General features: G+C 35.2%; 4 protein-coding genes and 1 non-coding gene across 6 annotated transcripts; 1 reads left to right on the top strand and 4 right to left on the bottom strand.

The window, feature by feature from the left end:
* Positions 1 to 3,314: 3,314 nt before the first annotated feature.
* On the top strand, positions 3,315 to 4,010 carry LOC127082622 (uncharacterized). Its single transcript, XM_051022850.1, has one exon. The coding sequence runs from the start codon at positions 3,315 to 3,317 to the stop codon at positions 4,008 to 4,010; it is 696 nt and encodes a 231-aa protein (XP_050878807.1).
* Positions 4,011 to 15,431: 11,421 nt separating this feature from the next.
* LOC127087546 (cytochrome c oxidase subunit 5b-2, mitochondrial) lies at positions 15,432 to 19,898 on the bottom strand. The gene is made up of 6 exons (XM_051028442.1): positions 19,609 to 19,898; positions 19,440 to 19,522; positions 19,108 to 19,158; positions 17,638 to 17,704; positions 17,444 to 17,523; positions 15,432 to 15,818 (listed from the first exon to the last, which is right to left on the bottom strand). The coding sequence occupies exons 1-6, from the start codon at positions 19,733 to 19,735 to the stop codon at positions 15,774 to 15,776; spliced, it is 453 nt and encodes a 150-aa protein (XP_050884399.1). The 5' UTR covers positions 19,736 to 19,898; the 3' UTR covers positions 15,432 to 15,773.
* Positions 19,899 to 29,190: 9,292 nt separating this feature from the next.
* LOC127089963 (small nucleolar RNA Z152/R70/R12) lies at positions 29,191 to 29,287 on the bottom strand. Its single transcript, XR_007791509.1, has one exon. It is a non-coding gene; the product is annotated as a small nucleolar RNA Z152/R70/R12 (small nucleolar RNA).
* Positions 29,288 to 41,091: 11,804 nt separating this feature from the next.
* On the bottom strand, positions 41,092 to 43,814 carry LOC127087545 (probable ribosomal protein S11, mitochondrial). Of its 2 annotated transcripts, none has more exons than XM_051028441.1 (3): positions 43,645 to 43,814; positions 43,064 to 43,232; positions 41,092 to 41,934 (listed from the first exon to the last, which is right to left on the bottom strand). In XM_051028441.1, exons 2-3 carry the CDS (start codon positions 43,158 to 43,160, stop codon positions 41,309 to 41,311), a joined length of 723 nt encoding a protein of 240 aa, XP_050884398.1. In that variant the 5' UTR covers positions 43,161 to 43,232; positions 43,645 to 43,814; the 3' UTR covers positions 41,092 to 41,308. The 2 variants fall into 2 exon arrangements, with proteins under 2 accessions (XP_050884398.1, XP_050884397.1); XM_051028440.1 differs by having other exon boundaries at positions 43,064 to 43,215; positions 43,645 to 43,812.
* A 7,866-nt stretch (positions 43,815 to 51,680) lies between these two features.
* Positions 51,681 to 54,526, bottom strand: LOC127087544 (uncharacterized). Its single transcript, XM_051028439.1, has 3 exons — positions 54,369 to 54,526; positions 53,049 to 53,561; positions 51,681 to 52,488 (listed from the first exon to the last, which is right to left on the bottom strand). Exons 1-3 carry the CDS (start codon positions 54,436 to 54,438, stop codon positions 51,950 to 51,952), a joined length of 1,122 nt encoding a protein of 373 aa, XP_050884396.1. The 5' UTR covers positions 54,439 to 54,526; the 3' UTR covers positions 51,681 to 51,949.
* Positions 54,527 to 72,089: the final 17,563 nt, after the last annotated feature.

The following is a 72,089-nucleotide window of genomic DNA, read 5'->3' as shown; positions in this document are numbered from 1 at the left end:
AGTGTTGATGCTGTGGATGAATTTATAGGCAAAAGTGTTGAGCATAGAAAAATATGTTTGCATATGGTAGCCAAATGAATTGGCGCCCATGTGCATTTTGTACATGGTGTCACCATTCAAATTGGCGCCTCCATAGGTACATGCATGACACACCTAGGCTTGAATGCTTGGTTACGAGGTCTGCATGCATGCAAGATATGGTGTAGCCAAATGGATTGACGCCCATGTGCAAGGATTGTAAGGAGGTGCCAATTCATTTGGAGCTAGTGCTTGCATGTGTGACATGTGGCTTTCCTCTCTCTTGCATGCTGGACATGTCACTTCAGACTAGCTTGCATGTTTGGCACATCATTTCGGACTAGCTTGCATGTGTGACACATCATTTCGGACTAGCTTGCATGTGAGACAAATCACTTACCTATTTAAGTATCTTACTATCAACATCCAACACTCAACACACATTCATCTGCAACAAGAAATTAATTTTCATCTGCACCAGAAATATTACAATGTCATCTTTATCGAAATATAGTGTCAATGTTCACTGTAATGGTGAAACATACGAGTCTGAGTTATATGGATTTTGTTTTCGAAACACCGATACCATTCGACTTATGATCAAGAGAAATGCAACCTTCTTGCCTTTGAAAAAAAGAATACAATCCTGCATAGGATCGGGTATTGTGTCAAAGATCACGTATCAAAATCCAATATTTTTTTAGAATAGTCAATGCAAGTTTTTCCCGCTTAAGGTACGGGATGATAAAGATGTTGAATACATGTTTGTTAGTCATGAACATTCAGGCTACAATTGTATTGAGTTGTATATTACTCTTCAACCATGTATACCATCTCAGCAGTCTCAAATAACCAGTCAGGATGAATCTGGTGAATTTGATTCACAATGCTCAGATGACGTCAACCTAGAAGCAGAAGCAGAAGTCAACGTCGTTGATGAAGAAGAAGAGGAGACCGAGATATAGGTCGATCATATGTTAAACAACGACATTGAAGATGATGATCAACCAGCGCCAATACCTCCTAGTCATGTCTACAATCTGCCTCAACATATGAAAAACATGGATATGCATGACGATGAAACATCCAACAGTGTTTTCTATAACCCGTATCCACGATCAGAAGGCGAGTTAAAGGTGAGAGACATGTTCCGCACCAAAGAAGAATGTTGCGAGCTATCAAAAAATTCCACATGAACAACTCTGCTGATTTTACAGTGAAACGCACTGATTCGAGAAGGTATATCATTGAATGTCATAACATCCTTTGTAAGTTTCGGTTGGCTGCGTCTTACAAAAAGAAAAATGACTCTTGGGAGATAGATTCAATAGACCCACCTCACAGTTGCATTGCAACTAACGTCGAACAAGATCACCGTAAATTAAGCGCTGCATTGATATGTCAAGACATTTTGCTGTTGGTTAATAAAGACCCATCAGTGAAGGTGAGTATAATTATATCCCATATCAGAACAAGATATAATTATACTATATATTACAAGAAAACCTGGATTGCGAGGACAAAGGCTGTTGAATAGGTATTTGGCAACTGGGAGGATTCATACAAAGAATTGTCACGATTTTTATGGGCACTAAAAACATATGTCCCAGGAACTGTGGCAATTATGGAGACATTGCCAACAATGATGCCAGACGGAACCTGTGTTACAGGTAATAAAATCATTCACTGTGTTTTTTGGGCGTTTGACCCATGCATCAAAGGTTTTGCATTCTGCAAACCTATTATTCAAATTGATGGCACTTGGTTATATGACAAATACAAGGGTACTTTGCTTATGGTGGTTGTACAAGACGGCAACAACAATGTCTTTCCCATTTCCTTTACTCTGGTTGAAGGTGAAACGACTGGTGGATGGGTTTTTTTTCTTCGACATCTCAGAACGCATGTGGCTCCACAAGTCAATCTCTATTTGATTTCTGATAGACATGTTGCCATTGAGAGTGCCTACAACAACCATGCCAACGGATTGCATGATCCTCCTTCTATCCATGTCTATTGCATTAGACATATTGCATAAAACTTCATGCGTGCAATAAAAGATAAGAATCTTCACAAGAAGGTAGTGAATGTTGGGTATGCTCTAACTCAGCCGTCATTTCAATATTATCGTGATAAAATTAGACTGTCTAATGAAGACGCAGGAAGATGGATGAATAACATACCAGTGGAGCAATGGATAATGGCATTTGACGGAGGTTGTCGATGGGGCCACATGACAACAAATCTTGTGGAATGCATGAACGGGGTATTCAAAGGAATTAGAAATCTGCCAATAACCGCCTTGGTCAGATCAAACTATTATAGGTTGGCTTCTACGTTCACAACCAGATGTGAAAGATGGAGTGCAGTGTTAATGTTTAGACAAGTATTCAGTGAGTGTTGCATGAAAGTCATGAAAGAGGAGAGCATTAATGCTAGCACACACGTCGTAACAGTCTTTGACCGTCATAGGAAAAATTTCAACGTCCAAGAAACAATGGACCACAACGAGGGGAGACCAAATTTAGCCTCTGATGTTAGACTAAACAGAAGTTGGTGCGATTGTGGAGAATTCCAGGCCTTTCGCATTCCTTGCTCCCATGTCATTGCAGCATGCACATATACTCGTCAAGACGCTTACAACCATTTATCTGATGTGTACAAGGTCATCACCGTCATGAATGTATATGATAAAAGCTTCTCGGTGCTACCAATGGAGGAATATTGGCCTCCATACGAAGGTGACATAGTTTGGCACAACGACGAGATGCGTAGAAAGAAAAAAGGAAGGCCAAACAGCACACATATCAGGACAGAAATGGATTCGACAGATAAAATGATAAGATTATGTAGTATTTGTCGTCAACCAAGACACAACAAGAACAACTGTCCCAATCGAGGAGCATTATTTGGGTCATAATCTTTTTGTAACATTGTATTTTTGTAACCTTCAATTATTATATATCATAAAGTTTTTGTTACAACGAGGTTCACAACAAACATCAGTACAAAATAAGCTAACTGAAAACAAAATATTTCTAACTGATTACAACAATCAAGGTGATGTCATCTCGACCGAACATCATTTCTCTAGCATCCGTATCAGTTTTCATTCGCACCCAACCAAAGATACTGTCGAGTCTCTCAATACTTCTTATTTTTCCCCTTCTGGTATTTTTCCATCTAACCAACGGACCATCTCCCTCTTCAGTTGATCGAAAGTAATGATGTTCCAGAAGAGCATCGATGCTACTTAATGTAGGATGTATTACATGTGTTTATTTATTGTAGATAAAATGCCGCCCCGAACCGATAGGGGTAAGGGTCAGCAGCGCCCGAGGATAAGGGTATGTGAGGCTCCTCAGTCGGCCGTATGTCCTCCCCCACAGAGTCAGGTAGAGCCCATGTCTACGACCTCTCAACATTTTATGCCACTGCAGTCATCTATGGGGTATCCTCCCCCACAGACTCAGGTAGATCCCATGACCATGGGTTCACAGCCTTTTCTCTCGCTACTATCATCCCATGGTTATCCTATGGCCCAACTTGGGAACCCATCCTTTATTAGCCCATCTGGGAACCCATCCTTTATTAGCCCATCTGGGAACCCATCATTTATTAGCCCATCTGGGAACCCATCCTTTATTAGCCCATCTGGGACTTCATCATACCATCAGACTGGGGGATCTAGTTTTCCTCATCCCTCACAGGTACCCCCACCCTTCATGCAGTCTGGGATCTTTCCAGATCCCACACAGGTACCTCTGTCGTCCCAGCATCCCACAAACACACCATCATCATCCACGCATCATGGGGGATCTCGCACCCCACACCCACCACGTGCCACAGATATACCCGTGCCTGAGGAGCAGGAGGAGCAGGATGACCAGGAGCAGCAGGATGACCATGTTTTAGAGCAACCAACTGCAAATCCCACAGAGTATGAGATGATTGATGGCAGATATTTTATTGAGCCATGTGGAAAATCGTAAGTATCTAATTTATAAATTTTATTTAGTATACATGTTTCCATGTTTCCATGTTTATAATTAACACTTATTCAAATTGTTGTTTAGTTTCTCTCCGAGTAGGCCAGCTGCACAGTGTGTAAAACATGTGATTCAACAAATGTATAAAAAAGCTTGGAAGTCATTCAAAGAACTTTCCAAGGATGAGAAAGATGAATGGTTTGATAAATTTAAGGTAAAATAAATTTTATTGTTGTTATTTTAATTAGTTATTTTATTGTAATATATTATCTAACACTTATCTAACAATTTTTTGAATGTCATACAACATTGTAGGAAAAGTGTACGTGGAATGTAATGGATGAATATATGATTAGAAAAAATTATCGGGGAAGAACATCTGTCCGACTTTCTGACATGCTTAGGCGTGTCAGACTTGATTGGGAAGAACGAAATATTCGTCCCAACTGGATAGGCAAGGAAGTATTTGACGAACTTCTTGCCTATTGGGCTACCGATAATTTTAAAGCTAAATCTCAAAAAGCAAAAGACATGAGAGCATCCGAAAGGGGGGGTTGCCTTAATGCTACAGGAAGTATAAGCATTGGAGAACATGCAAAACGAATGGTAAAAATTATAACTACGGTTTAAAATTATATTTTGATTTATTATGTGTTTAATTAAATTTATTTATATTAATCAGACACAGGCACAAGGAAGACCCCCCCGACTTAATGAGTTGTTTGTGAAGACCCGTACAAAAAAATCGGGGGATTTGGTTGATGATCGGTCGAGAAGAACTATAGTAAGTTGTTTCTATTTTTTTTTTTTTGTTAAAATTCTATCAATTTTGTGGCGTGAATTTCACGTGGTAATAATGTTTGTGGCATGAATTTCATGTGGCAACAATATATGTGGGATTCTTTTCATGTCACAACTGTATCTAATTATTTTATTTGTTGTATGTGTAGGAGGAGTATCAAAGATTGCTCACACAATTTCTAGTTGAAAATCCTCAATATACACATGTTGGTTCTAATCCGCTTGATCCACGCGTGGATATGTATATCTGGAGCTTAGTCACTGGAGGGAAGGGACGTAATGGGTGTTTTTTTGGTGTTGGTCCTTTGGCTGGCAACTACAGAACCGGAGATAGAACTTTATTTGATAGAGTTGCAAGTGGGGAAGGAACGTCCCGTCCAACACAATTGACACCTGAAATGATGGAAACGGTGAGGCAACTGGCTCTAACAGAGGCTAGACGAGAGACGGCGGAGCGTGAGGCGGCGTTAAAGGCCGAATTAGAGGAAATGAAAAAAAGACAACACGATATGGAGGAGCAAATGAGACAATTTATGCAGTCCATGAGTAGAAATCAAAATCAAAGAACAAGTGAAGACGATGTAGATGACGACGAATTTGATGTGTAATATTTATTTAGTTTTAAATATTAATTTTTGTATAAATAATTACTTTGCTATTTTTATAATACATTTTCATATGTGTAATTTTAATTTAAAAATATTTCACTTAATTATTAATTATTCTATATTTTATTATTTATTAATTATTTTATCTTTTATTAATAATATAATTTAATAATAATAATATATTTTATCTTTTATTTTAATTTTGTTTTTAAGTTGTGAAGTGTAAATCACGTGGGTAATTTGCCACGTGATTTTCATGTGGCAACATACCATCCATTTTCAAATGTTGTGACGTGATATTCATGTGGCAAAGTTGTGTCATGAATATCACGTGGCAAAGTTTAAGCGCAGAAGGAAGTAAATTTCAAATGTTGCGACGTGATTTGCCTTTGGCAAATTAGCGACGTGTTTATCACGTCACAAAAAGTTGCCACACGCGTTCCAGCGACGTGAATCAACACGTCGCTATTTTTGACTAGTGAAGTGATTTTCACCTTTGCCACGTGATAATCATGTGGCAGGGGGGAGTTTTTCTTGTAGTGATCAGCATCTGAGGTTTGTCTCTCACATAAATCACCTTTCCGTAGCGGCGGCGAACACCAAACATGATTGCCAAATGATATAATGAGATGTGGAAGAATGATTCACACAACACCTCTATTTATAACAAAAAAATTGTATTTTACACTGAGGTGTCAATCCAATTGACGCCTCCTTTGTAAAAATACACATGAGCTCCAATTGAATTGGTTGCACCATATGCCCTAGTCAATCCAATTGGCGCATCCACTCTATTTTTAAGAGGAGTCGCCAATTGGATTAGCGCCTCCTCCTAAAAGTGGGGTACTTTGGATTTTTTTTAAACAAAGTTATTTTGGGAATTTTCTTGAAAAATTGGGTTATTTTGGTGAAAAATTCAAAAAACACTAATAATTATCAACTAAAATAATCGAGTACGAGTGCGAGTAGGAATATCTTAATACTCACTCTGCCGTATACACGCCAATATATATTTATATATTATAATTTATATTACTATATAAAATTAATATATAAAACTAATGTTTATCAATTTTAAAATCATATGACTATTAAACTATTATAATATAAGTGTTCATTTGTTTTATAATTCAAAGATGAAAAATATTTTAAATATACTTAAAAAAAAATTTAAATGATAATATTTTATAATCAATTTATTTATTTATATTAAAATTACGAATAATAAATATAGATACGAGTAGTTAAATATTCATAAGAGTACGTTGTACAAACGTTGTGGGTAAGAGAATTGGTACCATAATACTCTTACCATGGGAAACAAAACATTAAAACTTGTAAACTATTTAATGTGCAGTTTTGAATGGGATGAAAAGGAAAGCATGATGTTTTACTATTCCATTAACAACTTTTTTTTTTACTAGGTGTGATAGTCCGGTTATTACTTTAGCTTCAAAAAGAGGTTTTGATTGCTATGCCGACTTCAAATTTGAGTATTGATGTTAGGGTTGACCAATACAATTACAAGACAAAACTTGTTTATAAAAATGTATGAGCTCATCATTAAAAGTCAAATACAAATGATAAGCCTCTTGATATTACTGCACTTCATGTTTTGGTCCTTGGAAAATTATGAAAGTTGTGATTTGGATCATCTTACGTCTATCTTTACCAATAACAAGATTTAGTCATCATTACATTCTTTGGCTCCAATTTAGTAACTCGATTAGACTAGGGAAACTATTCAATTATAAGTAGTATTGTAGTCCTCCTCTTAATTATAAGTAAAAAAAGCACACTTTGACATTTAAAAATAAATTTAAGTGTTGCTTTCTTACTAATATAAAGAATCGGGTGAAGATGTTTCCACTATGGTGATGTCAATTCTTTGATCACTAGGAAGAGTACCTTTAGAAATGTTTAGCATTTTGAGGCTGAAATTCATATGAAATTAAGGTGGAATTCTGTAAGTATAAGTTGAATCATATCTAAATGCGATTTTGTGTCACACTTATATAAGATGTGTGGTTATAAGTTATAATTGTCATTGAATTGTCCGATGTGGAGTACGGGTAACCGTTGGATGCAAATCAACAATTGTGATGGGAGGAGCGACGTTCATGGATGGAAATCCATGTGTATGTGAGTGACTGTCGCTCATTGACTCATTTGAGCCTATAGATTGGATTGATCTTTATGGGTCATTGGCAAACCTGAAACAATCGCCTCCTAAGTTCTTGATATCAACCATGAAGTGAGGTCGAACTAAATTTTTTGCATGTTCAGTAATCTTGTCCATTGAGAGGTCTTCCGAGGTAGCCAAGCTCATTAGTGGTAATTGGCATAGGGAACATGCACATCAAATGCACTTCGTGCAAGCGAAACGTTGTTGTGGTGATGACTTTCATGTGCCCCCATGTGTGTAAGGGGGGAGGGATATGCACCTAGTCCCACTCAAGTGCACTCACATGCAATTATTGTTTCGATAACCCATCTAAGACATTGGATGAAAGTTTTAATTTTCTAGTGGATCCTAATTGTTAAACCCGATGCTCACTCTACCTATAAAGCATAGACATGTTATTCGTTTCTCGTTTCGAAATCTTATTTGCTTCAAGGTTTTCTGAGAAAGAGCTTCATTTGCTACCTTTTCTTTACTGCTAGAAGTTATAAAGTTTAGGTTATTTTCTCTACTGACCCACTTCTTCATTCAAGTTCCTCAAGCAACTGCATTAAACTAGGGTATTACCTTTTTCTCCCTTTTGGTTTATGCATTTTCATTTGCGTTTGAAGATGGAGAACCTTGGAAACCCAAATGTATGAGTCCCTTTTGTAGAACTTATCAATAGAGATTCTAGCATTGAACTTATAGTTGTCAATCTTTGTAATAGGGATCCTTATCCCACTCGTATTTGTATGAAATAGGTTAAGTAGATTTAGTTTTGGGGAAAACAAGATGGCTAACCCCACTATTGTTGAAAATCTCATGGATGACCTTGAGCCACAAAAGGTCTCTAGGGTTTTAGAATGTTAATTCAAGCGTAAATGTATTGTTTATGAAGTGAGTGGCGGATGGAAGAACATGTGTATGACTTATGGTTGAAGAAAATGTTGTCTCTAACTCTATAATTTCTTATAATTGTTGATGAATATGTCTAGATGGACGAAGAGATCTTGGTAACATAACCTTTCTACCCTGGCAAGGAGAGGTTGGACCTAACGTACAGGGATGTGGGACCATCTTCAAATTGGTTTATTACTCTCCCAAGAAGTGACAAGCATATTTCTAGTCGGTTTAAATTATGTGGGCTCCTTATGTATAAATGATTGTTTTATCATATGTGATTTACTCTCCCTTTAAATGATTTTGAGGTTGAGGTTCTTAATCATCTATTTATCTCCTCATCATAGTTACATCTGATAAGTTGGTCATACGTGAAAGCTTTCTAATAATGGTGTGGGTAGTATCAAAAGAGTTTTTCCATGTTGGTTATGTTCTTTCATCTATTCCATGTGTTGAGGAAGTCTGCTAACCCCAACCAATCTCAAGGGTTGATCTCTCTAAAGAAGGATCATAAACTCTTTGAAAGTACATATATTCTTTTAAAGAATTACAATGATAAGTTCTTCTTAATTGTTCCCCTTAATATTACCGCACATGACACACTATGCAATATCGAAGGCCTCGTTCTCTAATGATAATTACTTCAAGGCTCAAATAAGCCATGAGGAGGAGATCTAGTGCTCTATTGGGCATGGATTCTATTCTAACCAACCACAATGTGAGGATAAATTGCTCAAGTGGTGGTCGCAAAGTCATTTTGCTAATGTCTCAAGGTTGTATATCTATAAGGAAACTGATGTAAGCGATGAGGAACTCGAGTTGAATAATAGGACTTGTTAAATTGTAAACAACTTTGAATGTAAGATGGAAGTTAATCTTGAGGGAAAATCCCCACCCAAAAAGAGACTTTGATACATTGAAAATCATTTCCCCTGCTTGAAGTGAGTAATAAAGAGGAGAGAAAGGAGATCTTCGGTGAAAAGTGAATTTTTTACTTGCTCCTGTTATTTTACCATTTTCATGTTAAGTTTTAACCATTTCTTTTGCGGATTCTATGAAAGGCTTGGTGAGAATAATGGCCATGAAAATGGTAGGGGTAGTCCACCCCACCCCAACCGTTGTTCCTATGTCCTTTTTGTTACCATTGTCAAAGATGCCATGGAGATTAATGACACATTGGATGGAAAGGTTATCATGAAAGAGAACATTATCGTGGAGTAATGAGATACTGCAAAGAAGGAAAAAGTCATGGAAGACGATTTTGCTACCGCAAAGAAAAAAGTTCATCTTCTACAAAGGCCGCAAAGGGAAAGGTGGTTCCCCCAACTGATCAGGGCACTACATTAAAGGCACCAAGTGAAATTGTCCCTAAGAGGAAAGGCAAACAACATTTGGCTTATGAGCCTTCTAAGAAGACAAAAAAGGAGATCATAGCCAAGATAAGTTAATTTTGGGAATAATGATTATGATCATTTCTCCTCGGTGTTGAATCATGTTGGTTCTCCCCCTTCATGTTTCCACTACCTTTGGATCCAAAGCCCCTAGTACTAGAAAGGATTTCCAAAATGTTGTCACAGAGAGTGACTCTGACTATTTGGCCAAATAAACTGGCACCGCTTATCGGGAAATGGTTGTAGAGTAAATTCACCATATGCATAAGCTCATAGTTATAAACTTCATGCTAGATGGTGAGAAAAGGAAGGGCTTTTATTTGACGAAAATCCATGATGAAAGGGATGCCCCGAAGAAGCGATTGGAAACCTCCAACGCAAATAAGGAAAAGGAATTTGAGAGGGGGAGTAAGCTAAAGGAAGAACTTGAGGCTACAAAAAATACAATCAAGAGTATTTTGTTAGAATTGCCAAATATGATGAACATGTTAAGAAGTTAAGGACTCTTTATAAGTTGAAGATGAATGTTGACAATCTTGAGGATGTTGCAAGCAAAATTGCAAATTTATTGGTGGTAAAGAAGATGGTCTAAAGGAGACTCATGTATATTTAATTGATAATAAGAACATTCTCAAAGAGCTTTATGAATCTCTAAAAAACAATGAGACTGGACTCAACGATGTCTACGATGCACTGGCTAAAAAAGAGATCTCTCTTACCAAGGCATTGGAGACTCTGGCCGACAAAGAGAACGCATTCAAGGAATCTCAAAAAGCCTTGATCGCGACGGGGAGAGAGAAAGCTTGCTTGGAGAAGGATTTTTCTATCCTCACCAATGATAGAGTTTCATGTATCCAAGAGTCCTTTGAAAATTTTGTTGATTGTTGTCAGCACAACGGTGGGTATGTTTTTATCATCTACATATGGGTTAGTTGTGTTTCAGAAACCGTTCAATACTTTTTTATGATTTTAATAATGGGTTGTCATAGGTTGTTTGTTTGTGAAATTAAAATGAAAGAAAGTAAATTAAACTTTGGTGTTAACAGTTGAGAAATTTTGTTGGGGTTAGATTTCATTGACCTATCCTCATGCATGGTCGTGATGAGTATTATGCAACTCTAATTATATATTAATCTTGCGACCCATTGCTCAACATCATATCTCATGTTTGAGTCAACAATCTGGGATCAATTGTATTTCCAAATAGACGATCTCTCAATCTATTAAACAATACGATAATATTAAGTTTCAATAATTCATGCAAATAGTAAACATAAATCTATCTCTAGAGTTTAACATCTAGTAGATGAAAAACTTAGATCTAGTGATGACAATTAATTTTCGAATATCGAGTCAAAACTATGAAAACATGTTTTAGGAAACTAATCCAAAACAAACATTAAACACGAAGAACTCATCAATATTAAAGCATAAGAATAAATACATATAATGCAATGATCACAATAGACACACGAGCCTTTGGACAACTATATCTAACCCCAATAAAAGAGAAATTAGCCACGCTTACATATTGTAGCTTTATAATGATGATCTAGAGTAAAGACGTTGAAATCCATCTGTGTTGATTCCTCAAATACCATTTCCAACCCCAATCTTCTTCTCATTTCCTCTCCTGTTGTGACTTTCGGTATCAATAGTAGTTCTATAAAAGCTACCAAGAATCTACTAAAAGTTAACTCCATTGAACTGAATGGAACCTCATATTTATAAGGTTATAATATGACATTCTCTCTAAGTGAGGATTGTATGTCACTTACTTTTTTCTCCCTTAAGTCAATACATCTTATCTACAAGTTGTCTTTGTTTCATACTCACTTAGTGTGACGTTTATTCTCGCTTATCGAGAAAACACTTACTTCTCTTTGAAGTAACTTATCAAGGAAGTAATGAATCATTGGTTACCAAATTTGATATGGTGCTTATCGAGCTTTCTTGCTTACTCTTGAAGTTGATTGGCTTTAAAGCCATTTTTTGACCTCGCTGCACGCTTAGCGAGAACTTGTTCTTGGCTTAACCAACTTTTATTTTTGAAAGGTGCTTGGGCAGGATCTTTGATTTTATTTTATTTTTTTTCATTTTCTTGGTTCTTCTTACATGTTCTTAGTAAATACACCCTTAAAAATTTCACACATGTGTTTTATCTTGTTTTATTGACAAATTTGGTTACTTGCAAATTAAGTTAATAAGTGCTTATGTATTTTACGTATTTTTTACTAGGGTTGTAACTTTTCAAAATCAATTAGTTTAGAATACATGACATCGTACATACCAAGTAATAGACAGAACGATGCAAAACCAACATAGTTTAGAATACATGTCGACTCTCATTCATTTATACCAAACATGAGATATGTATTCATCTCACTTGATTTAGGCTTATGATTATTGATTTATATTGACATGTTTTAACCAAACAGGTAGTAAAATCAAACTTTAAACAAGCAAATAATTCTTGATCATGCTATAATTCAAAGATAATCACAACATTAACCATGAATGAAGCATTTAAGAGAATAAACCTTTTATCCTGCCACTATTATTGATTTTGTCTTTAACCTAAGCTTTATGATTCATCTGTATTTGAATTTTCAAATCATTTGAACCATATGTAGACAAACAACTTCAAGCAATATTCACACAAAAATTCAAAAATTTCAAATTTTCAAAAAAGTACTCATGCATAATATTAGTCAAAGAATTTTAAAATATCACAGGTTTTAGAGTGTAGGAACAATCTTAATCTCCTTTACATTTCACCCTTTCAAAAAAGCTTGTCATGTCTTCAGGTCATTAGAAAAAGACTGGGTTTTCAGAGAACCTCGCTAAGCCAGAGATTTCTCATTATGCAATCATGTATCAGCAAAACTTGCTTAGCACACAATAGGGCTCGCCTAGCAAAATTCCTGCAACATCTATAAAACTTGTTGTAGTACATGTGATAATTCAGAAAAACACAATTTATGACAAAGATAATCTAATGCTAAAATTTTAAATTTCTTTCCAATAAACGCTTGTTTAATGTCATTAACTCGACGCCTGTTTTTCTATTAAGATTCATCAAGTGGAATTATTGTGATGCTTTTATTAACATCACCATTTAGGTATGGCTTCAATATAATCGTTGACAGTCCAATATTTTTTTGAAACTAGATCTTCTAATCCCACTGCTCCATATGGTTTAACCTCTTTGATCTTAAATGGTCCAGGTCACTTTGATCTCAATTTCCCTAGGAACAACTTTAGTCTAGAATTGAATAGTAAGACCAATTCTCTCAATTTAAATTTTATTTTAACGTGGCGTTTATCATGGTATTTCTTGACTTTCTCTTTGTATAACCTGGAGGATTCATATGCTTTATTTCTTACCATTCATGGAGTTGCGTCTTTCTTTTCTATCCTGCTTTCGACTGGTCAAAATTCCGGAATTTTATTTTCCAATAGGCTTTTTGTTCCATTTATACTGGAAGATGACATAATTTACCGTATACCATTTGAAAAGATGTAAGGTCAATAAAAGATTTAAACGATATTCTATAGGCCCACAAAACTCCATCTAATTTGGTGATAAATTTTTTCGTGATGAGGATACTATCTTTTTCAAGATTCTATTAGTTTTTCAGTTCGGTACTTCAACTTACCCAATGGTTTGGAGGTGATAATGAGATGCTAATACAAATAGAAGACCGGGATAGCATTGGGAACAGAGGTGAAGTCAAAACCCCTCACAATACATTTGATAGTGCATAAGTTACTTACCGACGGATCAATTGAGATAAGGTATCGTCAATGTGGATAGTCTCTAAAGAGGAGGACCCACTCTAACACTAGAAATAATACTAAGCTATTTAACAATTCGATTAGGCCTTCAGCCACCAAAAGAAAGAGAAAGGGGTTACCGGGTTCCCCTTGCTTTAAACCTCTTTGAATCTTAATCTCTTGAATTGGGGAACCATTTACCAAAATAGACATATTATCAACAAAGACACAAGATTTAATTCAAACTCTCCATTTATCATTAAAGGCAAATCTGATCAGCATATAATTCAGGAAGTTCCAAATAACAAATATAAGCTTTCTCAAAATCAACTTTAAAAATAAGACAAGATTTTTTGGAACATTTGGCCAAATCAACCAACTCATTGACCGCTACCACACCATCCACCAACAACCTGCCCTTAAGGAACACATACTGGTTAGAAAAAATGAGTTTCCCCATGACTCCCACAATCTCTTTGCCAGAACTTTGGCTAACAGATTATAAAGCGACCCGACCAAGAAAATAGACCTGAAACCACTTAGCAGAGAAAGATTCTTAATTTTAAGAATAAGGGTCACAAAGTAAGTTGTGGAAAAGCATTGCAATGCAAACCTATGGAACTCCTCAAACATAATCCTAACATCTCCTTTCAAAAGATGCTAAAAACTCTTTAAGAGAAGTTAAAATCGTTCAGCCATGGCTCTTATTTTCCTCACACTAAGAGACAACCTCATCAATCTCCTCCATCAAGAAAGAAGCAAACAAAAACCGATTATCCTCCTGAGACAAACAGGAGAAAGGAACACCAATAAGTCTAAGCCAATAGAAAATTGGCTCCCTAAACTTTTCAAAGAAAGAAAAAACCTCTCGTTGAATACCTGCTATCCCTTCAATCCAGATATCATCCACATAAAGAGATAGGATTAAGTTCTTCCTCGCCCTACTTTTATTTACTTTTATTTGAGTCATGAAAGAACGCAGAAAAATCAAAAACCTCCAAACTCTATTCTAGTTTTTCAGATTTTAAAACTCTTAAATAAAAATAATTTTTAAAAATAGTTTTGTAAAATCAACCAATCAAACAAGTTTGATTGTTTTCAAATTTTAAAAACTAAAAAATTGTCTTTAAAAAACTCATTCAACGAGCACTTAGTCTCGGCCTCAACCTTCACCACCAAATCAAGGATTTGTATTGACCTGCCTGCTATTGAGCTAACTTGGTTGTTTATTTATTTCAACCATGGAATGTATATCTATAAACTTTTAATTCAAAAGACAATTTGATCCATTAAGTTTGAAATTAAATGACGAAGGGGCATTTGAACTTATAGTATAAAACCTCAATTCCATAAACATTTTCTCCATTTTCCTTTTTCTTCCTTCCTCTAAGGTTAAGATTGATAAAAAAAGTACAAATATAAAAATGAAGAAATTTGGTACTTATTACCAAAAATGAACCAAAACCTAGCAAGCAATTGCAACCATAAATAACAGTATTCTGTTAGTCATCAAAAGAGAGTGCAGATAACTCTAGTTAGTGAAGAAGAAAAAACCTTTAATACAGGTAACATTTAAGATCCTTCAATGAAATGAAGAAGAACTAGAAAAAGAAATAGAAATGGAGGAAGAAGAATCCCTAGGGTCAAGGTTATTAAAATCAGATAAAGGAACCAAATTATCCCTTTCAGCACAAAACGCCAGTCTGGGACTAACATGTCCCATGTTTAAATTCTAAGGGGGAAAAAGAGTTTTTTTTATATTAAGAGACTAAATTGGCCTTCATTCAAAAATTAAACTTGCAGTCCCTTTAATAATAAAGATGCTAAAAGTAGTTGTAGCCTTGTAGGTCAACATATTGAGAGGGAAAAAAACATTGTTAAAGAATCATAGCGATGCTATCAATTATTAGGCAGAGCAAAAATGACAACCTAACAGGATTTATTGTTCGATCAAATGACCACCCTTGTGTCTAAATAATCACAGAAACTCTCTGAAGTTGCTAAACCGCAAGGTCTTTGGACCAATCAAAACCAAATGAAGTAGGGCATCATGATTTTGAAATGTGCAAGTGTAAAACAAACTCTTTTGGAAAATTTATTCCTGAAGGAAAACTCCAGCATCCAATTAATGGTGTCCATAAGGATCACCGCCAGGTCCCACCACTTCAAGCTGTAATGCAAAACCAAAAAAATTAGCTTCAATATTGTAGTAAAGTACCGATTTGAAATGTTCACTTGTATTCAGCAAGAACTCAAAATTGGTGAAAAGAATTGAATTTTGTTCCTTATTCCTGGAATTTTCAAGTCATAGTTTGCAAATGCTGTAAAACATGATATACTGCTCTGATTCGAATCAATATGGACTAGACATGGCTATGTATTCACCCTATGGTGCAATTTTATGCATGTTTTTTTATGTAAGCATACACTGCACCTCTTCTGTTAATGTTAGATAACAGGATAGCTACTATTGCCAACACTTAAAAATAGTAGAGACTAAACAAATATTCAAACAGAATCCGTACATAATAAAAAATAACAAAATACACAATTAAAGTAGTAATATACTTAAATAGTTATAGTGAACTTTGGCTATTTATCACTAGTATTAAAAACCAAAACCCAATATAACTTAACAACTAATTAAATTTCCCAAAGTAATAAAAATAACCAAAAAACAAAAAACTAGATGCGTTCTTGCAGAAAATCCAAATTGCAGAGGAAAGGAAACAAGAAAAGCATCTATGAAAAGAGAAAAATGCAGAAAAATAAGAACAGTAAGCTTCACACAAAGACACAAGGGGATTGCATGCAGAAGGACACAGAGCTTCCCGTGCAAAAGAAGAAACGCAGAGAAGACGTTCGCGAAGGAGATACCGAGGAAAAACAATGCTCATGAAGTATGGTAAGTAAATAGGGGTACTTGTGAGACTCCACCCACTAACCCTTATCTCAGATGTGAACCTGGGGGATTGCACCGCAAACGAGATCGTGATGATGACATAACACTACACCGTAGTTTCTTTAAGTCACACAAACATTATTCAAATATACATATTGAAGCGTTGATGAGTAGTGACATTGGCAAAAGATAACAAATTAAATTCTGTGCAAATTTTGGCCAAAAGATGAATATTTCAAACTCGAATTAAGTCAAAGCTCCTGTAGTGCATCTAGTGCCAAAACATTTAATTCTCTAAGAAGTCGATTATTTTAGAGGTTCAAACTGACTAGAAGGGTTAATCAATGTTGAACAAAGTTTAAAATATTCTTATATATTTGATGTCTTGTTTATACAGTCATTGTTATAAATGTTGATTCTTGTTAAAATGAGAGTAACGTCCAAACATTAAATAGTGTCAAGCTATAACTTGAAGAAAAAAAACATTGTCAGATATTAATTATCAAGTCATGCAGATTATGAAAGAGAAACAGTGTATGTCAAAACACAGATTATATAAAAAGCAGAATCAACCTGTGAAGTCCAAGAAAGTTGAGGGCAATATTGTGCAAATGCAAGCAAACAAGTGTATAAATTTCAATCTACATATGTACATATCAAGCACGGACACCCTGAATATGACCCCCCGACACTGACACGGCGACATTGATAATAATTTGAAAAAATGAATAAATTAAACGTAATCGCAAGTGACGGTGGAGGTGTCTGATACCGACACGGAACGGACACACCTTTTTTCAGAGGTGTCATTGCTACATATATCTTGACACTGAACTCCAAATTGATCATGGTAACAAGTAACAACAACATTCAAAATGTGATGCTGGACTTACCTCAAAATACTGTGTACAAACTGGACATTCATGGGGCTTGCCTTTCTCAAGCCAAAACCAGACAACATCGTGCTCATCCTCTGTAGAAAAAAAACAAAATTTTCACCTAAAGTAACAACCAAATTCTGGTATTTTATTCACCAGATTGTGAAAGGGATATCACAGAGTCATAAATAAATACAAGGGACACTTACCGCCTTCACCACCTGGGCATCCAACTATCCTTCTGTCATAGAAAGACCTAACAACAGCAGGTGCGTCCTATAAAGCAGAATAAACAATGAAAGCAAATATATATCAAGCATACTTCAAATCAATCTAAAATAAATATTAGAGAATGTGAATCTACAACAATTATTCACAAAACATATATCAAGCATACTTGAGAACTTTCGTATAACATTTTTAAGTACATTTTTTGTTTAATCTTTAGAAACTTCAAAACTGAAATCATGTTAATTCAAATCTCAACAAACTACAAAATCCCTTAATTTGCCAACCTCGTCCGTCACCTCTCACAAACAAGTACAGTGAATTAATTGAGGATAACAAGTTGTCAAATAAACCACCAATATCCTAATGATATACTTTTTTTAAGGGTGTGTTTAAGCTGATTGGAAATTACGTCTGCATTGACTCCTAAAGTTATATGTATTGTGGATTGAAAGTAGTTACTAGTTAGTCCCAAATCCCAAGCCAAGCCAAGCCAAGCCAAGAATCAGTTATATTATTCTAGTCTTGTGTATTTTTTTGCAATTTGAATTTACTCATTGATAACTAATTGACTATCCTGTTGTGCAGTGCTTGTGTTAATATTAATCGATTTCAGTTGATTTTTCTTAAAATCTTACATTCAAATTATGAATTTTGTAAAGCATCATAATTTGAAGGTTAAATAATATGTTTGGTCCTTATATGTTACCCTTGTTTCCAATTTAATCATCACTGTCTGTTGCAGTTATAATACCATCCCTTGGAGGCTTGGAAGTTACAACTCAGTGAAGTGTAGGGAGACTAGAGAGAGTATATATACCGTGAACTGTATAGGCACTAAAATAAAGTAAACATGAACCCAATAACAAATAGATTAAACTGTCTTCATATTTTCTCTTTTAATGGAGTATGGCTATAACAAAATTCATGACATTAGCTACAGTGCAGCTCTGAGACAATGAAATAAATAACAAAAAAAATGGACAATGTAAAGAAGGAAATAGGGAAATATACCCTAAGGCAATTAGATAAGTATCTACGGGAACTTTTAACAACAAGCTACAAACAAGATTAGTTTTGCCAAAAATCAATTTTCTACCTAAAGGTAATTAGAGTATAAGTATCTACAGGAATTTTTAACAACATGCTACAAAAATATGGACAATGTGAAGAAGAAAATAGGGACACATACCCTAAGGTAATTAGATTATAAATATCTATGGGGACATTTAACAACACTCTACAAACAAGATTAGTTTTGCCTAAAAATCAATTTTCTACCTAAAGGTCATAAAACATAAATCAACAAATCATTCCGCTACAAACACACGTCAAAATCAGAAAAATCTAATCCTACACATAGAAAAGCAGCAGCAAAACACAACTCTAATACGAGTGAAACAACATCGTGTATATAAGTGAGCGAAGAAACAAGTAGTTAGAACACTGACCTTAGTGCCAAAAGGACCTTCTGGATGGTCTATTTCAAGAATATTCCTCCCCTAAAAAAACAAAAATACAAAATTATGAACGTCCTTCAAATGAATAATCTATATATTGCAGCTAAAAAGGATCCTCAAAGTAAAATTTAAAAATGAGCATACATACATATCATCATAATAAGAGATATTCTTCTGATTTAACAAAGGAAAACGGAAAAAAAATAAAAGTGGATATCATCACAAAAAATTCAATTCGATTCATAATATTAAGCATTACTAGCATTCTGGTTTCGTATAATTAAACGAGAAAATATAAAAATAACATAACCACGATCCAGTACCTCAAGTTCAGCCTGAATCTCCTCACGTTCATGACCAGTAGCAATTGGCACTACATCTTCGACTCTCTTTTTGACCGAAGCAGCTGCAAGTAGAATCAAATCGAAATGAATCGAAATGCAAACGATGCAATTCAGAAGAAAATGCATCGGAAAGGGAACGAGAGCATACCTGATTGTGTGGCGACGTGGCGACTGAGGTCGACGCATCGGATTCCGGCAACGGCGGATCGGGGACGCGAGAGAGATGAGGAGCTTAGGGTTTTGAGATGAGGAGAAGTGAAGAGTCTCCGCCACATGATGGTTAGGGATTTCTCGGTGACGGAAGGTTACGGCGTCGTTTGATTGGAAATGGTAGCGGACACTTGTTTTGAACGAAGAAGAGTTGAGAAAGAAAGTATTGTTCGAGAATGAATTAATGCGAAGGTGGTAACGCTCTTTCGTGAAGTTTGAACGGGCTCAAAGTCAAGGCCCAATCAAACAAATCTTTTTTTAATAATATTGGCTACCCTCACTCCTGCCCCTTCCACCCCCACAAAATATGTTTTTGTAGATTTTATACATATTTTTCTACTCATAAAGAGGTACTATTATTTATGAGAGACAAAATTAGATTGGTGCATGAAAAAGATGGAAACTATAAAAGCAATATAAGTTTAACAATTACATGAAGGAAAGAATATAAGTTAGAATTTGGTGTGATATTACCATGATTTAACTGATATCTTGAGAGATCATCCTTTCCTAGATCGTTTGAATATGGAGGAAAGAATATTAGTGAATGACATGACAAAGGATAAAATGAGACACAGATTTATATTGGAAGTGTTAAAACATTGAAATAGAGACAATTTGACATGTCTTATGTGTTAGAGACAATTTGACATGTGTTATATAAAGCATAAACTATGTATTTTTTCAAAGATTCTTTCATGTATTTGTTGAACTTATTTCAAAATGAAAATTCTAAGTATTGGATAAGAAATAGGAAAAAATCAATAAGGTGTTTGTTGATAAATAATCACGGGTTTTAAAATTTGTGAGATTAATTCAAAAAATCTCTAAAGTAATTTGTGCAAATGATTTGTGTAAACACATGTGCGTGTGAATTGAATGCATTCGTCGCGTGAACGATAACGACGAAGAAAAAAATTTTAAATGAAATAAGGTTGTGATAAATGATAAGGTAAAATGCAATAAATAACATTAAACAAAGCAAAAGTAAAAGTACATGTTTCGTTTAAGAAAACAAAAGACTAGACGCATACATGTTTCTCGCTCGAGTGTTTTGCTCTTTGACTCAAGTACTCCAGTGGTATGGAGAGTATGTATGAAATTTTGCGACCTTTGATCCCATGTATGAGTCTGCTATTTATTCTATTTCCAAAGTAATTGTCAACGACAGTTATGACCACAAAGGGACTACTACCTTTACTCCAAGTTCAATCCTCAAGTTCCCATTAGTGTGTTTACGTGCCACCCCTGACACTTTCTGTTCATAACCCACATTTGAGTTGTAATTGCTTCTCACTTCTTCACTAACCCTCGATGGTAAATGCTTCATCGTGTTGTGACGCTGCCTATCAAAGACTCAAGACTTGTAGTTTTACTAAGTCTTTCACTTTACGTGGTTTAGTCGACGAATCTTCTTGATGGAATAAAGGCTTCTGTCGATTGTCCTTTTTGAGATTTTGGACACGTTACTCAATGACCCCGGTCTTAGTCATTTATCTTTAAGATTCATCTAAAGTCCAAACATATATCCACGTGTTGATGGTTTGGTCGATCCCTTATCATCTGTTTGTCGATGATTTATCATTAATATTCTTTAAGACACGTCATTAATGTTTTCTCACAGTAAATGACTTCTCATTGACATTTTTGTTGACACTCTAATAGATGAAAGGTCCAAATGTAACAGATGACCCTAAAAAAATATCATTGTCGACCCATATTTGAGGGGAGAAATGTGGCACTGTTTGTAACTATTATGTTATCATTCGCATTCTATGCTATGTCACTTAAGTCATGCTTGTTGTTAGTTATTATGACTAATTTTTCTACCAATATCCATGTCACAGGCGTGTGTGTCGATTCGCTTTGATTACCTTTTATTCCCTATGAGGATTAAGTGGAATGGAATCGTTTTAAATTACTTTAACTTTCATCTTATAGTTGCTCTAACTTCCATTTTTCTTTCCCCATGGTTTTTATATGCCATTGTCGAGTCAACCACCATGTGGTCGATCTTTTCTCGGACCAAAAGAAACTCAATTTTTCCTTCATCCATTTTTTAAACATGTTTTCCCAACACTTTCTTATTTCCTATTTCTGCAACTTGCCTCACAGAAAACCAAAAACCCTAGCTTTTTCTTTTTCCTCACACATTTACTCAGGGCAAATGTATTCTTCAATGGAGCTTTCAGAACAACATCATGCGGGTTTCGCAGTTGATATTGAGCTTCCCATCTTTATTAATGATGCACCTACGTACCAAAACTTCCCTTGGAAACGGAATGTAGAAAAGTCGGGTATCATTTTGCCTTCATTCCTTACGTGTTTGCTGGTAAGGTGTATGCATTTATGGGCCCATTACCCAAATATATTTAAAAACCTCAATTGCTTCAAGATTAGTTCCCCATATATCATGGGTATGAACCACTGGTGTTCATTGATGACCCTTTCAAGTTTAACTTCTTCAAAAACCGGATCTTTCGTTCCTCTCCTCCACCCGAGGATATTGAGTACATTAAGTGGCTAGATAGGATTAAGAGAAAGAGAGCATATTACTGGAAAGATTTAGGGATTTACAATCTTATCCATCTATCTAGAGTAAGTCTCCCTTATAATCCTCACATGTTGATTGCTTCCATATGTTTCTGGGATACGTCCATAAACATTTTTCAACTATCTTGTGGAATGATAACTCCCACTTTCTTCGACTTAGCCGCTATAGTTGGTGTTCGACCAACTGGGCTAAACTTTGATCCTAAAAAGGTTACAAGGATTGATCTTGCCTTGTCCTTATCCAGGTCGGCTTAGAGCTCTTTCATAAAGGATCATCAAAAGACAATTGATGATATTTCTATGCACGGACACATTGCTTTTCTTACTTACTGGTTATCGAGGTATGAGTTTTGTGCTCAGTTTGTTCAGGTGGCTAAAGAATATGTGCCCCTCACAACCAAGCTCTATGAGGGCAGGAAAATTGGTATGGGCCGACGGATACTCATGGGACTTTATAAGTCCTTAGTCTTGGTCGTTATTTATATGGTAAGACTAGAGAATCCCAAAAGCCTACAAATAGGCAGACCTATTTGTCTCTTGCAGTTGTGGTTGAATGTCACTTTTGAATGCTCTCTAAAGACCATAGTTCCTCCTAACTCGACGGTAGGAATCGAAGGGCACCGACTAGCCAAGCTCACTCCTGACGATGGGAAAGTGGTCTCTCTAGAGGTCTTCGAAGATTACTTCCAAATGTTTTACATGTGTAAGACCTTCACCGAGTCGATGGCCTCCTTTTCCAGTCGACAATGTGGTCCTGACTGGTTTAGGAAACCTTATCCCAACCGGTCTTGACAATATCAAGACGAGATAAAGAGAGTTTTATTTGCCTGCTTCAACCCCATCGTTATATGGACGAGGCTTACCACTTCAGTGACTGGTTTGAGGGTGGCCCCTTACCAACCAAACTTGGTGGCTATGAAATTTGGGTTGAGCCAGTTGCTTCCTAAGTGTCTCATTCCTAGCGCCAAAACCTTCTTTTGTATGCTCGACACCGCTACCAATAGGTGGCTCAATGACAGCCATTTCTTTTACAGAAAGAAAAAGTGTTCATCCACACCTTCTTACCACTGTACTCAGGAATTTGAAGAATGGTGGGCACAAACATTAGTCCATTGTGCCTGACCACACGATGGTAACACAACGTTTAGTTTATGCATTTTCTTTCCTAATATGAAGACAAGCTTCCAACATGTTATGATGAAGATAATATCTCAAGTACAAACTTCCATATCAAAAGAAGAAGTAAAAAGTAGGATCTTATCATGACATTGTTCAAGACTTTCATTAATCAAGTTTCAAGGTATATGAAATTCTTAACATATATAATCTTAGTGCTCAAAGTATTTGATCTTGCATTATGAACTTAGTAAATCATTTTCATAGCATGTTTTATGGCTTTGGTTGGAATTTGGTTTGATGCATATTTATGGTTTTACGTTATAATTCTTTATGAAAAACAAGTGCATCAATCAATTGGGGGCTTTGATACAATCGATTGGATAGAACCCCTGGTTTTGAAGAAAATGTTTTTCTTGTTGAACCAATCGATTGGGGTGATGAAGCAATCGATTAGTATGAGTCCGGTTTTTCAAAAATGCGTTATTTCACTAATACAATCGATTGAGCTTCTCTGTTAATCGATTGGGTCTGTTTAAATTTTGAAAATATTGAAATGAAAGCACTCTTTCTTCGCTCCTTTTCATGGCATCTTTTCACCATTAGGTACATTCTTTTTCAGCCTATTCTGATCCAACAATTGCCTTATTTTGTGAAGTATTTTCTTCACTCTATAAATTGAATTTTCAAATTCATTTAACATTCACCTCTTTCAATTTTATTATCGAGTCTCTCTGCATTATCTTAATAACAAAATTTTCATTCTTTATGTTTTTTGAAACATATTTTCATATCCTTTAAAAAAGTATCATTTAGCACTTAGACAATATATGTTCTTGAATCTTCATATTGGAAAGAGAATAAGACTTTATTCTTTTGAATAAGTCTTAACCATTCAACAAACTTCATCTATTTATATCTATTGAACATATTACAAACTCATAAGTATCAAAGATTATTTGGTAATAGGAGTAATCTATAAGACGGTGTATTGTATCTTCTTATAGAAGTCTTTAGTTATTATCCAGGATTGTTAGAGATATATGTGTTGTAAATCACAAGAGGATTGTCCTTGGTGATTGTGTTAGAGTATTGTAAATGCGAAAAGTATTGTATAGGAAGACTAGGATTATCTTTTCCATAAGATATAACAATATTAAAATCTCTTACAACGTAAGAGGACTGGAGTACTCTCGGATTGTGAGGAGAATCAGGATATATCTCTGGTGTTCTTTAATTTTTGCATTTACCACTTTCATCACTTAACCTAACCAGAAAAGAAAGAAACACATCTCTATAAACCAGATAATTTTTTAGACTAAATTCACCCCCTCTCCCCCCTCTTAGGAGCACTTCGTATTTACACCTAAGAGAACGAGGTGTGTTTATCGAAATCATTCAAACATCCCCTACACTGCTATGAGTCTTTTTGAGCTAATGCATGCCATTTTCTCCCTCACAAGTGTTCCCAAAAATCCAAAAACTTCTACTAGTATCTCTCAAAGAGCCAACATTTTGAGGGATGCAAGGGTAAATTCCAACCCATTTGAATTACTATCTCTCCACTGAATTTTCTAACCCAGAAGTACTTGTTCAAGGACAAAGAGTGTCTGAAACCTCTACCTCAAAAAGGACATCACGGGCGAGAGACTTAGATGACACTAACCCCAAGTCTTCCGATGATGGTGCCTTGGTTTGTACCCTAATTTTTTATATATTTCTTATCACGATATGGTCATTTGCTCACCTTGACCAATTTTATTAGTCTCCTTAAAGGGAGAGCGAATTCGACATCAGTGATGGCAAAAAAGAAGCTCCAGTTCACCATTTGCTTCGTGTGTTAGCGCTTATGCTGCTAAGGCCACCATTGTGACCCATGAGGTTATCATAGGCACAAGTGGGACCTCTGTTGGTCGAAAGAGATAAAGGCTTGAAGGTGTCACCATTTTCAAATTAGAGGGTACTGAAGAGAGTGAAATTCCACTTTGACATAAAAGACAAAGGAATGGTCAAACCTTTGGGCAACCTCAAACAAAAACTGAAATTGCTACTCCGTCGCCTCGACTTGAAGAAAAGCAGATACTTCCATCCTTTTCTCTTTATTTTTAGTGTTTGTTTGGTGCTGACTTAGCTTGTTTGGAAGCATGTTGACACTACTTCAGAGAGACATCATCCTCAACCAGTTGACCCAGATAAAATTGTTGAAGACTCTGACCTTTAAATTGTTGCTCCCTAATACCATCCCTAACCTATTGATCCTTCTGATGACATTCAAAGTGATGTTGGTAATGGTGGTGTTATCAACCAAGAGGCACCAGTTGGTGGGAAGATCTCAGAATTTGTCGGGTTGGTCAATAACAAACCAATGATTACGCCTACCCCCACCAATCTACAAACAAGGGTTATGTTGCTTGAGGCCCTCATGGGAACTAGCCCTTCAGGGGGAAATCCTATGGGTTCCCATGTCAAGGACGCTCCCAATGTCATGGATCTTGGACTTATGAAATCATTTGGAGAATCCTCCCCCTCTTATGACAGGCTCCATCAAACAAAGTCACGCCTCTTTGACTCTCGGATCGTGCTTTATTGAAAGTGCGCGGTGAAATGTATGCTTCTACTCAAGATGCGTCTAAAACTGTTATACCAGAAGATCTGGTTAAGGTCTTCAAGAGGATCATCGAGAACCTAGAGTTTCTGTCTGCAAACTCGCATGCTGGTCCAATTGACAATTATAGTGAATTGCGTTGGGCAACTAAAATCTAAACTAGTAAAGATCAATTTCCTCCAAATTATAAGGGACAATCATGTTGTCCTGTTTTTAATTCAGGGGTTGTTGTTAAAGTTGAGCAAACCTGAAGTCCCAGACCCCATTGCCAACATTGTGTTGGATCTCGAACCCTTACTCAAATAGGTTATCTAAGCTATGAGAAAAAGCAGGATATCATCAATCATATCGCCATGAGGATGGGCGTTTTGCACGAACATTTAAGCTTGGTTTCCACTCCTCGGACTCTTGTCACCAGGTTGGAGGATAAAGTCAAAGCCAAGAAGAAGTTGGTCATTCTGGATGTTGATATCCTCCCTTGGACCCAACAGATAAATTGGTTGTGGCTAAGACTAGAAGCAGCAAAGAAAGAAAGAGCAAGACTAGTAACTCCTGACCTAGATTATGTAGAACAAGAGCTATATGAGGCTTCCAACACCTACTTGGAACGATTTAAGGATGTTAAGCAGTTGGAGGTTGGAATAGCAAAATTGAAAGCCTTTGACTAATAGATCGATCAAAAGCTCCACCATACCAAAACCCACTTTGAGAAGTTAAGAAAAAAGATGAACTATGTAGTTTTAAATTCCATTTGTTTAAACTTGTAATACACTTTCCTTTTGGTCGTATGTCTTGTGTGTCGTTTTTTAAACTTTTGTAATATTGCCATTCAAGCCAAATTAATGATATTTTGAGCATTATTTTCCTTTTGCTATACCGATTTCCTGAAGCATAGGCCTATACTTTTTTAAGTATTTCCCATTTATTCGTAATGTTTGATGATCAAGGCCTAATTCCTCAATGTCGCATCTCGAAAAATACGATCCCTCGCAATGGTAGCGGAAAAATTTACGTTCGAAAAGAGTCGCCACCGAACTTTATTTATCCCAATGAAGGAATAGGAAAATATCGATAAAACCTTTAAAAAACAGAATAATGGTTGTCGCAACCATATTCGGGTTTGGGAGTGGATTACGTAAGGGGAAGGTATTATCACCCCTTACGTCCATTGTACTCAACGGGAACCTTTTAGTTATAATTTGCGTTTTGAGTGTTAATTTATGCTTGTTTGTTTTATTCGAGTAATTAGAGTTTGAAAATAGTGATGGATGAAGACCTCAAAAGGGAGAAAAGGGGAGGTTTTTTATTAATGTGCTCGCGAAGATACAACAATCTCCTGCCTACGTATCCTTATGGTGCAATAAGGAAGTTAGAGCATTCGTAGTTCGGGGAACTACGGTTGGTTGGTGTCTTTTAGTGAACAACTGTTTAGATCGCGTTCTAAAGGCTAAACGTTGGCTTGTCTACTCTCGGCGGAGGCTTAAGCACTAGTTTGTCGTGCGCATTAGAAATGATTAACAGTGTTCTTTCTGAAAAGAGTTTTGGATCACATGAGTTGGTTGAGATGTTTTTGGTTGGATGACGATTACTCGGATAGTCGAGTAAGACAACTTGTATCCTAACAGTCAAGAAAGGGAATAGAAGACTCTAGACCGCTTTCTTTTTCATCCTTAATTATAAAAAAGATTTAATGATGATTAAGGTGTTTTGAATGGATGACGAATATTCGAATAACCGAGTAAGACAACTCGTATCCTAATAATCGGGAAAGGGAATAGAAGATTCTAGACCACTTTCTGTTTCATCTGAGTGATTATGAAAATAGGTTTATATATGGTTGGTATTTTAGAATGAACGACAAGTACTTGAATGACTGAGTAAGACAACTCATATCCAAGCATTTGAGAAGAGGAGTTGAAAGCTCAAAACCATCTCCTTTTTCGTATAGTTTGTTAAGAAAATGATTTGATTAAGTTGTATGTTTTACGGAAAAATAACAATTGTTCAACTGACCGAGTAAGAGAACTCGTATTCGTCCAATTGAGGAGTGAAGTTGAAAACTCAAAGTCAACTCCCTTTTCATTTAACTTACTGTGAAAATATTTTGATTTAATCGGGGTTTGGAAGTTTGTAGAGGAACGACAATTATTTGACTAACCAAGTAAGAGAACTTGTATTCAAATAATCGTGGAGAAAAGATTGAAGAGTCAAAGTTATCTCCCTTTTCATTCCTTATTATAAAAGGACTTGATTTATATGTTCTTAAGTGGATCAGAAATGACGATTATTCGATTAACCGAGTAAAAGAATTTGTGCTCAAATAATCTCGGAGAGGAGTTGAAAACTAAAAATCATCTCCTTTTTCATTCCTAAATGAAATAGTATTTAATTGTGGTTAAGTATTTCAATTTAATTTTAATAAAGAATATTCGATGTTGGATCGAGGTTTTATATTTTGTGAATGAATTGAATTTATTTAGTGAGTAGTTCATCTAATCGATTAATTAAAATCGAGTAGGTCTCATTGTAAGAAAGTCCAAGAGTAAGCTATGTGAGGTTGATGGCGATGCTTTTAAAAGCGATCGACTTACAAAGGTATTGGAAATGGGTTCGACGTTGGATCGAGTGTTTGTTTTTGTTCTTTTTTGAAAGTTGTTTATTTTAAACTTGAGTTAACAATTAACCAGGATAACAAAGTATCTAAAATGAAAGCGGTAAAATTAGGAAATCAATACAACCCGGGGGGTGGGGGATATATTTTGTCAAATGGTGAATAATACAACTAAATAAAAATAAATCAAATAAGAAAATAATACAATATAAAACTATCAAAATGAAATAAGATAAAAAAGACATAAAAATGGTGCAAGTTAGTTATTGGATTTTTGGTTTAAGAATGATTTTTTTTTTTAAAAGTGATTATTATTTACAAATAAGTAATTAGATTAATTTTCTTTCAATTTTTTGAATAAGTTACATTAAAAAGTATTTTTATTTTATTACAAAAAATGAGATTTCCACCGTCAGGTGTCGTGTGAACATGTTGACAAATTAAGATCAACAATCAATAATACCTATAACAATGAACAGAGTCATACCAATTGAAACAAAAATCATGAAGAAAAGAATCATTACCACATTATATGACGTTAACAAATCCCTCTGAATGGCTCTTGAACAACATGTTGCAAAACTCCTTGATGATATCAATTTGAACAATGAAACAAAAATGCTAAAGGATTAAAAAATGTTCAGCGAAAGGAGAAATCATTTTGACATTAGGCTCACGGAGAAACCACCGCCCATAGCCACTTTCTAGGTGTCTTCATCTCATCATAGCACCAATTTATAGATAACTGAACTTGTGAGTAAAGTATATGACGTTGGAATATATTGGAAGTGTGTATGAACCTATAGTTTGATTCCTTGGTAGGTTGAGTGGCTAAAACACATGCAACTCTCTCTATTAGATGATAAACTATCTATATTTTCATTGACTCTCTTGAAAATGAGGGAGAGGATTGAACGTATATGCGCCGCTCAACTCTTCTGAGTTTCTCCTCCTCTTTCTCAAGCTAATGAAACTAATATTATATACTAGGGTTTATAAAATTAACAAATGTCCAAACTAACCTTAGTCTAGATAGTTTAGGAGATAAAAATGAGTTTCAATAATAAAATCAAATCAAATTTTAAAAAAAGTTAAAATAAACAAAATAAAATCAAACTAATTAATTACTTAATGCTATTTAAATTTACTAATTATTTTAACTAAAAACAAAAATAAAATAATAAAAAATGAATAAATGTCGGGCGCGAAAATTTGCTCGAAAAATTAAATCGAATGCACTAAAATGATCAACACAAAATATACTTATTGAAAAAATACAACGTTTCTTTACATTTTGAAATAAATTTTCACCGGTTAAAAGGGCTCAGGCGGGTCAAAACGCAACTGAAACAGCTGCTGAAAAATACAACGAGCACACCAGGTTAAACTACATGAACCGTAGATTAATAATACTGGCGTCTGTAATTTTAATTTCTAAACTTTTTATCCGCTGATTTTGTCCGTACTTGAGGAATGATTCAACTGATTTGTCTGTATTTTCAATAAATTTATCTTGACTGATATTTCAGGTATTATTAATGATAAAATGCATGTTATGTTGTACATATGATGTAAACTGGAAATTAAATCGAATTTATGAAAATTTAATACGCCCTGACAAAATTGAGGTATGACACTCAATCTCATATGTATTATTAGAAAATACTTGACTAACTTTGAAAGGTCCTTCCCAATTTGGTGACAATTTTCCCAAAGACCTATCCTTTTTGTCGATAGGAAGTATAACTTTCCAAACATAATCGCCAATAGAGAATGCTTTCAACTTAACCTTTTTGTTATAGGTTTCAGCTATTTTCTTATTCTACTTCATCAAGGCATCCAAGGCAAATAGCCTTTCTTCGTCCAAGTCGACCAACTCACCCATCATCATACAACAAAAATTGGTCATATATGATTTCATTTTATCTTTGAATCCTTAAAGACTATAAGCATATCTATGAAGGTAAAACTACATTGTGGAAAAACGCTAGTCGAAAAGGCGTGGAATTAGTGGCCTCTTTAGGCAAAGTTCTGCAAGCCCAAAACGTTTGATTCAAAGTTGTATGCCAACTTCTTAACTTTTGGACTATGTGTTTTTTTATCAAACTTATGATAACTTTGTTTGTAACACCCCAAATTCGATTAATTAATTTAATTGAATTATTTAGAACTTTATTTAATTAATTGGTGTTTTAAATTGTCTGTTGTGTGATTGTGGGGGTAAGTATCCTTGAAGTAGAGGTATAGAGAGAGTAAGAGCTTGACATATTTGTTTAGAAATTAATTGGAATTTTAATTAATTATTAGAATAAATAGTATTTTTATTTGAATTAATTAAGTAAATAGAATTTTGAGTGAATGGTTAAAACAACATGAGTGGTAGAAAAATAATGAATATTACATTTATTAATAAAATAATAAGAAAATAAGATGAGTAGAGAAATTGATGGCAAGGTTGGAATTAAGGAAAATATGGAGGATATAAGGAGAATATAAGGACAAGTTGGGGGGTAAAAAAGGAAGAGTCTAATTGGAAGGAAAGAGATTTTGGAATAAAATAGGGATTTGGAGAACCTGAGAGTGTCAGTACGTATATTTTTGGAGAGTTTGAGCAAATGAGACAAAAAGGGAGAGCAAGGGCTTGAGGTTGAGAGGATCAAAAGTGTTTTTGCTGGAAATCAGGTAAGAGGGAGAAAAGGCTACCAATTAGGTGTATTGCATGATGTGGCAGTGATGAGAAGTCATAAATCTCATTAGGGTTTTAGGTTTTCTTTTATGAATTGTTATATGATGAAATTATGGAATTTGTTGGTTGATCTTGTGTGTATATGTGTTGCTATGGATGAGTCTATGTTTGAAATATCATGAACATGCATGTATAAAATTCTGCCATTGATGAATGTTTGAATGCTTGAGTTATGTTCATGATTCATGATGAAATTATTGTTGAAACTATTGATGGATAACCATGAATCATGATGAAGATAAGTTTTGTAACATGTGATGGTTGTGATAACATTATTTTAGTGTTTAACTCATGTTGAAGTTGATTAATTTTTGGGGAAAATTGGTTGGGTTAATGTGTGGTGATTTAGGGAGGAAGAAGAAGATGAACGTCTGTAAAAACTTGAATTTTTGGAAAAAGCTACAGTGACAATCAATTGTCACTAGATCACAATCGATTGCACTAGTTGAATTTTTGAACAAAATTAACATAACAATCGGTTGCACCATTTAGACAATTGACTACTTGTCTGTTTGGGTAAGTTAGTACCGAAATACTCTTGGAAACAATCAATTGTCACCATATGACAATTGATTGTCATATGCCAATTTTGCAAAAAATTATGTTTTATCTTTGTTGTGTTGTCCGACGATTTTGGTCGTGTCTTTTGATCCGTAGGTCCATCTAACACACTGTTTGAAGTGTTAGAAAGCTAACGTACAGAGCTAACTCATGGTAGGGATTTGTGAAATGTTTAATCTGTAGTAAATTAACTATTGTAGAGATTTTTATGATGACTTGTATGTTTGATTAGTGAAACATTATGTTTATATGATGATGTGTCATTTTTTGGTGAAGTGACATGAATGAATGTCTATTAGGTTATGTTTGATGAGTCGATATTGTTTATTATGGTTTATTGATGTTGTAACATGATTTGATTGTTGCATATGATGAATAATGTGATGCATAAATAGTGAGATATGTTATCGATCAGACTTAGTAAGAAGCTAGTAAAGCAGAGCCCAAGAAGGTTCGCACCAGAAATCATGTCAAAGATCAAAGCTGAAATCGAGAGATTGCTCTGGAACAAGTTCATCAGACCCTCCAAGTATGTCGAATGGTAAGCTAATATTTTTCCAGTTATTAAGAAAAAGGGTACCCTCAAAGTTTGCATAGACTTTAGAGATCTTAATGCTTCCACTCCTAAAGACGAATATCATATGTCAGTAGCTGAGATGTTGGTCGATAGGAGGGTGGATTCGAATACCTCAATATCTTTGATGGATACTCTAATTACAACCAGATTTTCGTTATAGAGGAAGATGTAGAAAAAATGGTGTTTCGATGACGAAAGGCCTTAGGCACATAATGATGCATTTCGGCCTAAAGAATGTTGGTGCTACTTACTAGAGAGTAATGAACTAGATGTTTCATGACTTCATTGAAATGTTCATACAAGTGTACATCGATGACATAGTTATCAAATCTTCATCAGAGAATGGCCACCTTGACCATCTTCGACAATCATTCGAAAGGATGAGGAAACATGAGCTTAATATGAACCCATTAAAATGTGATTTTATTTTTGTGTTCATGCAGGGGATTTTCTTGGCTTTCTCGTCCATAAGAAGGGCATAAAGATAAACTCAAACAAGACAAAAGCCATACAAAATGCTGAGTCTCTGACCAACAAAAAACAACTTCAGTCTTTGTTGGGAAAAATCAAATTTCTAAGAAGATTCATTTCAAATTTGAGTGGTAAGACGAAAGTATTCTAACCACTACGGTGGTTAAAGAAATAAGAAGATTTTAGGTGGGAGCCAGAACATTAACAAGCTTTTGATGAGATTAAGTGGTACCTGTCAAACCCTCTAACATTGTTACCTCCCATGAGGAACAAAGATATGAAGTTGTACATTGTTGCATCTGAGTCGATAATTAGGAGTATGTTAGCCCAAGAATATGATGATGGCATCAAAAGAGCCATATATTATTTAAGTCGAATCATGAATGATGTTGAGACTAGACACACTATGGTAGAAAAGTTATATTTATCATTATATTTATCTTGTACCAAACTCAAGCATTATATAAAATCTTCAGATGTATTTGTTTATTCACATTTTGACATTATTAAGCACATGTTATTGAAACCAATTTTACATAGTATAGTTGGAAAATGGGCATCAGACCTAATTGAATACTCTTTAACCTATGTACCCTTAAAGGCCATGATGGTCCAAATTATTGATGATTTCATCATAAATCATGCAGTAACAGAAATAGCACAGAACTATATCGACTTCCCGACATGGAAACTATATTTTGATGGTTCTACTCATTCCAAAGGAACATGTATGATGGTCTTCATCATGTCCTCGAAAGGAATTCCTTCTAAGTATAAGTTCAAGATCAACGACCATTGTTCTGACAATGAGGCTGAATACGAAGCCTTGATCACAGGTCATACAATATTATTAGACTTGGGGGCAACCAAAGTCAAGATCAAGGGCGACTCTGAAGTGATAATCAAACAGTTAATAAGATAATACAAATGAATTAAGGATAACTTGTTAATCTACTCCGTCATGGCAAATTCAATTCTTATACGATTTGAAATTATGGATATTAAACATGTACCACAAATAAAAAATCAAGAGGCTAGCAGTTTGGCCCAAGTTACCTCATGTTACAAAGTAGCGAAGAGAAAGTTAAAGACTTCAACCGAAGTAAAACTCGACTAGTGTCATCTAGTCATACTTGTCAACGCCAAAAATGGTGGGGGCAGAGAATTACCAGAAATTTTTAAAACTTTTACCATTGACAACCTAGCAAACGACGATTGGAAAAGGAAAATTATTGAGTTCCTTAAAAACCCAACAGGAACAACGAATCAAAAAACAAAATAAAAGGTGCTAAGTTATGTCATTATCAGGAAAGAGTTATTCAAAAAGACTCTACAAGAGGTGTTGCTCAAGTGCATTAGTGAGAGTGAAGCTTACTTGGAAATTTACGACACCCATAGTGGATCGTGTGGCACTCACTAAGAAGGCCACAAAATGAAGTGGTTATTATGCCAACATGGGTTATATTGGCCTACCATGTTTAAGGATTGCGTTGAGTTTGCTCAAGGATATCAGGAGTGTCAGAAACATGGAGAAATACAACATGTGTCCGCCAATGAATTGCATTCAATCATCAAGCCATGTCTATTTAGGGGGTGGGCATTACACCTAATAGGTGAGATCAAACCCACATCTTCTAAAATCCATAAATATGTTCTAATGGGAATTGATTACTTTACAAAATGGGTTGAGGCAATACCTCTAACTAACGTTAACCAAGACACAATGATTAAATTCATACATAGTCATATCATGTGTAGATATGGGACTTCTGAAACCATAACAACTAACCAAGGTTCAGTATTCGTGTAATGGAATTCACCGCAGAGACGGGGATCAAATTCTTGACGTCGACTCGCTATTATGCACAAGTGAATGCCAAGTAAAACCTACGAACAAAGTTATCATAAGTTTGATAAAAAAAGCACATTGGATAAAATCCAAGAAGTTGGCATACAACTTTGAATCAAGCGCTTTAGGCTTGAAAAACATAGCCTAAAGAGGCCATTAAGTCCATGCCTTTTTTACTGACGTTTGGCCACGGTGCAGTTTTACCTTCCGAGATATGCTTACAGTCTGTAAGGATTCAAAGACAAAATGAAATCCCATCTGAGAGTATGATGATGGATGAGTTGGTCAACCTGGACGGAGAAAGGTAATTTACCTTGGATGCCTTGGTAAGGTAGAAGAAGAAAATAACTGGAACCTATAACAAAAAGATTAAGTCGAAAGTCTTCTCTGTTGGAGATTATGTTTGGAAAGTTATACTTTCTATCGATAAAAAGGATAGGTCTTTGGGAAAACAATCACCGAATTGGGAAAGTCCTTTCAAAGTTAGTCAAGTGTTTTCTAATAATGCGTATGAGATTGAGGAATTAGGCCATGATAATAAAACACTATGAATAAATGGGAAATACTTACAAAATTATAGGTCTGTGCTTCAGGAAACCAGTATAGCAAAAGGAAAATAGTGCTCAAAATATTATTAATTTGGCCTGAACAACAATATTACAAAAAGCGCCAAAAACGAAAAATTATACAAGGCTAAAACATGGGAATACTATTATAAAATAAAAAATGGGGAGGAAACCTAGAGCCCTAACTCTCACTTCATGCCATCGAAACAAATTTGCACATGGTCGAGCCTCTGATCAATCTGAAGGTCCTGAGATTTCATATTCTCTAGCTCCTTCTCCAAATTTCATGCATTCGAGGCCCATTCTATGCCTGGGGTGACTTCTACATCCATCGACGGTTCAAGGCAGTTTAAGTAACAAATATCTATAGCAACCTTCTTCTTTTTCGCCCCCTCAGCAAGAGACTGCAAATAGTTAATTTGTTGAGTCCAAGTTTGAATTTCCTTGTCAATGGCGGCAAAAGTATCTTGGTCATGAATTTTCGCCTTTCAATGGGCCAATCTTTGCTCGAACAAAGACACTATGACTCGTTGTTGGGACAAGGAATCAAAATTTTCCTCGACATGACTAGAGGATGACCTTTTAAGTTTAGCTATTGAATCTTCTTGATCTAGAAAGATCTCCAAGTCTAGAGCAAAGGCGGAAATCATAGCTGGAATCTTCGGCCAAACAAGTTTAGACATTAATTCTCTGAGTTTGGCAAGAATGGGAAGGTCACGGTCGACAACTTCTAAGAGTTCTAATCTCACCATTTTTTTAATCTCAATTGCCCAAATAATTTGTCTTGGTTGGATTCCAAGGTAACATCAGAAGAAGCAAGATAAGCTTCATCATATGGGTCAACAAGACGTTTAAAAAGCGTGATCAACTCCTCTAGTTGTTTTCTCTTTAGAACAGACGAACCAAGAGATGATATCGAAATTATAACAACCGCGTTACCAACTAGGTATTACAGGATCATGGGTTGTGGATTAGGATGAAGCGTCTAAAGGGCACATTCGGACCACCTCCAAGAGTTGGGTACGCTAGTGTGTCAGGAGGATTTTTTACGACAAAATAGTGATATGGGTTGAGAACCAGAGTATATAAACAAAATAAACAAAATGTCAAAATACATCTTTGGTGTTCGGATTTGGACTGGAAGAGGCAGGATCAAGAGTAAAGTTGTTCCCACTCCTTCTTCTCCTTTGCAAGGGAGTATCTTCAGAGTCCACTTAGTCGTCTGCGTCGAAGGTAAGGATAGGCTCCACCCTTATTATCATTGCACTACTTCCCTTCAAATGCCTAGGATTACCAGGCAGTAGAGACTTTGGGGCCGTTGAACATTGTCCCACGTCAGACAGGGCATAATGTATTTCCCTCGGGATCCTATACTTAGAAGGAAAAGGTCGAATTGAACTAGAGACTTCATCCTCAACAAAAATATCATATTCCCCATAGTCAGGTTACCCTTTGATAAAAAATACGGAGGTTAGAAACTTGTCAATGTAAGAGGAGGATGCCGATAAAATATACTTATAATTATATACATATTTGTCGTCGAAAAGCAAAAGCATCTGATATGCGTTGTGCCATAAGGATGGAATCCGCAACCGACTGGTAGTAAGATCTCCACCAATCTTCGAACTCTTTCGTACAGTAAAAAGAGAGCGAAAACCTAAATGGAGGCATATAGAACAGTTTGTTCATGAAATTCCTAAGGAATTTGGCTAAGGTCTCCGCAAAAACGTTGTCCATAGAAATTAACATATAATCTTATGAAGGTATAAGAGATTTAAGGAGAAACTGGCTTAGGCCAAATTGTCGAGCTACCATGTTGGCCTGATACGCAACCAATCTTATGTCGCGTCCACCGGTGGTGAGCTTAGTCTATAGAGGAGTGGGCCAAAAACACTTCATAAGGACTCCATGAATGTCTTTTTCCCCTTCAACAGTAATACTGAGGAAAGGTTTGGGGAACCACGATGGACCATATTGTCGAGTGGTGAACGACACCATAGTGGAGACAAACATTTTACTCTTGTAAAACATAGAGAAATACTTCTCGACAGTCTCCTACAACATAGTTTCACCATCGTCGGGGGTATGACATGAAAGTCAGGCACCTTCAGCACCCATTATCATACTGGATGGGGCATCAGAGGGCAAGGTAGGAACGAAAGTGGCATTGAGCCACAACTGCAGTAACTAGATGAACCCCTTATCTGTAAACTATTGAGGTAAGGTCACTCTAGGATGTTACGGATGATGTCCCCAGTGACTCATATAGGCCACACAAGATTAGTTTGTTAAGGCAAACCTTGCGCTGCTCGTGGAGTTGAGTGGCCAAAGGCTCAAACATCTTCAGGATTTGGTCCCCACGAGGAAAAAAAACACAGCGGTTCAACCAGTAAGTCAAGAACGCTATATGTTCATAAGCATCGACATCTCTCATTGAGCCGTAGTGATCCTTGATGAAAGCGCTAAAACCCCCGCCGGAGAAATCGAAGCTTGGATTGGTCAGTGTGGGCATAGGTGGTTCATAATTATCCCTAGTTGGTCAAAGATCGACGATGTCAGTAAGGTCGAAGAGTGTATGGATTAACATCCCAAAAGGGAGGTGGAAGGTATTGGTGGTCGACTCCCAAAAGCATGTAGCGGCAAGCTGCATAGCAGGCTTATATTTGAGGGGCACCCTTGAATGCTGAATAAGGTCAAATATTTCCAACTCCTTCCATAAAGCTCATCTCCTCTTCTCCACCTCATTCAACCAGGTTATGTAGGCTGAGTCAAGTACTTCAAACGAAGGAGGAAAATATATTTGGTTCTCCAGAAAACAAAAGTCAAAGGGCTGATCATTGAAAACCATAGGTTGGGGAAGATCTTTTCCAAGAAGTCAAGTTTCTTGACAAGCTTAGGAAGAGGACCTATAAAGGCAAATGTGTTGCTTGAAACTGAGTAAGGATCCAAGGCATCATAATACCATAGTCTTTGGTAACTCCCGTCAGAGGAGGCTTGGGGACGTAAGTTTGATTGCCAACCGTCAATCTGGAACGACAAAAGAGGTGCGATGTGAGCCAGATTGATTAGGTGTCATTGATCGTTTGAAATAATGAAAGAAAAGCATATGGAAATGGCAGAAGATAAATTGGAGATAATATTTACCCTTGGGTTCTTCTAGTATCTCCGAAAGAAAAGAGAAGCAAGGAAGAATAAGAGTTTAAATATAAAAGTGGCGAAGGGTTTCTCCCAGGAACGTGGACAAATGAAGTGTTTGGGGCCAATGAGCAGCCTTAAAGCGAGAAAAATATTATTAATATAATCAAAAATAAAATCTCAAATCCTTATTTAGTGTTTATCTAACGACCTTGGAATTCGAAGCAATGATGTACTGATGTTTGCACGTTTTAAAGACGTAACATTTGGTAAGTTAGTCATATGAATGACAACAAGCATGATTCAAGTGACGTGGCACAAAATGTAAATAGTAACATAGTGGTTACAATCAATGCCACCTTTCTCCCCTCAGATATGGATCGACAGTGACATTTTTTTTTGGGACATTTTTTACACTTAGATTTTCAACTAGTAGAAAGTCAATAAAGAATGTTAATGAGAAGACATTTCATGTGAGAAAGCATTAATGAAGTGTCTTAAAATTAATAATAAAGCATCGACAGACAAATGATAAGAGATTGACTGATCCTTCGACACAAGGATATATGGTTTGAAGGACTCTCATGAATAAATCCCTAAGACCGAGATCATTGCGAAACATGTCCAAAATCTCGAAAAGGGCAGCCGACAAAAGCCTTTATTCCACCAAGAGGACGAGTCGAATGAACCACATAAAGTGAAAGACTTAGTAAAATTGTAAGTCTTGAGTCTTTGATAGGCAACATCGACAACACGATAGAGCAGTTACCATCGCGAGTTCATGAAGAAGTGGGAATTAGAAGTGACATGTAAACACACTAGTAGGAACTTGAAGATTGAATATGGAGTAAATGCAGTAATTCCTTAGTGGTCATAACCATCGTTGACAATTACTTTGTAAATAGAATAAATAGAACGCTCATACGTGGAATCAAGGATCGTAAAATTTCATACATACTCTCCATACCACTAGAGTACCTCGAGTCAAAGAGTGAAACAGTTGATTGAGAAACATGTATGCGTTTAAGTTTAGTCTTTTTCATTAGTCTTTTATTTCCTTAAACGGAACATGTACTTTTACTTTTACTTTGTTTGATGTCATTTATTGCATTTTACCTTATCATTTATCACAACTCGACTTCATTTAAAAAAAATTTACGTCGTTATCGTTCATGTGACGACTACATTCAATTCACACACACATGTGTTTATACAAATCATTTGCACAAATTATTTTGTAGATTTTTTGAGTTAATTTCAAGGACTTTCAGACTTGTGATTGCTTACCAAAAACATCGGTAAACAGGTACGAAGATGCATCTCCGGAGATGCATCTCCGGAACAATAAATGTGTAAAATGTCTTTCAGAGTGATACTCATGATATATGTTTTAAAATATTTCAGATGTGCATCTCCAGATCAATTAACATTTTGATTTAAGATAAGGTGCGTCCGGAGATGCATCTCTAGAATCTGAGGGGACATTTTATATTTTTTATATGGTATTTTTTTCATCCCATAGGGTAGAATAAGAAATTTCCTAAATGTAAATATGTTGTAACTAACGGTCCATTTGTTTTAATTTTAAAAAAATGATTTTTATAAGAATTGGATCCTCTCCTGTTTTATTTATTCTGCCATCTCTCATGTTCCTAATCTAATGACTGAAAAATTATAAAGAATAATTTATTAAAAAAATACATTTATGAAGAGAGACTATCAATTATACTATTACTTTTGGAATTTCTAATAAATAATTTTTTTAATAAATTATTCCTTATAATTTTTCAACCAGGAGATATGGTCGAATATATAAAACAGGAGAGGATCCAATTCCATTTTTATAATGTTTGATATTTTTCTTTATAAGTTTTTATAAAAAATTTAAATAAAAAATTGATTTAAATAATTATTTTTAAAATACTAATTTAGAAGCTTTTCTTAATCAAAATTTTAAAAAATTATTTAATTTTGAAACTATATCAAATAGCTTTTCGTATAAATCATTTTTGAGATACAATTTTTAAAAAATATTATCATTTCAATTAAATTTTAATTTTTAAATTTTAATTTTCAAATGTATGTTTATATTATAGAATATAAAAAATAATCTTTCAAGTTTTTAACTTAAAAAAACTTTTAATATTATAAAAGCGTTTTCATAAATATCATTTTTTAAAAAATATAAAAAGAATCCATTTTTATAAAAGTTAAAAGAAACATGCCCTAATTCTAATACTCCCTTATCAATATTACTTTTGATGCTGATTTATGATGAATGTTTTGTTAATTGTGTGCGAGTTATATAGTAATATTTGAACATTGGCTTAACTAGGATTACAAGAGCTGACATCTATATGACTTACCAGTAAGATTAATCATCTGATCCACAAATCCATTACCTAGCTGTTAAAACCAAAAAGAAATGCTGCTCAGCCAATGGAATGAAGTAGAAAAGGCCATCACTTTTCACAAATATGCTGCTTTTGACAACTCATGTAATCTCAACGCAGCTCAATCGAAATCGAAATCGAAATGGAAATGATTTGCAATTTGTAATTTAAATTTGACAAATTCATTAAGACTTTACTTCATTCTTTTCTTGGTAATGATTATTTGAGCCCCAAAACCTTCAATCTGATAACCAGAATACATAGCCATTCAGTAGAGATGCTGCTACAGAAACTCCGATTAATGTACAAAACGTAAACATACATGTGTTAAAACAAAGTCATAATAAAAATATGCTCAGCAGAAGAGGGGAAAAACAGCAACTGCCCAATCTGCACTAAAATATGTCTTCATCCAAGTCAAATAAAGCTTATTTAACCATCCCAACAAAAATTAACTAGATACGACGGCTCTTTGGGAGTCTGCAGCCATTATGGGGACGCCGAGTTGTATCTTCAATGTATACAATTGGATTTTTATCCCCTCGGGAATCAGTAAATCCTTCCCTCCAGCTCAAGATTGCTTGCCTTTTCCTTCGAAAATGAGTAAATCCATTCACTTTCATGACAACAGATTTTAACCCCAAACCTCTAGCTCTTCGTCCAACCACTTCTGCGGTTGCTTCAGCAGCATACCTAGAAAGCTTTTGCCCTGATTTCATGTCTTTCAAGGAACCAGCAGAGCCGCTAAGTTTTACATTTCCTTTAGCATCGGTCACCGTAACAAAGGTATTGTTACGCAGCATCTTTATATGAACAAAATCAGCATCATGCTCATAATGATACTGATTGTATAGATAACCCCCCATAATACTCTTTTCATCTTCTTCTATAGCTCCTCTCACAAAGTCCATACGCCTGAAATTCCCATCAGTCTCAACCTTGTTCTCACTTCTGGAGTTCATATTCTCTATATCCCGCATAAAATCTGGACGAAGACTTGCATTTGAATTAGCATTCACATTCTCATTTTGATTCCTCCCACTCAAACCCCAACTCGCACTAGAAAGTCTTCTGACGTATCCTGCAGTTTCAAGAGTATGAAAATGACCCAGGTTGTTGCGATGGCACAAAAAAACTAAAACTAAAATGATAGTGTCTATTTGATTATGTGGTGGCAAAAATTGTCTTTGAACCAATCAATTTTGTAAAATTGCATTAAGTGTAAAATGATTTATGTTTGGATACATTCATGTAAAAGTGTACTGAACAATAAATTTAAGGCTAAAAATCAGGTTTGGATGCAAAAGCTCCAAATCAAGTTAGGATTCACTCAAGAGACAAAACTAATCCTACTCATAGATGCCCAAACATATCAAAATCAATTTTATGTGTTTAGAATCACTTTTGCCTCTCACATAAGTGAATCTAAACATACACAGTGCGATTTAAGGGTATCCAATTGCCTACTATCTATCTCTATCTCTATCACTATGTTTTCTCGATTTCAGCCATTTAGGATCTAAATGTGAGCAGAATATTATATCAAACAATTCAGTCTAGAAACAAGCACACACAATTCAAGAACACACAATTCATATACACAAACAACCAATCCAATCCACTGCTACAAACATCTTCCTACAAAAAGGAAAGAAAATTAAAATAAATTAATTAAACCCAAAAAACTGATCCTTAAGATTCAAAAAGACCCCTCATAAAATTGTTGAGATAATCTAGGGATACTAAAACTTATACAGTGATTTAAGGTATAGAGTTCAATATTGTCTATCTATATATCTATCGGTAACTAGTAACTGCCACACTTTTTCTGTTATCTTGATTGCAGCCATTTAAGATCCTATATGTTATGAGAGCTTAATATTAGATCAATCAATTCAAAAAAATTCAATGTGGAACTAAAAGCATAAAAGCATAGAATTTCACAAAAGCTAAATTCAAATACACAAAGCAACCAACCAATCATTCTATCTACAATACGTAAAGAAAGATAAGTAATTAATTAATTCAACCCAAAAAAGAAAACTAAAGTACATGCATTGAAAAATCATTGCACCTTATCATTGAAAGGACCCAATCAAAAGAATAAAAAAAGCATTAAAATCTAAGATCTTCAGCAACAAAACCATATAAATTTTAGATGGTATAATATGAGTCGAAAATAAAAGCAGAGAGAAAAATCAGAATGTTACCGTGCAAGAAGGTAGTATGAGATGGAAGTGTAGTTTTCGATGCAGCAAGAAGAGATTCACGAGCATGGCAAATGGAAGAACGCAAGTAGCGAAACATCGTCGTCAGTCGTCACAGATTAGTATGACTTGCGAAGGATGGCGTACCCAGGACTCTGCATCAGGATGCAAACTATTTAACATTTTAATTAATAACTATGAACAACGGACATCCCAAACATGACACCGACACGGCGACACTAATAATAATTAAAAATATAATAAATTAAAGGTAATTACAAGTGTCGGTCAGGTGTCCGACACGGTGCTGGAATCAACAATACTTAAAAACTGAAACCAATAGAACTAACAACCAACATCAACATTGCAATGGCAACAAAATTATCGGTAATTGAATCAACAAAAGCAAAACTTAAAATACTGAAAACCTAATCACATAATTGCATCAATCAACCAATACTGAAAACCGAATCACATAAAATCTAATCACATGAACCAACCAATACTGAGAACATGAAAACAAAAAAGCGTAGAAGAAATCATAATGCAGAAAACCAATACAGAACGAGAGGAAAGAAGCTTACCAGAACTGGGAGATGCGAAGTAGAGAAGAAGAGGAAGAGTATGTGATTGCTAACGAGGATAGGCGGAGGACGACGGTGCACGGAGGGTTTGATTGCGATGAGATGGCGTACGAGAAGCAACTGAGTCGGATCGGAGAGAAACGAACGGAGAGTGTGTTATTGTTGGGTCGGGCCGGTTTGGACCGGGCCATGTTACTGGTTTTTCCTTGGGAGTTTCTTTTTACACCCTCCATATATCTCAAAACACCCCTGATCTTTTAAGAGTTAGTCTTGCTTACTAATATTTTTTTAGATATTACATTCAACTAATTCAATCGTTAAATGTTTTAAAACTACTTTAATGATTTTGAATACAAAATTATAAAAATTATAATCTATATAGAAATAGAATTTCGTAGTTAATATTTTTCTTGTATTTTCAAAACTATAATTTTTTTATAAAACTAATAATAAACGCACTTCGACTGCTCATTTTCATAGAACTAATCATTTTACAACATAATTGAAGTTATATCTATTATATATATACCAAATTATTATATGGGTTAATATATTTGTAAACTGAAAAATAAATGAATTTGAAATACATAAACAATAACAGAACATTGTCAGCCTAATGTCTTTGAATTTAATAATCACATTAAGGAATATTGCTGCTACTCTAGCTGCAAAAATTAATTACCATTCTCCCTGCAAAGAGAATATATGGAAAATATAATTAACAAAAAAATTTAATTGAAATACGTTAAGAGTGTAAAAAGATTTTATACCGTCAGTTAATCATAGTCGTTGGATGTTGAAATAAGTTTGATTTTTATTTTAAAAATCTATAAAATAGTATAAACAGATGATGATGAATCGATTGTGTAAAACTTTTTACACTGACTGTGCATAATAATTAATCTCTTAACAATGAGAGAATATATGGAAAATATAATTAACAAAAACAATTTTATACATATATAGTACATTGATTAATTCAATTCATCTGTTACAACTTATACAAAATGCAAATGTTAAGAAATCATCAAGGGTTCTCATAGTACATTAGTAATAGGCCCCTTTGTCAATGCAACTTTGACTCGTATCATAATTTTATAAATTACAAGTCACTTTTGTACACACATCCTCTATTCATAGTTGAAAGCCTCGGTTGAGTATTCGTCTTGTTCTTCACTCGAGTGAATCAACCAACCTTAGTTACAAGATCTCGCTGCATAATGATAATGAAAATAAAAAATTAAATTGGGAAAGAAAGATAGATTAGGATTTTCGAATAAGGAAGAAAAATAAGAAATTTCCGCATAGTAACTCTCTGCTCTCAAATTGAGATTTTATTCAACTGTGCAACTGCACTTCTATTGTATATTACAATCAATAAATTTTACTATTTATAAATTTTGGGATTACTTGCTCCTTAAGCAAAAAGTACTTAATTCTGCTAACACGACAAAATTGAGTCTAAGTAAAAATCAATGTCGAGGCTAACTCTCTGACACTTCGACACCTAGGTGTTTCGACAACAACATGCTTCGACACAATGAATTAAATTCTCAACACACCACCTAATTCATTGTGTCTAAGCTATCTACATTCATTATAGATCTTAACCTTTTGAATACTTCGACCTGCACTCATTTCGTCGTGATGTCTGCAATTTGATTGTCAGTTTTGCAGTGTTCCAAGTTCAGCTTCGCTTCTGCTACTTGCTCTCGAAGATAATGAAACCTCAATTCGATGTACTTACTTCGTTCTCCAGATTGATAGCAGACATGATGTCGATCTTCATGGTAATCTTTGAAGGAGAAGGGCGATCCAAAATGCAGCGGAATTTAAAATTTTCTCCTTTAGTGATCCTTACGAATGGGCATGATCAGTGATAGAAAGGTTACCTCTTGTGACGATTGAAACCTTTGATGCAAATCTCTTGTGACGATTGAAACCTTTGATGCAGATCTACGAAGAGATCACAAACGTTGAACGATGACAACGTCTCTACTCAGTCCACACAAACGGATTCCTTCAATCTCAGTGCTAGCTACTATGAATGAAGGCTTTGAGTGAGTGAGTGAGTGAGTGAGAGAGAGAGAGAGAGAGAGAGAGATAAAGAGAAAAACGAAAATGCAACTGCAATCAATGCTTCTGCACAAGGGTTCTATTTATAGAACCACTTGTGTGGGCTTCAAGCTAAAAATCTCACTTAAGTGTATGTGGCCCATATCTTATAATATGCCCCAAATCACTTAAGCGCATGGTACCTTACCATATTTCGTATTCTACTTAAGTACATCGTACCTTACGATGTTCTACAATTCACTTAAGTGCACCGTACCTTACGGTGTTCCTTAGTTACTCTATCTCTCATCAATCCGTCCTTTGTGTGTGACCCTGTAGGTTTTCGCGGCATTGACAATTATATTAAATCACATATTTAACATAATAAACAGTGAGCGGTATCTAGCAACATATCACTGCTACCCAAGACATGAAAATGTCATGTGATCTGACAAATCCTTTTGTGATAATACTTATGTGTATAATTACCCTTTTGCCCTTATGTCTATATTGAACACAAGGCATAGACCGTGTCATCCTTGTCCAGTTCAATATTGGGCCCATAGACATTTATCCTGTTACGCAGGATGGGCAAATTCCATCTAGGTCACTCATCTAGGTCACTCATGTCCCTCAACATGCTTCGTGGAGTACCCATCAACTGTCTTTATGGTTATCCAGTTACGGACAACGTTTGATCAACAATAAAGCACTCGACTCTACATCTAGGGTCCATAGTGGTTTCAGGTCGAAGGGTGGTATACACCATTATCACCATGAGAATAACTTATGACACTTTGCATAACTTTCTATATAGTATTCTCATAGCGGGTCAATCCAATATAAATATTACTCTGAACATTCATACCTATGTTTAAGACTTGATAACTCTTTATCCATGATCCATGAGATGTGATCATCAGTCTATATACATAATAGTTTTAATGCTTTAATGTTATCCCATTTCACAATAAAGCTCGACTACGGATACTTTAAGAATAATGTCCTTATGTTTAATGTGATCTCATGATCAATTCACACTTGATACATTAAACGAACTAGTTATTCTAGGGACTTTATTAAAAAAACGTAATAAAGAAAAAGCCTTTAAATAATTCGATACAAGTACCAAAAGTATTGGCCTCTAGGGTTTACACCAATAATCTCTCCATGATTCTTCTCTGTAATCTCTTTGACCAAATTCACCATCCAAGTTTCTTAATATGCAAAAAGAGAAGCAACTATGTACTCTACTTCACACGAAGATAATGCTAATATTGGTTCCATTCTCGAACTCCAAACAACTGATTCACCACCTAGCATAAACACATAACCAGTTGTGGATTTTCTATCCTCAACATTACTACACCAACTTGAGTCGGTGTATCCCACTAGCTTGCATTCTTTTCCTTCATCAATTGCAGGAAACAAAATGCCATAGTCGAGAGTTTCTTTCAGATACCTTAGTATCCTCTTCGTCGCTGCTAGGTGTGATACCTTTGGCTTCTGCATGAATCTACTCACCATACCTACATTGTATGCTAGATCTGACCCTGTGTGACAAATTTATCAAAATGGTCTAATGATTCTTCTGTATTGCGTTAGATAGACATCATCTTCATATGTGTCTTTCGACAATTACAATTTGGGCTCAACTATAGTCGAAGTTGGGTTGCAATCTTGCATCTCAAATCTCTTGAGTATTTTGCCTGTATATCTTCTTTGATGCATCATCGGGCCTCTACTACTCTTGTAGAATTCAATGCCAAGGAAATATGAGAGATTTCCCAAGTCTGACATTTCAAACTCCTTACTTAGGTCATGTTTGAAATCTTCGATCTCCTTCTTGCAACTTCATGTTATCAACAGGTCATCAACATAGAGACATAGTATAAGAAACTCACTATTGCTTCTCCTTACATATACTCCATACTCAGTTTTGCACTTCACAAATTCCTCCTCCCTTAGGAAATTGTTTATCTTCTTATTCCAAGCTCTTGGAGCTTGCTTAAGTCCATACAGGGATTTATGCAACGTATACATTGCTTTCTTCGCCATGTTTCACAAACCCAACTGATTGTGCAACATAAACTTCTTCATCTAAGGGGTCATTCAGAAATTCACATTTCACATCCATCTGACATATGTTTAAGTTATTCATGTTTACTAGACCAACAACCAACCTGATTGTTTCGATTCTAGCAACTGGTGCGAAAACTTCATCTAAGTCGATTTCTTCCTTTTGAAGAAATCCTTTCGCCACAAGTCTTGCCTTGTGTCGAGTTACTTCACCTTTGGGATTCAACTTCACCTTGTATATCCATTTTACGTCGATTTCCTTATTGTCTTGAGGCAATTTGATAAGTGACCAAGTGTTGTTGACTTCGATGGACTCTAGTTCCTCATTCATTGCTTTCACCCACTTCAAATCTTCCAATGCTTCAGTTGCATTGACTGATTTGACATCTGCATAAAAGCATAGTGTACCTGCTCACCTTCATCATCGACTACATCATCTGATGTAATCACACATTCTTACAATCTTGCATGCATGCGTCTTGTCCTTTAAGGCTTGTTTGTGCTAGCTTAACCTCTGACTTCTTCTTGTCGAGCTTCTCTTTCGACTTCACTTGTTGGTTCTTCACATAAGATTCTCACTGAACCCTTCTTGACATGTTTAGTCCAATCACATTCCTTAAGCTCATCTATGATCATGTCTCTGCTGATCACTACTTGCTTGTTCTTTAGGTCAAACAACTTGTAACCTTCAGTCGAATGATATCATATTATGATCATCTGACTCGACTTGTCATCAAGCTTTTTTCTCAACTGACCAGGCACATGTCTATGTGTTATAAATCCAAATACTTTCATATGGCTCAAGCTAGGCTTGACACCATACCAACATTCTTCTGGCGTGATTCCATCTAGCTTACTTGTCGGACATCTGTTCAAAATATATGTTGTTATCGACACACCTTCTCGTCATAATCCTTTGGGTAGATATTTTCCTTTCAACATACTTCTCTCCATATTCATGATGATTCTATTCTTCCTTTCTACAATTCCATTTTGTCGTGGAGTGTAGGATGACACCACCTCATGCACAATCCATTCTTTCTCACATAACATGTCGAAATCTTTTGACACATATTCTTAACCACCATCAGTCCTCAGAATCTTGATCTTTTGACCATTTTGTCCTTCGACCATAGATTTAAACTTGGCAAATACCTCGATCAGTTCACTTTGTTTTCTTGATCAAGTAAGTCCATAGTTTTCAACTGAAATCATCTATGGATGTGACAAAGTATATGTTACCTTCAATAAAATCCACCTGGATAGGACCACACACATAAAAGTATATAACTTCAAGGATTGTCTTCTAATTGCTTCCTGCATCCTTGTGAAGTTGTTCTTGTGCTACTTTGCCTGCACACATTCCTCACACACTTCATTTGGAATGTTGATTTCTGGTAACCCTGAAACCATATTTCTTCTCTTCAGATCTCTGATGTTTTTGAAATTAAGATGACCAAGTCTATAGTGCCATATTCATTCATCCCTGCTAGCTACAGTTGTAAGAAACTTGTGCTCCATCACATTAAGTTCAATCCTGAAGGTTCTATTCTGACATACGTGTCTTCAAGATTAATCTTCCACCTGAGTCGAGAACTCTCGGCATCTTGTCTTCAATCGACACTTTGTAGTTATTTTCGACCAATTGTCCTATGTTGAGAAATTACTTTTCATGCCTGATATGTATAGTACATTGGAAATTACTGACCTCTTGCCATATTTCCTCATAATCAGAATATCACTAATACCTTCAGCTGATAGAGTATTGTCATTTGCAAATTTTACCATGTTCTTCATTGAGAGTTTCACGTTAACAAACCAATATTTCATACTAGTCATGTGTGATGAGTATCCTGAGTCCAAGTACCACTGGTCCTGAAATCTTTCTTCATCTCTTGTTGTGACCATCAACAACATCTCTTCTTTTTCATACTTTGCAAATCTTGCATCATTATCTTGATTCTTTTGTTTTTCAGGACAATCACTAGAGTAATGACCATACTTATGACAATTGAAACACTGGATATGATTTTTGTCAGGTTTTCGACCATCACATCTTCCTCTATCTGCAACACCACCTCTCTGGTTGCTCTGGTGTGGGAGCTTTCTTTGACTTGACCAACCTCCTTCTTGCTGATTTTGACCAATTGATTTGTTGTAGCCTCCCTACCTTTGTTGTCGAACCACTTTCATTTGCCTCTCTTTTCTCTTGTTGATTGTGCATGCAAAGCTACATCACTATTCGAATTGTCTGCAACTCTTTCAGTCATTCTTTGTTCATGAGATTCAAGCGTCCGTTGAAACTCTTCCTTTGTCAATGTTGACAAATCTTCCGACTCTTCTATGGATACTACCATGTGGTCGAACTTTGGAGTAAATGATCTAAAGATCTTTGAAACAACTGATCTTAATGTCAATACTTCTCCACATACCTAGATTTGATTCACCAGTTTTATAACCCTAGTGAAAAAATCGATTATACTTTCATTGTCTTTCATCTGAAGCAATTCATACGTTCTTTTGTGAGCTTGTAACATCACTTCTTTCACCTTTTATGTGCCTCCAAACGATTTTCAATAACTTTCCATGTTTCTTTTGCTGATTCAACATCACTAACCTTTTCGAAATTATCTGCATCAACGCATTAATGGATCATAAAGAGAACTTTATAATCTTTCTTCTTCAAATTTTTGAGTGCAACATTTTCTTCATCCGTCGTGTTTGCTGCAAGCGGCGTTACACCCTCTTTCACAAGATCCCAAAGATCTTGATAGCAAACGACAATCTTTATCTGCTTGCACCAATTCTCGTAATTCTGATTCTTCAGAATTTGGAGACTCGCCGAAAAATGCTCGTTCGAATGATTCATCACCATCGTGTTTTGCTTCCCACGAATCGCTCAGTCAGTGCTCTAGATACCAGATGTTAAAAATTCACCAAATTTCCTTCAAGAAATTCACCAAACTCTATGGAGAATTCCGAACCGAATCTTGATGAACAAGAATCAATCTTTCGGATTGATTACTCCTCTGGTTCTTCACTCTTCACTTGAGTGAATCAACCAACATTGGCTGCAAGATTTCGCTGCACAATGGTAATGAAAAGAAACAATTGAATTGGGGAAGAAAGAGAAATTAAGATTTTCGAATTAAGAAGAAGAAGAAGAAATTTCAAAAGAGTATTTGTCTCCTCTCAAACTGAGATTTTATTCAACTGTACAACTGCACTTCTGTTGTATATTACAAACAATAAGTGTTACTCCCTATTTATAGATTTTGACAATTCTGCTAACACTGTAAAATTGGGCCTAAGTAAAAATCTATGTCGAAGCTAACTCCGACACTTCGATACCTAGATGTTTCGACAACAATATATTTCGACACCATGAATTACATTCTCAATAATGATGTGTATGAAGTTGCATTGCCTCTACCTCTTGAAAAAACATACCGAGTTCCATCAAAACCGACCATTTATTTCTATTGCAACTTATCCATAATATATATATATATATATATATATATATATATATATATATATATATATATATATATATATATATATATATATATATATATATATATATATATATATATATATATATATAATACTTTTTCTTCTCCATGTTTCTTCTTCTTCTTAGATGAAAAGTAATTATTGTGTTTTTCTCTTCTTTAAAGCAAAAATTTGATGAATAGAGTGTTGATGAAAAAAATGAAGTCACGTGAAATAATGAGTTGCGATTTGGTTATTTGCTAGTTGCTGCATTGAGTTGGGTAAAGTAGGTTGTTGAAGGTAATTACGTTAATTTTGCATGTTAGAGAGAAAAGGAAAAAAGAGAGATGATAGAAGTTCTACAAAGTATGCAATGTCATGTAAAAGAGTGCTAGAATACTGTCACATATTGAAATACTTTCTCATTTGTTTATATTTGTTGATGTAGATTTGATATGCAAATACATAAGACTCTGTAAACTCACTCAATAGTACTTCCTCCTAACTATATGATTACAAGAATCAACTCTATAATATAGCAATATAAATACTCAACGGAATGGATGAAGGTACCATACATTTCCTTGCATTGCATCTGATGTCCCTGCATGGCTATCAACTGAACTGTCTCAAATCATCGGGATAGGTAGCATACACTTTGATTTGCACAATTGCATTAGATGTGCTTGTTGGGATAACGAACACTAAGCAATTTCACATCATCTATTACAGGTCCACAAAGAGAACCAGAGTTATCATTCTTCATTGTATAAAATGTACTTAGGAACCTAATCCTAGTGCGTGTCGTCGTTGCGGTAAATCGGAGTTTGCCTCTTTTAAAACCTCCTTTACCCAAAGATTGATATGGAACTTGAACTGTATCTCTACCTGCAAATGCTTCTACTGTCATGGAACCTTCACATGCATTATTGGCATCACCAACAGCGAAAGTGAGGACATAAACTTTTCCAATTGTGGTCATCACTACTTGTGCAAGTGCACTTTCTTTTCCTGCAACTAGTTCGATTCCTCTTTTTCCCTCGGGGACTGAGAAATGATCTGAATCAATGTATTTGACTGCTTTGAGAGACTCAACTATCCATCCTGGTAATGGACCATGAGCATCCTCAATGTGAGGTGGAATCAATACTCCCCAAGAAGCATTTGGGAACACATAAGGTCCTTCTTCAAAGTTTCCATTTTTCAACAAATTTGCTACATAAACAACCAAAAATATTTATTAAACTTCAATCCATATTAATTTGATGACAGTACAAAACTATTCAGTATACATGTTATTAGGGTTGGTCATGGTTAAACTGCGGCTAAAAGGGGTTTCATAAAATATTTGTCACAGCAAAACCATAACGAAATAGGGTAACAAATTGTTTTGCCACAGTTTAATCATAGTTGACCTACACAGAGCCTCCGAAAATTTAAGACGGTCCGACAATTAGGGACGGCAACCACAATTACAGCTGTAATATTGCTGATGCGGTAGTGTCTACAACCAACATTGAACTGCAATTGCGAGGCGATTTAAAATCACGTGTAATAGGAACCACATCATCGCCTATGCATGTTTAGTTATTTTCATCAAAAATCAAAATTTCATAACCTCAAAACTCAATTTTCTTATAATGAAAAATCTTAAATTTAAACATTTCTCACGTTACAACGGCTGCAATACGCGTCGCAACAACCGCGATACCTGCAACCGCATCCACGACCTCAATTTAAAACCATAATAAATGTGCGTAGAGAACAAAATTTACCTCTGGTTCTTTGTGGTGGATTCAAAACCTTCAAAGCAACCGAATCAATAAGTGGACCACAAGCAGGATCTTCTTCAACACCAGAGTTATGTATCACAATTTCACCTTCTGGATAATCGGCTCTAAATCCACAAGCAAACGATTCCCAACCATTACTACCATACATAGTTTGAATTGGAATAATACCATAATCACTTTTCTCATTAGTTGGAACCACAGACACATTAAGTTTCTCTTCTTGTGCACATGTACGTGCTGCACTAAACGTGATTGAGTAAGTTGAACCTTTATTAAGCTTCACTTTCTGCTTAATATAAGCTTCATTCCCAAGCCTAACAGCATAAGCACCTTCTGGTACAACCAAAAGCATGTCACCTTGTTTTTGTCCTGATTTTATGTATTCTACCATACCTGAAATTGTCCAATTTGGAATACCGTCGTGGGTTGTTACTACTGTGCCCTTAATTTGTGAGGCTTTTGGTCCTACTTCGAAGTCACCATTGGGTAATAAGCCTGAAATTTACAATCATATCTATTAAGTCAGTTCAGTTGGTAACTGTGCAGAGACATCAGACAGCAGAGACACAGAATTCTCAATTGATAACTGTACATCAGACTAGACTACGGAGAGATTCCATTATTCCACGGTTAAAAAAGTGAATTCCAACTATTAAACTCGACTTGAAAAAAAAGTAATCATTATTGTGGGGTCAATGTTTTGGTACTAGTGACAGGTTTCATTTTCAATAGCACTTTTTGGTCTTGTTCCATGTGACAAGGAACATGTAAGTGCAGGCTGTGAGCACATGTAAAACTTCGTAGACCATGTGGCTTAAGATCTGACGAAAGGGATGTTGCAGAGCAAAACAACTACCATTTCATAGGGTGGTGGTTGATTCATGTGCAAACTTCAAAATCCTTCTTAATAATGTGAGATTTTAAGTTGATTAAACCTTCTCGAATTATGAACATGTTGAAAGTTGATTAAAACAGTTAGAAAGAATTAAACTTGGAACAGTTTTTTTATTATTAATTCTACTAGTAATGCTTAGAACTATTTTTTTTAATCTTTTGCACCAATATTTTTGATCTTTATAAAACTAAAATTTAAATCTAAAAATGAAGTAGTAGAGTGAAGAAAGGTCATTAATGTTCAATGATAACTAAAACAGTTGGCATTCAATAGTCATATACTACCAAATAACATTAATGTTATTAATGAATTAAGAAAATAAATAAATGATGAAGTAATTATTAAAAGTGATTAAAATCCTAATAACTTTGCATATAGTATGAATGAAGATTTAATAAAAAGCTTACCATCTGTATAAGACAAAGCAGCTTGGCACATTGAGAGGAACAGAAGTGTTAGCACTTTAAGCTTCTGCATTTTTCCAATGAATCTAGAGAGAGAGAGAGAGATATTTGAGTGAGTTGGATTTGAGAGATTTGAGAGAGGGATCACCTGGTTTTATTTGAATCATTACAACTAAATGCCACTGAATTTTGCATTAAATTACAAGAATGCCACTCGTGAATGCATGTTCGTATTGTCAGTACCCTTCAAAAATTACTAGTTCAAATGTATTTTCTGATATATCTCTTTCATCACTAACGAGATTGACACCAAATTTTGTTTTTTCTTTCTTTATTACTATTTCATTCGGCTATATTTTATCCACACAGTAAATATAAATAGAACTTTTATATTATTAATTAATCTCAGTCATCGTATCAATAAAAAATCGAGAGCAACAATAAATTTAATGCTTCAGAATCACAACAGAGTAAGACATCACATATTCATGCAAAATTTTAAAATATGTTATTTCTATTATTAAATTTGACATTCCATCAATTTATATACGATATGACTTAACCATTCACACGTCAACTCAACAAAATACAATTATTTTATAATTTGTAATTTGTAATTTTTTATATCAAATATTTTTATTTTATTTATTCCAAATTAGTATAAGTTATAAATTATCCACTTGAAATTTGTTAAAATCAAGCATAGCCTAAATAATCAACCCTTTTGAAATTAAATACATTGTCAAAGTTTGTTGTACAAAAAAAAAAACCTTGACAAAGTAATTGGCATAGCAAAGTTCATTAAATATGTCCATGCCTTCCAACATGAATGTATCTCCTTCTAAATAGCTTTATTAAGTGTTACTAGGTTGAAATCTTGGATATTTGTAACTTGCAATGTTCATTGTCCTATTAAATCTTCAAAACTAAACCACTTTCATATGAAAAAAAACTATATATTATATTTCCCGCTTTAAAACTCTAACTGATTTAGTTATAAAATTGTCAATTTTGATACAATATTAATTATTTATAAGTTACTTTAAAAAATAACATTCATATGAGAAAGATAAATTAGAATGTGATTGAAAAAAAAATTAATAAATGATATGATAAATAAACAATATTAACATTTTATTAATATTATAAAATAATATATAAGTTGAGACAAACAAACTTTATTAGAATGTCATATATAAATTAGCACGAAAGAAGTATTTAATTAATACAATTTTGTCTCAATTCACTCTCTCTCACTTTACATCTATAATAAAGTTGAATGCATCAATATATGAAAAATATTTCTTAAAGAAATTAAACTATATAAATTTTTGCAACACAGTTTACAAGATGCATTTTTAACTGCCTTCAATCCCTTGTCAACACCTTAATTGATCCCTACTTAATTGCCTTCAATCACATGCGTAAGTCGGAAAAAAAAAGGAAATTCGCGTTTTCAGTTAAATTCGAAAAATTCTTTTGATAATATCGTCTAAGAGTTTCTCACAAATTGTCCTTTCGATTTTAGTCTTTTCCAAATTATCATCCAATTCATTATGAAATGTGTTACTTCCTCGTCTATGGCTTTTATGTGTAATAGAAATAAAATGTCATCCTTAAAACATCTCATTATCTTTGTAAAAGGGTCCACATCTTTATCATAGGCATGAAGAAGTTCTCTATTGCCCATATTGATATTGTAAGTACTTGCTCTTAGAATCTAATATGAATCTCTAGTGACAAACCATACTTCTCCTACCTTTTGTTTGTTTACGACCTCCTCTTATTTGCAAAAGTCAAAAAATCTCAAGTCATAGATAAGTTTAACCTTTTTTATATATAGTTTTTGTCTTACTTCAGATAAGAAGATAAACTTTGCCAACTCTTACATTTTCTTCTCCTCTGATATCATGTTACTTAAAAACGCGTGGTATCACATGCAAGTATACATGTTATTTTAGAGTAACAAGTGATAAAATACTAAGGAGTGGAAAATAACTTGGATTGAATTGTAAAATCATCTTTTATAAATGAGCATGTGCAAAAGTAAAAATAATTGATGGTTATCACATGTTCAATTTTTGAAGGCAAACAATGATATGAATACTTTGGAGTAAATGAAATCAATAATGAAGAATATGTTGGGCAATGCTATGTTAATATGACTTGTCTATTGTGAGTACATGATGTGTTATGTCGTGCTAGAAGAGGTCAAAAAGTGATCTTATGGTGTATTTCTACATCATCAGAAACATATACAATAAAGCAAGGGGACAAATCTCTAAGCCTCGCTTGTAACTTTAATGCATGTCTTGTTTTATTTCGAATGCGATATATGATTGTAGATCTTAATGTCTAAAGTAGATAATATATTGAATATCTATATCCTACTATTTTCAATCATTTTTATCATGAAATTCACTTGTTGTTGGATGTCTCACAATAACTAGCTTATATCTTTTCCTAAGTTGATCATTCAAAGAAGTAGATTTATGACAATTTAATGAATGATAAAATAAAGCACTAATAACACATCATTTAACACAAACAACTATTTCATATTAACTTCACATTGCTCAACATAAAGGAGTTTATCTCACGATGAGCTTAGTAGATACATCGATACTAGATCCTAAGCTAAACATTCTTAAATACATAGTGAAAAAGAAATGAAAACATAAGAGTAACTTCTTCGTCTTCTTGCAATATTCAATCACCAAGACACAAGCCCTGTCATGTCAGATACTAGTAGCATACACTTGAGATTATGAGAATAAGAAGTTCTCCACTTTGTTCAGCTCGCTCTATTCACCAAAGTTCCCTGAGTATTTCTTTCTATTAATTGATGAATTTGTTTTTATTTCCTTCAAGAGGTCCATTTATAGTCATGTGCATCTAGGGTTTTGTGGAGTCTTTGATCACGGGCATTTGAATATTCAATACGTATGGTCCTTAAGAATCATCAAGTTTCCCTCTAATTCTCCCTTTTTGTACCATTGTAGAGTCAAATACAATCAACATATGGGAGACAAAGTGTCTTGTGGCAGGCTAGTGGCGCAGGTATGCAAGAGTTAGTGTCTTGCAGCAGTCCTTTGTAGCAGGGAGACATGTTGGGTACTATATTTGTTTTACTATTGTGCATAGTTTTATCCTCTAGCACCTTGATCTTAGCTCTTTTCCATTTGATTCTAATTCACCCCATTATGATTTTTGAGGCCACGTAAGCCCTAAAAATGTGAATGTTTATTCTTTGTAACTTCCATTGTATCCTCTAGTTTGTCCAACTCTCTTCTTAAAGTTGGGGTTAAAGTGTTGTTCTAGTACTGTCGTGCCATCTCTACACAAGAAACAAACATGTAAAAACTACAAAAAAAGCACATATTATGTTGTTTATAATCTACTAAAACACAACAAAATGCATTAAATTAAACTAGTAAATAACTAAATTAAAAAGATAAATTCAATTGATAATGTCTATAATAACTCACAAAATATGAGTTATCATATTCCCTAGAAGAAAATCCACCAACTTACTACTATCATTGGCACCCACAATACTGTTGGTGTAAGCCCTATAGGCCAATACTTTTGGTACTTGTATCGAATTATTTATTAATAATAAAAGGCTTTTTCTTTATTATGTTTGTTTAATAAAGTCCCTAGAATAACTAGTCCGTTTAATGTATCAAGTGTGACTTAATCATGAGATCCCATTAAACATAAGGACATTATTCTTAAAGCATCCGTAGTCGAGCTTTGTTGTGAAGTGGGATAACATTAAAACATTAAGACTATTATGTATATAGACTGATGATCACATCTCATGGATCATGGATAAGGAGTTATCAAGTCTTAAACATAAGTATGAATATTGAGAGTAATATTTATACTGGATTGACCCGCTATGAGAATACTATATAGAATGTTATGCTAAGTGTCATAAGTTATTCTCATGGTGATAATGGTGTATACCACCCTTTGACCTGAAACCACTATTTACCCTAGATGTAGAGTCAAGTGCTTTATTGCGGATCAAACATTGTCCGTAACTGGATGACCGTAAAGACATTTGATGGGTACTCCACGAAGCATGCTGAGGGACATGAGTGACCTAGATGAAATTTTCCCATCCTGCGTAACAGGATAAATGTCTACGGGCCCAATATTGAACTGGACAAGGATGACACGGTCTATGCCTTGTGTTCAATATAACATAAGGGCAAAAGGGTAATTATACATATAAGTATTATCACAAAAGGATTTGTCAGATCGCATGACATTTTCGTGTCTTGGGTAGCAGTGATGTGTTGCTAGATACCACTAACTGTTTATTATGTTAAATACGTGATTTAATATAATTGCTAATGTTGCGAAAACCTATAGGGTCACACACAAAAGAGCGGATTGATGAGAGATAGAGTAACTAAGGAACACCGTAAGGTACGATGCACTTAAGTGAATTGTAGAACATCGTAAGGTACGGTGTACTTAAGTAGAATACGAAATATGGTAAGGTACCACACACTTAAGTGATTTTGGCATATCATAAGATATGGGTCACACACATTTAAGTGGGCTTTTTAGCTTGCAGCCTACATAAGTGGTTCTATAAATAAAACCCTTGTGCAGTTGTAATTTCATTTCTCTCTCTCTCACTCTCTCACTCTCTCACTCAAAGCCTTCATTCGTAGTATTTAGCACTGAGATTGAAGGAATCCGTTCTTGTGGACTGAGTAGAGGCGTTGTCACCATTCAACGTTCGTGATCGCTCCATAGATCTGTATCAAAGGTTTAAATCGCCACAAGAGGTAACGATTCTATCACTAATCATGCCAATTCTTAAGGATCACTAAAGGAGAAAATTTTAAATTCCGTTGCGTTTTACATCGCTCTTCTCCTTCAAATACAATCTCTCTAGATGATTATCTTGGATTTCATATCTTCTGTATCCTTAAGTGATTTCAATTTCATCACTGAGAGTATGCAAACCCGCATGGCTTCCTAAAAAAAGAAGCTCTACAATAAGCTTGAAAGATTAGCATTTTATTTCTCCATTCTCACCTAAATCCTCTCTTATTACATGTAAAATATATGTCTGTAATAGCTAGATATGCAAAGACATTTCTTCTTAGCAAACTTGGCATTGACATGCTTCAAGGAACTAAAAAAACTTTGGGTAATTATCATCTCTAAAAGATACTTATTTGGTCTCCGCTTGATTTTTGTTTGTCTACTGGAGCTTTTCCCACATCGAACTTTGTTGTCAAAGCAAGGAATTTGCTCAAGGATGAGTTTGATGAGAGGCCTTGATGCGCTTCCTCTTTTTCCTAGTTTAGATACTAGATTACTATTGGCCAAATTGCTGATATTATACTGGTTGTTCACATTCACAATCTTTCTTTCACTATAAAAAAAATTCTCCTACTCGACAATGCCTCAATGCATAAATTATTTGTCTACCCAGTTTCCATAACATATTATCACTGAAATCAACAATAAAAATGAAGTTTCAATGCCAACATGAAAAATGGACATTTATGGTTTCTCCACAACAAAAAGGGTCCATATACTCATATTACAACCTCACATTCATCGTTTTGGATTTGGAAACTCTTCCTCCTGAAAAATAAAAAGTTATGATTTTGACTCACTTATCACAACTTGTTGTTTACTTTTTCTTTGTTTAATAATCATAACATGATCACCTATACTCTCAATGTATCTTAGAAGTAGAGTCGTTCCTCCATTTTATTCGAGATTGCATTGATTCCAAAAACTTTTGGTTGAATCATAGATGTGCAACTATGCATGTTTGACTATTCAAGATGACACTTTTTGACTTAAAATGGATGTTTTGACCACTGTAATAACCTATTTGTTACAAATTCTAGTTGGCTTAGGGATACCACAAACTCATGTTATTTTCTAATTTTAGTTAAAAGGGTATATTCTCTTGTGCAATATATTTGTAAGGATTGATGTTTGTTCTTAAGCTCAACCTGTGAAAAAACCCGTTTGGTTATTGAGTGTAACCATTATAGATTCAGTTTGGTTCTTGAGCATAACTTGTGAAAAGCTCTATTTGGTTCTTGAGATTAGCTGGTTAAAATCTCAGTTTGATTTGTAAGCTTAGCCTATCAAAAGCTCCATTTGGTTTAGAGACGAGCATGTGTAAAATCCCTTGTTTGTTGTAAAAAGGTTCCTAAGCATATGTTCTAAAAAGTTTAAGACATATTTTAGTGGAACTCTTAAAATGAAACACTTGGGGACAAGAGTAAGCCAAATGGTAGGACAAACCTGTATAAATCTCTGGTGCAACCTATCTAACTCTATCTATTTATATTTATGCCATTTATTTTATTTTCTCTCTAATCATTTCTTCTCTCTTCTCCGCTACTTTAACTTTGTTGGACTAATATAAACCGAATTTTTTAATAAGCAATTTTTAAAATGTTTTTCTATTTCTAAGTAACACAATTTACCCATTTCTTATATTTGGAGTCACTTGATAAACAATTCACTCAAATTTAAAATTGAAAGTGAGTGTTGCATCCATTAACCAAGATTCTTCCATATTAACACCCACCTATAAACTTTTGCAAACATTAATTTTCTAATCCCCACCTACACAAAAACCCTTGAATAACCCTCCATTAATTGATTCCTTTGGCATAACATTCAAACCTTATACTACAATCAAGAACCAAAACAAAGATAAATGGGTTTCTTAATGCAAACTCTCCCCATGGAAAATTCATTTATATGACTACCATTACAAAAATTGACATTGTTGCGTTACTTATGCAGTCTATGACTCATTTCCTACACTTAGTAGAAAACCCTATCTCCACCGTCACCAATTTCAATTATTCTCATTCAAATTAGTAATAAGTATTTTAGAAATCTACTTTGAACATTATCAACTACTTTTTTTTTGTATTATCCAACATTGCATTTGCAACAAGAATACCTTACAAGATTTATCTTCCCTTTACAAAAGTCGATTGAACTAATTTACTACCTTATCAATAACTGATTTAAACATGTTCATCAAATTTTTAGCCAAAACTTTATACAAGCAACCTACTAAGAAAATAAGCAAATAATCAACCATTATTTGAGGGTTAGCTACTTTAGATATTAATATGCTAAATGTTCAATTAGAACCTTTAACTAACTTCTCGTTTGATTTTGACTTCAAACAAAACCTCATAAAATATCCTTTAATTTCCAACTAGAAATCTTTTAAGAAGGAAAAACTAATCCATTCACCTGGGCTTTTAAAACGATCACGGTCTCAGACAACTTGTTTCACCTCCTTTTCATTAAAAGGTTTATCAACACGTAAGCATCATTAAAGTCGAGAGATAGGAAATAAAGATTCTCAATACATAAACCCTGAATATGATTCTTAGACTTTATGTGATTATAAAAATAATTAAAAATAGTTTGACAAACTCCTGAAACTCCTTCCACCTGAATGCCATTAACACTTAAGTTGACAATAAAATTACTTCTCTTCTTACCGAACATCAACCCATGATTTTTTTATTCGTATCACCATTTTTAAGCCAATGCACTTGAGCCTTTTTCCATTGGATACTACAATTCAACCTAGAGAGTAAATAAACTTGAGATGACACATACCGTGTTTCCTGCCTCTTCGGTTCACTAACTATGTCCACCCCCTTATTATCAATTACCAATAATCTCTTCTTGGCCTATTTTAGTCTCCCTTCAACATACCTCTCATGGTTTAGATTCCACTCCTTAAAAATAATTTGATTTTCTCCTTCAGACTGAACCGAATTCATCCAGATACATTGACGATCTTCATTTCTAAATGATAGACTCTTTATAACTCTGCATACATGAACACCAATTCAACATGAGAAAATGTTTAAGACCAAAATTCAACTAATCTATCGATAAAAAAATATGAAAATGATCCAACAAACCCCAAATTAATGCATATTTAATGCAATTTTCCCACAACACACACCATCTCTTTTAATGTCCTTGATTCTTCCCAAACCATCTCTACCTCCTTTCTCTGTCTCCCTACAAACTAAGTTAAAATTTATATGAACACCATATACTACTCTAATTAGGAATAAAATACTTAATTTATTATTGAGAAATCTTAAGTCCATATTAGTTATACGTAGAGTCTCTAAAGAGTTTATATAAAATAACACCTCTTATCTTACAAATTTATTTTGTAGAGATGACTTAAGTCAAATTTTAATTATAATACTGATTTCATAACGATAGTTTATTATTAAATTTACACAGTATAAACCTTAGTTACATAAAACAACTGCTCAAGTTTTGTAGAAAACCTTCTCACAATTACCGTATGGTTAAAGTTGACTGAAATATTACCTCCATATATATATATATATATATATATATATATATATATATATATATATATATATATATATATATATATATATATATAAATAGTTGATTTAAAATTGACCTTAGTAAAGTTGGAACCACAACCTCTACCAAATTCGAAGCCCATAAAGTTAGATTTCCTCTTATGCTTCGACTCAAGGCTGCTATAAAAATTAATCTTTGTATCACTCTACTGTTGGTGCACAAGGTGATAAAGATGGACAATGAATAAGAGAGAGAAGAGATAATAATAACAAACTTTCACTACTCTTGAAATGATTACAAAATGGTTGCACACAAAATGCACACACACTGCAAAAGGAATAAAGGTACAATTTGTTCACACCACTCACTTGGTTAAATATAAGTGGGACTTTAGGAGAAATACTAAAATACTCTCAAACAAGCTCTGTCTACAAGTTTCTCAAAATATGAATTAATTCTAACATAATCCCTTAATTCATATTCAGCTTAACTGAAATTAACAACACCAATTCCATCCCTCAAGCGGAGAAATTGATCAATCTTGATCGCCTTCGACAGAATATCTGTCAGCTGCTTCTGGGTGCTACAATGTACAACTTCCAACACTCAATTTTGAACCTGATTTCTTAGAAAGTGATACATAGTCTCAATATGCTTGCTTCTCCCATGCAACACTGGGTTCTTGGCAAGATCGATTGCAGACTTGTTATCGATCATCAGTTCAGAGGCTTGGTTACCTTGATCTTCAGATTGTGCAGTAAATTTAGAAGCCACACAACTTGACATGTAGTTACAGTACCTATAATATATTCTGCTTCACAAGTTGACAAAGCAATAACTGGTTGCTTCTTAGAACACCAAGAAATAGGACTTCCCAGAAACTTAAACAAGTGTCCAGAAGTACTTCTTCTGTCAACTCTGTCTCCACACCAATCAGAATCTAAGTAACTTAGAAGTTCTGAGCCAATTTCAAAACCAGAAGGGAACAAAACTCCATACTTCAGAGTTCCCTTTATATACCTCAGAATTCTGACAACAACTTGGTAATGAGACCACTTCGGTTTACTCATAAACCTACTCACCATTCCAACTGCATATCAAATATCAGGTATGGTATTACACAAATACCTCAGAGACCCTACTAACTACTTGAACATTGTCGCATCTACATCATCACCATTAGAATCAGAATCCAATTTCTGATTTGTATCAATAGGTGTGACAACAACTTCACAACTCAACATCTAAAACCTCTTCAGAAGCTCAAGTTCGTATTTTAGTTGATATAAAATTATGCCTTTCTCATAGTACATAATCTTCATCCCTATAAAATATACCATATTTCCTAGATCAGTCATCTCAAACTCCTTCATCAGCTCCTTCTTGAACTTAACTATCTCATGTTCATAACTTCCTGTTAGCAATATGTCATCAACATACAGACACACCAGAATCATATTGCCTTCAGAAGTATGTTGAACATAGACAACATACTCCATCTCACATTTCTGAAATCCCTGCTTCTTGAAAAATGAATCAATTTTCAGATTCCAAGCTCTAGGGGTTTGCTTTAGTCCATACAAGGCTTTGTGTAATATGTACACCATCCCTTCCTGATTCTTTTTCTCAAATCAAGGAGGTCGTGACACATAAATCTCTTCTTCTAATGGACCGTTCAAAAATACATATTTCACGTTTAAATGCATTAGAGACCAATTCCTGTTAGCAGCTATCACAATCACCAACCTGAGTGTTTCATGTCTTGCTACATGCGCAAACACTTCAAAGTTATCTAACCCAGGTTCTTGCCAAAAACCTCTTACAACTAACCTTGCTTTGTGTTTTCCAATTGATCTATCTGGCTTTAGCGTCACCTTATAAACCCATCTCACACTGATGGCTTTCTTGTTCTTTGGAAATTTTGTCAGCTTCCAAGTTTTGTTTATCTCTATGGCATCAAGTTCTTCTTTCACGGACTCCATCCAGACTTTCTGCTTGATAGCTTCTTCCGTACTCACAGGTTCATAATCTACTAACATGGCACACTGAATAATTTACCCTTCAAAATCTACTTCAGTATCTTCCAGCATGTCAAACTCTGCAAACCTTCTCGTAATGTTTCTGATTCTTTGTGGCCTTTTAACTTGTTCAGAACCTTCTAATTATGAAACAGTGTCAGATGCTGGAACTCCAGAAGTACCGACTTCAGAAGCATGACCACCTTCAGAATCTGGAATATTCCCAGAATCTGGACTACCACCAGAATCTGAGTCACCATCAAAATCTGGATCAGAATCAGGTTCTTCCTCAGAATCAATCTCGCCTTCTGATTCTGATTCACTCTCATAATCATTTTCATGCTCTGACTTATCTTCAAAATCAGAATCAATATCTTCAGAAGTTAACTCTGCACCGGAGTTGGATTAAGACTTGCTCCAATCCTATACTTCTGACTTTTTCACAATAACATTTATGTTGACTTCAACCTTATTAGTGAATGGACAATAAAGCTTATAAGCACTTGTATTGTGATACCCCACCAATAACATCACCTTGCTTATATCATCAAACTTCTTTCTAGTAGCATCTAGAACGTGTTTATAACAGACAAAACCAAATACTCTGAAATGACTCGCACTTTGCTTATCTCCAATCCACCTCTCAAAAGGAACAATTTCCTTCAGCTTCTTGGTTTGACACCTGTTGAGCACATATGCTGTAATGGCAACAACTTCTCCCCACAAAGTGTTAGGAAGCTTCTTCTCTTTCATCATGCTCCTTGTCATATCAAGCAAAGTTCGGTTTCTCCTTTCAGTAAGACCATTGTGTTGAGGAGTATATGGAGCAGTCACTTCATGATCAATTCCATTCTCCTCACATAACTTCTTGAAATATATATAGTTATACTCACCTCCACCATCAGTCTTGAGAATCTTCAGAGTCTGACCACTTTGTTTCTCAGCCTTGATTATGAATTTCTTAAGTTCAACAAACACACCTAGTGTTTGAACTTTATAAGGGGTACCGATGTTATCCTTGTAAACTCATCCACAAATGACACAAAGTATTTATTCCCTCATAGTGAAGGTTCTGGAAATGGTCCACACACATCAAAATGCACTACTCCCAAAGCATGTTTTGCTATTGGAGATACTTCTGATGCAAATGGAAGTCTTGGTTGCTTCCCTCTCATACACACATTGCATGACTTTTCTATTTTCTTAATTGCAGGAATTCCACGTACCAGTTTCTTTGAATTCAGATGCCCTAAGCTTTTGAAGTTCAAATGACCAAATCTTTTGTGTCATAACTCACTTATCTTTACAACACTTGTTGCACTAAGGCATTTAAAGTCTGAAGTTTTAACATTCACCTTGAATGTTCTATTCCTTCCCTGCTCTGACTCCATGACCAACTTCTGATTACAGTCGTACAACTTCAAAAGATTGTTCTTCATGGTAACTGAGAATCCATTATCAATTAATTGACCTACACATGTCAGATTGCTCTTCATGCCAGGAACATACCAGGCGTTCTGAATTAACGCAGATTTGTCATTATTCAGAATCACTCTAACATTCCCCATTCCTTCAGCATTCAGATACTTATCATCAACACATCTGATATTGGTCCTCTTCCCAGAGTCAAAATCAACCAGTCATTTCTTATTTCCAGTAAGATGGTTTGAACAACCAGTGTCCATATACCACCAGTCTTCTAGAGACACACTGTCAGAATCAGAAGTCATTAATATCACATGTTCATCATCAGAACTTCTGGCTATATTTGCTTCTTATGATTTCCTCTCCTTGATTAACCAACAATCTGTAGCGAAGTGGTCAAACTTCTAACAACAGTAGCATTAAAATTTTCTCTTGTCATACCTCTCATTTCCCTTCTGACTTTCAAAAGTTGAGGTTTATGACTCCTGAGACCTACAATGTCTTTTCTTGGCTTCTAACCAAGACTGCTTCTGGTCTTTCTTGACAAAAGAAGCTTTCAGAGCCTGTTTTACCTCTCTCTCAGAGGTTCTTTCAATCATACGTAACTCTTGCGCCTCTAGACTGCTTTGCAGCTCTTCTATTCTCATGGTGCTCAAATCCTTAGAATGTTCAATTTCTACAACAATGTAATCAAACCGAGGAGTAAGAGATCTAAGTACCTTCTGTAGCACCTCAAATTTGCACCCTACCATTTTGTACATTCATTTCATATTAGGTCATAGCATTAACAATGTCCACTGCATAACATTGCATTGTCCATTTGCCCAAGTGCAAGCTCAGTTGATGGATTGGGTCAGAATGATCAGGAGAATCAGTCAATCAAGCAAGCAAGTGCCATTTTCATTAAGACAAAGCCCTAGGGTTGGTTTTTTCAAGCTCATATGGTCCAAGTATCATTTTGAAGTGGTTTGGCCAAAGATTGGATGCTCAGAAGTCACTAGTCATTGTTCAGTCAACCAGAAACCCTAGAGAGTCAACTGTGGTCAACTGTGCCTGATTTTATGGATTGGAAGGTGGGAAATGGTTTGAAAGGCCTCATTCATGTCCATATGAGTCTCATTTGACATGCCAAAGACCAAGGTTGAAGATTTGGAGGCCAGACAGAAAGTTTCCAAAAATAGCAGATGACCTGTAATTTCAGCTGCCCAAAATGGAAACTTTTTCTCCTCAAGATAACTTCATCATACAAGCTTCAAATGGGATTTTGTCCAACATGAAAGTTGAAGATCTTGTTCCCACCTTTCCAAAAAGTCCAAGAACTTGAAAATCCAATGTGTGGTTTGCAAAATATGGCTCAGTGAATTTCAGAAAAGACCCGTAATCAGGAGGCTATAACTACCACATGCTTGGTCCAAATTGCAAGTTCTTTATATGCACAAACTCCATTTGACATGTACTTCAAGGGTGCATCATTGGATTTTTCCAAAAGTGGCCAAGGCAAAAAGTCACTTTTCAACTGGACTGTTAAATTGGATCAGGGGCAAAATTGTCCAGATATCAAAATATTTGGAATTTTGAGATGGGACTTTTTGCAACACCTCAGGAATGGCATTTGGAATGTGTTTGAATTATCACTTCATGGCTAGGCTTCATAATTTGAGATTTGGCTCGAAGAATGAAAGTAGAAAATTGGACATTTTGCTATCAAATGGTGAAATTGCAAAATACATGACCAATGGAAATGGGACTTGTTTCTACACATCACATGAGATATTTTGGACTTGCTTGAATCAAATTTGAGCTGATATATGGACTGATTTAGAGGAAGGGTGTTTTGGCCATTTTGAGTGAAAATGCAATTTGCTTAACATTCCAATTTGGTTAATTACCTTGATTAAGCTTGGATTAAGGCATCATATAAATTCCTAATCACTTCCAAATCATAACAGAGATTCATTTCACCAAAATTGAGATCAAAATCATCAAATCCTCTCTAGAATCTTCAAGAACTCACAAACACAAAAATCTTCCAAACTCCTTCGAAACTTGATCAATTTGCATTCTTCTTTTTGCATTGATCTCCTATTGGCAAGTACTCCATCTGTTTGTGCAAGAAAGCTACCAAAACCGTGCCATATGCAACTGTCCAAAGGAGCTCCATCCATGGTGAATCGCGGATTCAAGAACTAGGAGCACAATCGAGCAAAACTGAGCTTCACATCACCCTTCCTGTAGCTAATACTGTTGCTGTTTCACCAAGACACGCGCGGATCCGTCCAGAATCGCTACTGCCATAGCAGGTTGGTTCAAATTTCGATCTCAAGCTTTCGAGGAATTATGGTGTGCGTGATGTAGAGCCTGAAGCATAGAACATCATGATATGTTTAGAATTGCAAACGGACAACTGTAGCGTAAGAAATCTTAACTCGAAGTTTAGATCTAGAACCCTAACTTGCACGATTCTTGAGATTTAGGAAGTTTTAGGTTAATTGGAATGTATATTCATGTTCTACGTGCTCGTGCGATTCCAACGGATATAAGATTGCTAGTTTTGGTTAGGATTTGGAGAATGCATGTTCTTGAGCCATCGTTGATATTTCTGGAAAAGTTGAGTTGAAAATGATGAAGATGGAGTCGTTTGATCCAAATTTCTGTTTGAAATTTCAAACCAGGCGTTTACCGCCCCCGCCATGCACTAATTACAAGAATGCCATTGGCATTTTAATTAATTTAAATTAATTCATTTTAATTCTTAAAAAATACTTTAGCACCTTAGAAAAATCATAGAAAATTGTAGAAAAATCAGAAAATTGTGAAAGTTATTTTGTTGACTTTGTGGTTGAGTGTAGATGATTTTTGACCTATTGGTCAAAGTTGTGCATGGAATATTTTTCATTTGACCTAGGGTTTCTTCCACATGTGTATATTTTGATACCTTAGACTAATTTGATCATGAAATTCTCATATTGTAAAATAAATGTCTGGAAATTTTTGTGATGATTGTTGACTGGATGATGCTTATTTCCATATAAATTTCTTGAGTTTTTGATACCTGGCTATGGAGTTATGATTTTTTGAACTTAGGTGTGACAATTTGTGTCACACCTCATGATGCCAACTTGTTGGATTTTTTAGCATGACCTATCCTTGTTAGAATTGATTGAAATTTGGTATGGATGCTCATTAACATGTTAGGATCCTTTGTGAATTTTTGTGGAATTGTTCATTGTGTTTTCTAATTGATCATGGTTTTTCATTTCTGATGATTGAATTTGCAAGCTCATGTGACCTAGGCTGGTAGATTCATTGAGAAATGCTCATATTGTATTGTATGTTCATGAAATTTAATATGCGTGTAGAAGACACATGTTAGGACCTCCCTGTTTTGGTCTCATCCATTTCTTTTTTGTTTTCATTGAGTTATGAATTTTTGAAGTGGGAGCATGTGTTGATGTTGTGATTTGGAGCCTATAATTGTGTCTGTTTTTGTTGATTTTCATTGACATGGTTCCATTTGCCCAATTAAGCTGAAATTTGGTGTGCCATACCTGGATTAGGTCCTGTTTAGGTGTAATTTATTTGAGAATTTTTGGGATTGTGTTGATGTGGATTTGAATGCCATAGTCCTGTTTGTATGCTTAGTGCTTCCTTTGAACTAGTTTGCCTTATTTTGTGCATAGAATGAGCATGATGAATGATATGACCATGAAATTTGGTGGAATAGTTCCTGACATGTGTAGCTTTCATTTGGCTTTGGTCCTACTAATTTCCCATGTAATGTCACTGTTTACCATTGAATTGAAGTTAATGTACATTTTGTAGCTTCATTTGATTGTGTTTTTGCATGCTTAGACATGTTGAATTAATTCCCATTGTTCCACTAGTCCAAATGGCTTAAAAATTGACATGTAGCTTGTTGAATGTCCTCTGTTTAGGATATAATTTTTGTGGAATTTTCCATGCTGTTTTGGTATTTTTTGTGATGTGATCTTGCTGATTGCTCATATGTGGTTTAACATTGCTCACTTTGCCTCACATGTTGCATAAAATAAAATGTGTGCATAATTAGGGTGTGGGACCAATTGGTATCCCTTTGTAATTGAAATAGCTTGACTTTGATCATGAATTGGTTGCTGTTTTAGGATTTTTCCTTCTTTTGGACCCTAGGCTAGTCCTAGTGGTCATGTTACTTACATTTGAACTTGTTTTTGGCTTTTCAGGTTAAGAAGTTAAGGCTTAAGGATATTGTTTCACATTTGGGATATTTTGCTTGATACTTGTAAACTAATGTGGATGTTTTGTAGGATGTTGGTCCACATGGACTTGTGCTATGCACATTATTGTTTGATTATGATTGTACATTGTTGATCATTATATTGTTGTCTGATTATGAATGGGATGCTGATTCTGTTTGACTTTTGTACAGGTACGCTTAGTTGCTCAGTTCTCTTAAGAACTTGCATTGCTTTGCTTATAAGCAATTGGCATTGAGGTATAGAACTTTCTTCTTCATGTAGTCTGGAGACCCGGCTGTTACCGGGCCGGGCAAACTGTCTGAAGTCCTCCTTAAGAGGCAATGCTTGTGTATGTTTATATTTGTCTCAAGCAGGAAAAGTCCTCATTTGAGGCAATTGGTGGAAGGTAGGGATAAGCAATTTATCCCCCACTATTCTGTGAGTCTTCTCCTTGCTCCCATTACATGGTTGTAGCATTGAGATCCAAGCCCAAGATCTTGTACATTGTACAGTCGAGTCTATGTCCTGAGCGTAGAAGGGTCCCCCCATTCTGGACCCACGCTCCCTTGTCTGATGCTCTCTCTGACTTGAGATAGAAGCAATGAGGCACACCCCTCATCACCTTTCATCTAGCTTCACCTTAGCCCCTCAATGGCAAGGATAAGAGCTAACCTGACCCCGATACAGAGGCTTGTTTGTTGAGGTTGATATGACCCCTCGACTAAAGCCTAACCCTGATGTTTGAGCCCCTTGCTGGTGTGTTTATTTCATGCTGTATTTGTTTGTGTGGTGTGATTGTATCCCCTAGGTTTGCTAGACTCCGCGTAGTCTCGTTTGCATGTCAATTAAGGTAGCACGGTTCCTTCGTATAGGACTTCCTTTCTTGCTTGAGCTTTCCTAAAACACAAACAAACATTATCCCCTCTTAAGGATACGTCAACTCCTTCTACCACAGGTGAGTAAGTCTCCAAAGGTCGAGCATCCGGTAGATTGCGTAGTGACGTTATCCACTTAAAAAACACAAACCAACAGGAATAGTTTAGCCGAACTACGGCAACTCTGATTCTCATGTCCAGATGAGATACGTAGGCACGAGATGCGATGTCTTGCCGAGTTTGACTAACAACTAACACTAATTCTCTTCTCTCGCCCTCGTTGCGATTGAGACCTCCCCTTTCTCTTGCCCTCGTTGCAATCGAGACCCTTGCTTCCTGTGCAAGTCTTCTTAGGATAGGTTGGCCCGTGTGCCGTTTAGCTAGAAACCTTAACTTAGGGTTGACTTTGCATGACAACATCTAGGCTCGAGTCGTAGTCTCCCTAGTGTTGTGTCTCCCTCTGTTATCTGGTTAGGCTAGATCCTTTATCCCTGCGTAGGGGAACTACATCGCCCTGATCTTCATACCAGATGAAGTATGTAGGCAGGAGATTGAGCTGATCTCTCCGGGCGCCTTTTTCTTTTCTTTTGTGTGTGTTTGACAGTTATAGGCTCGAGTCCCCGACTCCCTATTAACTTGTTGTGTTGTTGTGTGCTTGGAAGCTGATATAAGACCATCGAGTGGCATTCGGGTTCCAGTGTGGGTGTGTTTTGGTTCGGATGCTGATGTAAGTCCAGTGATTGGCATTCGGGCTCCACGTTTGCCTGTGTTTGTTTGTTTGTG

Source organism: Lathyrus oleraceus, chromosome 5 (genome assembly GCF_024323335.1).
Source record: "Lathyrus oleraceus cultivar Zhongwan6 chromosome 5, CAAS_Psat_ZW6_1.0, whole genome shotgun sequence".
Lineage (NCBI taxonomy): Eukaryota > Viridiplantae > Streptophyta > Magnoliopsida > Fabales > Fabaceae > Lathyrus > Lathyrus oleraceus.
This window is presented reverse-complemented; position numbering and strand designations above follow the sequence as displayed.

Bases quoted from the DNA above. Each gene is read 5' to 3' on its own strand.
- LOC127087544 (XM_051028439.1), bottom strand. From the start codon at position 54,438: ATGCAGAAGCTTAAAGTGCTAACACTTCTGTTCCTCTCAATGTGCCAA. The intron at 53,562-54,368 runs GTAAGCTTTTTA...TGTAAATTTCAG, and splicing joins TGCTTTGTCTTATACAGATG to GCTTATTACCCAATGGTGAC. The intron at 52,489-53,048 runs GTAAATTTTGTT...TTGTTTATGTAG, and splicing joins TCCACCACAAAGAACCAGAG to CAAATTTGTTGAAAAATGGA.
- LOC127082622 (XM_051022850.1), top strand. From the start codon at position 3,315: ATGCCGCCCCGAACCGATAGGGGTAAGGGTCAGCAGCGCCCGAGGATA.
- LOC127087545 (XM_051028441.1), bottom strand. From the start codon at position 43,160: ATGTTTCGCTACTTGCGTTCTTCCATTTGCCATGCTCGTGAATCTCTT. The intron at 41,935-43,063 runs GTAACATTCTGA...TTGAAACTGCAG, and splicing joins TCATACTACCTTCTTGCACG to GATACGTCAGAAGACTTTCT.
- LOC127087546 (XM_051028442.1), bottom strand. From the start codon at position 19,735: ATGTGGCGGAGACTCTTCACTTCTCCTCATCTCAAAACCCTAAGCTCC. The intron at 19,159-19,439 runs GTACTGGATCGT...TTGTTTTTTTAG, and splicing joins AGATTCAGGCTGAACTTGAG to GGGAGGAATATTCTTGAAAT. The intron at 17,524-17,637 runs GTAAGTGTCCCT...TTTTTTCTACAG, and splicing joins ATGCCCAGGTGGTGAAGGCG to AGGATGAGCACGATGTTGTC.